Below are 60,948 nucleotides of genomic sequence, written 5' to 3'. Positions count from 1 at the left end.
CTAAAAATTCAGCAGAAGACGAGTGCATACTTAAATCTGAGGTTGGATGTTCTATACAAAGAGCTAAATGGAAAATTTGAAACCTTAGATGCCCATGTCATGATTCTAGATGCCCAGGTTTCTCAGACTGCAGAAGCCGTGAAGAAACAAGAAGCTCTGGTCAAAGGGAAAGCGCTGGATAGTGAGAGGCACCAGGTTAATGCCATCTCAGATAATGACTTTGGGGAAGTGCTCGAGCAGGAGAAGCTGGAAGAAGATGCTTTCCCAATCGAAAGCTCCATGTCAATAGGCAGCTCGTATTGACCGACACCAACAACTGAGCATCGACCGACACCAACAACTGAGCATCGACCGACACCAACAACTGAGCACCGATCGACATCACCAGCCGATCATTGATCGACACCACTTTTGGGATCAAATAAAACTGTTCGAATTCAGAGCCACTCAGATATCGCCGCTCGACACCCGCATCCTCCCACCCTAGCTCGAGTTAAAAGGGACAACATCGATTGGCAACAATACAATGGAATCGATCGACAGCAACATGGGAACACCGATCGACAACAATAGAAGCGCAGCGAGACAACCACTAATGCCATACCGAGTACGTTTACCAGATCTTGTTGCACACCACTTGAAGGAAACTCGAAATCTATCTCAGACCTCAGTTTGCTTGAAGACAACAGAGAAGATAAGTCAGCAATCTGCAGAAGCACCAGAGCAAGAGCAATCAACCTAGCTGAAACCTCTTTCGTTGAGAGTGTCGATCGACGACATCTACCAGGTATCGATCGACGACATCTACCAGGTATCGATCGACACCAAACAGACGGATATGAACCTGCCATGGAAAGGCAGGCAACGAAAGAAGAAATTCTAGTTGAGAAGAGAGTGAAATCTAGGAAACCCTATTATCCCAAACACCTCAGGAGAGAAGTTAACAAAGAGGAACTTGAAGGGTGAAGAGGGTTCCTAAGGATATGTCTTTTGAGGATGCATATCATAAGTATAGACTTGGTAATTTCTTCAGAGAGAGCAGAGAGACTGATAAGGATATTGAGCTCCTAATTAACAAGGCCAGCTATAAACCCAAGAGGACACTGAAGAAGGAATAAGATCCTGGAAAGTTCATGATTCCATGCTCTATACATAGCCACCATTTACCAAACGCCCTATGTGATACTAGATCTGCAGTCAGTATCATGGCCATAGACACTGCTGAGCTATTAGGACTGAAGATGGAACCTTCTAAAGATAGTTTCACTTTCATGGATAGCTCCCGAGTAAACTCAGCAGGCATGATCAAGAATGTTTAGGTGGAGATAGGGGAATGCATTATCCCTGTGGACTTTCACGCTATGGATATCAAATCAGGCAAGACATCTCCACTTCTTTTTGGAAGAGCCTTCACGGCTACAGTGGGGGCAGTTTGTGATCTTAAGAGAAATAAGATGTGTCTGACTAATGTTGATGAAACTGTCTTCTATGATCCCATGGAAAAGAAAAAAAGTGAGGAGCTTATTTCATGCATAGAGATGTTTGAAGATCCAGGACCTACAGCTGATTCAAACCACGAGCCTGTAATACCAGAATCAGCATCGGTCGACATTGAAATTGCAGCATCGGTCGACTTCCAGTCCTCAGAATCGATCGACAATCAGATTTCAGCATCGAACGACTCTCAGTCTTCAGAATCGATCGACACGAAGCCTTCAGCGTCGGTCGACACCCTCTAACTTTCAGAACAACCCGAGACTGAAAAGTCTAAGTCTGGGGGAAGGACCAAGAATAGAAAGAGGAAAAAGAAAAGGAATGTAGATGCATATTTCTTGCCACTAGTACCTTTGCAATGTCAAGAGGGAAGTCTTGAGTATAGAGTGCGCTGCAGAGGAGGTTCTGAACCTTTTACCAGGTTAGAGTGCTATGTGATCCAGAGCTGAGAGAGAAAGGAGAAGTTTCTGCAAGATCTTTTATCATCCACAAGATGAGAAAGAGAGACACCGAGACTTGTTCCGGAGCAAGTTCACATCCTCATCCAGACTAAATCAGATATCCAAAAGTCAAGCTAATGACTAAAAATAAACGCTGAGTGGGAGGCAACCCATTATTAGGTAATTTCTTTCAATTTAGTTTAGATTGTTACTGATTAAAGTTTTTATTAATTGCAGGTCAAAAAAAAAATTCGAGGAAGATGAGTTTGCACGAGGATCGCCGGCAACGGCGCCAAATTGATATTACGTGTATACGCACACCAATTAACCCAATGTGCACACTACCACAATCGAATGGTATGTCGATGTAGCACTTTAGGATCGAATCCACATAGACCAATGATTACACTTTATTTCTATAGGATCAATATCAAGCTAAAACAATATGGGGGTTTTAAAGTTATTTTCGTAACAAGCAAGTAAGAGATTGATTTAAGGTTTTTCAGATGATTAAGAATGCTAGCCTAGGGTGGTTTGATCGAGTGTTAAACAAGTGTGAGCCAAACAATTATTCAAGTTCAATTAAGAGTAAGTCCAGAACTCGGATCACTCAGGTTGAATCAACCCACTCTCGTATTATTGATTCCTTTGCAAGTCGGTCTTGATGCCTAAACTCTCGTTTGGATCAAGACGCGCTAGCGAGCTTTAGAGATCAAGTCCGATATGTTCACAATACACCCTAATATCTACTCTCGCTGACTAGGGATGCAATGCTCATTCATAACAGATCTAGCAGCCTATTACACGGTTAATGAACAGGTTAAACCTAGGATCTAACATTAAGCGTTCAGTTTAATGCAAGCATTAAGAATAGTTATGAATGAAGACAATCAATGGATTCACTTATCTATGTTTAACTCACGGATCTAACACCCTAACACCCTAGACTAAGCAAGTGGATTACTCAGCCATGGACAGAGAAATCAAAGAGATAACAGATGAAGAAAACATGTCTGAATTAATAATAAAAAGCAAAGAGGGTTTAGGAATCTTCTCCAAAGGATGTAGAGATTCTTCTCCCTTAACAAGAGTAAAAGTTTTATCTCTTCAAAATCTCTTTAAAAAGTCACGTAGAATGTCTACAATAATAAGAAAATATTTATTGCAGGTCTCTGGCGGCTGCAGGAGAAAAAGGGGGAAGCCCTAGGTAAAATCTCAAAATATTTGAAAACTTTTTTAAAAATCTCTGTCGCTGAAACAAGCACGCTAGACTGCTCCGCACGACTGCTCTGCGTGAAAAATTCCAAATTGCACTATTTTTCTCTTCTTTTCCTCCAAACCTGTAATGACTCGAAAAGGACTAGGAATACTCGATAAATACTTAAAAACCAATTAGAAAACATATATACAAGATGCCAAAAACACTATATATCAATTCCCCCAGACTTAGATCCTTGTTTGTCCTCAAACAATGTCAAGTATCAAGAACAGGGAAAAAGGTTTGAAAGTGTGGGAACTCTCCTTTTCTCAGCAACCATACTTTAACCACGAATCTCTGAACAATATAAGCAGTAAAACTAGGACAACACACCCTTACCGGAACCCCACTGACTGCTGTTCAAAAATCGGCTCCATACTCTACATCTCAAACCTGAAAAAGCAACACTATCGAGACAAAACTCCCTACATTCATTTAAGAGTAGCGTGAGCTTCTCATCACAGGCACTATTCAGGGTAGACGGGCTAGGTGTTAAACAGGCTATTTAATGGTGGTGTTAAAAGTGTTTAGGGGCTACCATTTCATTGTAGAGGATGCAGGATATCGCACAAAATGGCAAGAGATGATAGATCCATTGATGTCCACAGCCTCTACTCGTTTTTGCTCTATCTGGAACGACTGCTCCGTTTTGGATCAGCCATCTGAATGATCAGATCATCTGCTTGCTCTCCAATCTTTCAACTTGGTACCCACTCTTTTGCTTGACCTTCCCAGTGGCTCATGTTTCTTTGATTTCTTCCCCTTCTCCATCACCTCATTTTCGGTTTTTTTTTTTTTTTTTGAATACTGATATGGTGATGTGACGAAGGAGGTAATACATGATGTTTCTGAGTGCCACTGGTGGTTCTGATTCTCCAAGCCTGCTCTTGCGCAGTTCATTGGTTATGGAGCGGTTGCTCCCTTAATCTGCTTGTTCTCCTTTCTGACTGAATTTCTGTAGCAGTAACGAGTAAGAGGCTTCGTTGATCCTTTCCTCTCCGACCTTTTTGCACATATCTGCACATATGACACTGAAAAACAAATGCATGAAGGTGGAATAAAGGCTAAGGTGCAGGGTGGGAGTTAGCTAAAGATGAGCTAGCCACTCAGGATCAGCAAGATGGATAAAAAGGATAAGAAGTCCTGAGTGTGTTCTCGTTTCCCTGATCTAATGCCCATAACAAGAAGAATTTCAGTCAAGATTAGGTTCAAGTTAGGTGGAGTTAAGTCTACCCAGTGTAACCTGATCGGCTGAGAACTTCTGGAGAATCAAGTGAGATATGTCAGGGTGTTCCAGGTCCACATGTGTGTCTTTCGCCACCGCTAAGGTCACTGAATAAGATAACTAAAGCACGAGGTGGTTAGTGATCAACACGGAATAAGGTCCTAATTCCCACAAAGTTTTGACTGACTCGATCATAAAAACTGACTCAAACTAACGCAAAAGAAAAACAAAAGAAAGAAACGAGTTAGTAAACGACGAAAACCCTCCCCCAGACTTACTTCACAACGTCTCTGGTGTGAAAATAAATCAGAGAGAAGGTGAAAACAAGAATAAATTTTTTTTTTGTGAGATACGTACCTGAGTGGAGCGGACGCTCCACGAAAATTCGGGGTGTTTCATCGCAAGATCTCCGCCTGGAGCAGTCGCTCCTTCAGCAACCCAGGATTTTTAAGTATCTCGGATTTTTCTGCTTTTTGACCTGAGACTCAATAAACTAAAACGAAAAATAAGCAAAAAAAAAAACAAAACCAACTTATATTTACACTTACCAGTGGCTTGCCTCCCACCAAGCGCTTGGTTTAAGTCACTAGCTTGACTTGGTGACAGGGATCAGTCGGGTTGAGCATGAGGTCTTGTTCTAAAATAAGCTCCACAATCAGACATGTTCAGCTTCAAAACTCTGCTCAACAACCCTTTCACAGCAGTTTCTCCTTTCTCTTTCAGCTCATGTGTGAGAATTACTCTGACCTTAGAGAAAGGTTTAGAGGTACCCTTGCACTTAACCTCATACTCATGGATTTCTTATCACACAACCGAGGTATCAAAGTCATCATAGGGTCACCCTTGACCCTTTTCTTCTGGACTTTTTCATTCACCCTTGCATTCCCACTGAGTTTTTTGGTATCAGTGTGAGGATCTCCATCCAGGACTTCTTTGATCTCACCCTTTTTACCAAGCTCCTTCTTAGCAACAATTTCCAGCTGTTCTCCACTAACCACTGAAATGCAAGAGGCGTAGCGGATTTGTGATCTGGTTGGGACAGCCTTGTAGAAAACCTTCTTGTTGATGTTGGAGAAGGAGACTCTCTTATTAGGCATGTCGACGACTGCTCCAACTGTAGCCATAAATGACCTTCCAAAGATCAAAGGCATCTCATGATCCTTGTTCATCTCAACAACCTGAAATTCGGTATGGAGAATACAGTTCCCAACTTGGACAGGAAAGTTGCGAATGGTTCCATAAGGGACTGCCATGGAAGATTTTATAAAAGCCAGAGTCACCAGAGAAGGCTCAACATCAACAATGCCCAGCTTGTCTACAATCGCTTTTGAGACAAGGTTCACACTAGACCCAGAATCTCAAAGAGCTTCCTTGAATTCCACTCCAGCAATGGAACAAGGAAAAACAAACTTTCCAGCGTCATCAACCTTAGGCAGTACCTTCAGCGATGGTGTCAGTGCTTCAGTAAATAGTGCCTTGATTTCCTCCTGAGATTCTCTGCAATTTTTGAAGAGCATGTGCAATGGCCTAATCTCCCAAGCATGTTCAAATGAGATATTTTGAGGAAGCCTTCTTACCATCTTCCTAAACCCAGCCAGCTGCTCTGCACCAATAGGATCCATCAGATGTTTAGATGGAATTGGATATGGAACCTTAGGAACATAGACTCGCATTGGTGGAATCTCAATAGGTTCATCGGGAGCAGTCACTTCAGAGCTAGCAGAGTGCTCTGTTCTCTCTTCTGCGCATGGAGCAGTCTTAGCAGACAGTTGCTCTGGTTCTTTTCCCTCAGCTTTCTCACATCTCAGCTCTGCTGCATTACAGTGCTCAACTCTATGATTCATCACACTCTTTCCAGGAAGGGTACCTTGCTGCCTCTTGACACTCTCAGCTGTTTGAGCAAGCTGAACATGAATCCTCTTAATGTGGTTGCTCACAGTATCATACTTTGTATTCAGCTCGGTGAACATGTTGTCCATCCTGGTGTTGATGTCTGTAGAAACCTGATTCAATGCCTTGCCGTGAATTTGCATACCCTGCAACAGTTGTTGCATCATCATACCCAGACCCTTCAGCTCATCTGGTTGACTGTTCCCGGTAGCTGGAACAGCTTGCCGATTGCCATGCGGTTGTCGCTGGTTCTGGTTCTGAATCTGCCCGGCCGTAGCTTGCTTCATGCTGAAGACGTGCCCTTGGTTATTTTTCAGTAGCTGATCAACCTTGGCAGTCAGCTCATCTATCTTCTGGGTGTCAGAACTGTTCTATTTCTTGGAGCGATCGCTCTCCTCGTTCTTATTGGCTGACGTAGCAACCATGTTCTCAATCAGCTCAAACGCTCCATCAGTGGTCCTAGTCATGAAGTCTCCATTGCTGGCAGAGTTCATAGCACTCTGAAATTCCCAGTCAACTCCATCATAGAAAATTCCCAAGAGGTAGTCATCATCAAATCCATGGTGAAGACATTCTCTGCGATAGTCATTGAAGCGCTCTCATTCGTCGCAGAAAGGCTCATCAGTGAGCTGTCTGAAGGAGGTGATCTTGTTCTTCAATGCAACTGTTCTCGCCTTAGAGTAGAAATGGTTGAGGAACGCTGATCGGACCTGTTCCCATGAAGTGAGAGAGACGGAAGGGAGGGAGTTCAACCACCGTGCAGCTTTTCCATCAAGAGAGAATGGGAATAACATGCACTTGATGTAGTCTGGTGGTACGCCATTCGCGCGAGTGAAACTGCAGACTTTTTCGAAGCTCTCAATATGCTCCATTGGAATTTATGTAGAGAGACCAGAGAACACCTTTCTCTGTACTAGACCGATCAAAGCAGGCTTGATCTCGAAGTCCTGTCTGAGGCAGAGTGGAGGAACAATGGCAGAGCGCGTAGTAGGGACTTTACGCGGAAGGTTTCTCTTCCCGATCGGAACAGTCTGTGCCTGCTTTTCCTGCTGTTGCTGAGCAGCTTGTTCCTGCGCTTGAATGGTCTGCTGCAACTGTTGCATTTGCTGCTGCATGAGTGCCATTCAGGCAATAAGATCATCCTGATTGGCTTGATCACCCATAGTGGTGTCGGTTTGCCTTGGTTGTTGACGATTTGTTCTTTCTAACCTTGCTAGCTCCTGGTTGGTAAATGTAACTCTCCTTGTGCGTTTCTCAGAGTATGTTTACTGGTCATGCACCTGAACAATTAGCTGCAACAAAAAGGATAGAGCAAGTTAGAGGTCTTAGACTAAATAAATAACCGAACAATAAAGGTAAAAAGATGGTCCCCAGCAACGGCGCCAAATTGATATTACGTGTATACGCACACCAATTAACCTAATGTGCACACTACCACAATCGAATGGTATGTCGATGTAGCACTTTAGGATCGAATCCACAGAGACCAATGATTACACTTTATTTCTATAGGATCATTATCAAGCTAAAACAATATGGGGGTTTTAAAGTTAATTTCGTAACAAGCAAGTAAGAGATTGATTTAAGGTTTTTCAGATGATTAAGAATGCTAGCCTAGGGTGGTTTGATCGGGTGTTAAACAAGTGTGAGCCAAACAATTATTCAAGTTCAATTAAGAGTAAGTCCAGAACTCGGATCACTCATGTTGAATCAACCCACTCTCGTGGTATTGATTCCTTTGCAAGTCGGTCTTGATGCCTAAACTCTCGTTTGGATAAAGACGCGCTAGCAAGCTTTAGAGATCAAGTCTGATATGTTCACAATACACCCTAATATCTACTATCGCTGACTAGGGATGCAATGCTCATTCATAACAAATCTAGCAACCTATTACACGGTTAATGAACAGGTTAAGCCTAGGATCTAACATTAAGCGGCCAGTTTAATGCAAGCATTAAGAATAGTTATGAATGAAGACAATCAAGGGATTCACTTATCTATGTTTAACTTACGGATCTAACACCCTAACACCCTAGACTAAGCAAGTGGATTACTCAGCCATGGACAGAGAAATCACAGAGATAACAGATGAAGAAAACATGTCTGAATTAATAATAAAAAGCAAAGAGGGTTTAGAAATCTTCTCCAAAGGATGTAGAGATTCTTCTCCCTTAACAAGAGTACAAGTTTTCTCTCTCCAAAATCTCTCTTAAAAAGTCACGTAGAATGTCTAGAATAATAAGAAAATATATATTGAAGGTCTTTGACGGCTGCAGGAGAAAAAGGAGGAAGCCCTAGGTAAAATCCCGAATTATTTGAAAACTTCCTTAAAAATCTCTGTCGCTGGAACAGGCACGCCAGACTGCTCCGCACGACTGCTCTGCGTGAAAAACTTCAAATTGCATTATTTTTCTCTTTTTTTCCTCCAACTGGTTTATCTCCCATCCAATGCAACTCCAGACCTATAATGACTCGAAAAGGACTAGGAAGACTCGATAAAGACTTGAAAACCAATTAGAAAACATATATACAAGATGCCAAAAACACCATATATCAATCAATGATGGCTGCGCAGCATCGATCGACAGAGCATCGCTAGCATCGATCGATCGCCACTTAACTGTGTCGATCGACAGAGCTTCAAGAGTATTGATCGCCACTTAACTGTGTTGGTCGACACTCACATCAAAGTCAGGTATACTGTTTTCCTTGTTAAATATTGTCCTTATGATTTATATCTCCACCGATCTTAGACTGCATACACTAGAGATAGTGTTGTTTAAGTCTGGAGGAGGTTCTACTAATATTGTGTTTTAGTAGCTATTTGGAAAAAAAAAGAAGAGATCCGAGTATACGATTGCCCAGCATATCGATCGATGAGAGCATGTCGATATCGATCGACAGTACATTACTTGCAGCGACCGATGGTAACCCTTTTCCATCGATCGACACTTAATTCGGTCAGGTATATCGCTCTAACTTGTTAAATTGAATACTTATAATTTATTTATCACCATAGCTCCCAACTAGATGTACACTGGGGACAATGTAATTTAAGTCTAGGGGGAGGTTTACTGATATTAGTGTGTTCATGAGTCTTATCAAAATGTTTTCAAAAGAGTTTTATTGAGTCAAGAAGAGGATAATGAACTTATTAGATTTTTGCTTGTTATCTAATCACTCTTTTGCACCATTCTGGACTTACTGATTGCAGATAGTACTAAAGATACTAAAGTGGATCAACCTGTCAACTATTCACACTTGCTGAGATTGTTTGAATGAACCAAAGCTGACCTCCAACACTAAACCTGACACAACTGCTTGTCTTGGGGCTTGGTATACATGTGATCGGATTCTTCAAACAAGTCTGGAAGGTAAAGCCTTGTGTAGATTTATCACATTTCTCTCTCTATTATGACCCTAGATTTATAGGTAGAAATATTTATTTTCAAAAAAAAAAACGAAAAAGAAAAAGAAAAAAATATATATATATATATATATATATATAATAGGTGTTAGTTAGGTGAAATCCGAATAGGACTTGGTGGCTACAACCATTAAGGTTTGCTTCATAAGGATTCCAACAAAAAGAATTCAAACGAGACTTGGTGGCGGCAATCATCAAGGTTCGATTCACATGAATTCTTGGATATAAGTCAAAAAGAAGTCAACATGACTTGGTGGCAACCACCATTAAGGCTTGATTCATGGAAGCATGTCCAATCTTGGTCAATGATCCTACAATGGAAGCAGACTTTGACTAAAGAGAGAAATTAGTAGAGAGAAAAGATAGGAACTAACTTTTACCTGCAGATCCAGATACTTGTTTGAAAATCCTTACATCTTGTGATCGATACTCCCAAGGTAAAGCCTGCACTTTTATTTATGTTAAGAAATGAGGTTGGTTGAGGGGAATGTCAGACAAGATTTGCTAAGTTGTTGGCTAGGTGAATTTGGTTGCTAAGCTAGAATATGGTATAATGTGCTTTTGTGATTAGGACTTCTTAAATGTGGATTGCAATATTGCAGAGGTGATGATTCTAAGTTTTAAATCATGTGAGTCCCTGTTGTTTTCAAACCTCTTTCAAAGAGACTGCCCGTCTGTTTTGCTTGAGGACAAGCAAAAGGGTAAGTCTGGGGGAGTTGATAGACCATGGATTTTACCCAATTTTAGCCATGGTCTATAAGTGTTTTAATATATATTTACTACTATATAGTGTCTATTTAGAGTATTTACAGGTTCAGGGACGATTTGGAGGAATGTGGTGATGTTGGTGTCTTTTGGAGCCTTTTGAGTGCAGAGCTGCATAGATGTGTCAGATTTCTAGCTATCTATGGAGACTTTTCCACCGTTAGATTGAGCTCATATTTTGACACAAGATATAGCTTTGCGTTAGCTTTCCAATGCCACCGGTTTTAGGTCAATCAGCATCCTATAGCAGATTTTATGCTCGTTTTACTGAAGAGTGGTCAGTCTGCCTCACAAGAGGAAGTTGTCGAGGAGATGAAGGACTGTCGATCGATAACACAGCATTGGTGTCGATCGACAGTGATGCCAGAACGCGGGCCAAGCATATTTGAAGACCGTTTGAAGCCCAGAAGCCACTCCAAGTTACCAAAATACCCATGGACGACCATAAACCCTATTTATGTATTTCTAAGCCACTGTTGACGGCAACAAACTTCCTATTATCCTATTCTATTGTTTTCTCTTAGGTTTAGAGAGAAGATCAATTCTCCTTCAGAGATTGATTGGAACTCCATTGGTTTCACCATTGATTTCTTATCTATTATATTATTCAGACTATGATTTGTTTTATTGCTTGCATGTCTGAGTAATTCATCTTGTTAGGTTTAGGGATTTCATGAGCTTAATGTCAAACAGATAATCAATTAGGATTGCTAGATTATTTATAGACTACACCAGGGTGATTTGTAATACTAGGATCTGGAATAATTAGAATAGCACGATAGTGTGACTAATTGTTTGAACCTAGAATCATAGGATAGTTGAGAGGCACGCAAATGAAATCAATTAACGGAACCCGAACTTTGCTGGATTAGATACCTAGGCGCATATGAGAGTTGGTCTAGGAATCTAGTTGAACTAAATCGATTAGGTCGTTAATGCTTGTCTAAGGAAGCATCGATCGACGCTCAGGCCATAGCATGGATCGACACTCGCTCAAAGTCAACAAGCGACAGCTGAGACTAGACTTAGACATCTGATTAGCAATTGCATGCGAAAGCTGGATTGCTTACTTATTAAAATAAAGTTCAATAATTGAATCTATAAACCATTAGCATCTTTGAATTGAAGTTTTGAATCTCTTGATTGATAAATCCTTAGGTCTAGCTATTTCTCCTAATTGTTTACAACCTCAATCAACTAATCGAACAACTACTTTGTTCACCTTGTTTTCATTGATTTACTTCTTTATAAACTGTTTGCCTAGCTTAATCTTAATTTCTATAGTCTATTGTGTGCTCTAGCTCTCTGTGGATTCGATCCCTAAGTACCATAATTGAACTTTTTATTTGAGAGAGTAAAATCACTCCCTAGAGTAATTTGAGTGATATCAATGACACACGCAAATCGAGTAATTGTCTTGACTTTTGTGTTCCAAAAAAAAGAAGGAAAAAAAGGTTTTCCCTTGCCTTGCGCAGTCGAATTAGTCTCTGTCCGTTAGATATTGATTTAGCCGATTAAACCATTCGATTTAGGATTTGTGGTACATTTTTCTCTCTCTCGTATCCCCTGCTCCAAGTAATTGGAACTGAGCGGTTTGATCGAGTGGTGGTCCCAGTTGAGGTAACGTATCCTTGGGTCCCTGCTACGTGCTCCCACTGCAAAGATCTTAGTCATGTAAGATAAAGAGGTGCGAAGAATCGCAAAACTTAATTGGTTGGCCTTTAACCAGGTTCATCTTTTTTTTCTGGTTTAACCAGAAACCAATTATCCTCTCTCCTCTTTCGAACTATTATTACTAGGGATCGTTATCCGCGCCAAGGCGTGGACTTTTTGCATTTTAATCTCTTTTTGCCTCTTGCTTACTAATCTAGCATTCAGTTTTTCAATGCATTTTATCATCACCCTCCCCTCTTGTCTTGTTTACATTTGTTTTCACGTTCTGTCGTTTGATTTGTCTTAGTTTTGGCTTGTGTAATAACTTAACCTTGCTCATTCTTCTTTCATTCTTTATTGATTGATATTTTTATCTCGCTTAGCTCTGTGTTGCCACTAATTTGCTCCAATCATTTTTCATCATCTGCTTCGTATCCTTTTCATATTCATTAACTATTGTCTCCAATCTCTTTAAATCCTAAAAATCCTACGTGTTCTTTTGTTTATTAAATCACATATTAAATATTGTTGAAACTGTTTATTTATTCTAATAAATCCTTACGTTTATAACTAAGATGATATGGATAAAAAACTGATTATAATTTAGTTGAAATTAAAGTCTAAAGTAGAAGTTATTAAACTTGCAATCCTTATTTTTGTCATCCAAGATAGCTTTAGTCAAATCAATTATATTGATTTAGAAAACCCATTAGCTATTTCATCCCAAACAACCAAAAAACAGGCGCATTTGTTATTGACGTTGCGACGGGTTTCCTTTAATATAAACATAATTGCTTGTCACAACTGTTAATAAACCCAAATGTGTTTACAAAAGCTATCCATATAAGAGATTCATACTCATTTCTCTTTCTCTAGTCATCTCCTATGTTAGTAGCTATCATAATACAATCATCATACAAAAGATATATCTCTTGGTTCCATATAGAACATGCAAAAGGATTGTTTTCTGCAGACTCCATGATCACTGAGTATTATAAATATCAAACTCTGTCTATGGTCTATTTATATGTTGAGGAAAGGCTTCGAAATGTAGCTTCCAAATAATGATTTCCAGATATGTTAACCTCCACAATGAGATCAACGGATCTGCAGATACCGCTACATGTCGAGTCGAACGCAGCTACACACATGTTCTCTGCTTGTGCCTTTCATTCACAATATGCAATTCTCCCAAGAACCAGAATCAATGTTAAATGAGGTAAAAGTTTTAGAGTCACAACAGACTTTGTATAGCCAAGCCCAATAAACCAAGCACCCAACGTAACATCCCCACTTGCCTATTTGTGTACAAATGACTTGATCATTATATAGTAGCACCAAGAAGTTAGATGGAGAATGAGGTATGAATGCAAAGTAGACAAAGCAGTTAAAATCTTATTGATTATGGAAAATATAAGAAATCAATTCTCTTGAAATAGCGTATAACTGTCCAATAGCGTGACAGAAGTACTTGTTCCTGTTCTCACCAAACTTCCAATTCTAAATGTATATATAAATCTATTAGAGTTATTGCCAGCGCTCTGTTGCAATATTTGTTAGCTAAAATAATCCGTTCAACATAATAGGAAAAAGATACCAACGAAATTGTAAAGCTAACCATCAGCTGAGATGCTTTTGCTGTCCTAACACATTGCAAGCTTAGTGATTTCACTGTCAAAAGCAACAAACTCAGCAGTCATATACATCCGAGACATTTACTTACAAACGGTTCCTAGCACAGAAAAAGCATATTATTATGTTACAGATGATAAGTTTGATGCATAAATACAGTTTAGAATTTTTTTCAACTGAACATTTGTGCCTACTAAATTACCTTACAACACTCACTGCATTGTGATTTTGGCATGTTAAAGCTGAGAATCAACATTGGAGCTTGCGTTAGCATTTGGAACATGAAATATAGCACCATCAATTTCCAGTGTTAATTCCATTGACAATAGCTATGAAAAAGAACTGTGCTACTAAGGTAATCGTGATTAGTAATTCTTTACATCTTAGTGCCGTGCAACTTCAAAACGATAGACACTTACAATCGATGGCTCTCAAAGATGGACCGCAAACCATCTAATGATATGCTTACCTCGTCGTATAAGTAAACCATGTCACTTCCCTCCCACCGGTAACGTTGCTGGTGCAGATAAATTCCCTCCACCTCCTCCTCGTCATTAGGATGCTCTGCAATATACCCTCTGTAAGGTTCAAATTTATGTCGCTAGAATTATCAGAGAAAGAAATATAAAGTACCCTCCAAATCTACTGGAGCATCGAAAATTTCTTTATTCAATGATCTTCATTCAACCTAACGACCATCAAAATAAAAAGAATGTGAGGCACATAATCTTCAAAATCCAAGTTTAATGAATGGGAAAAAACTCAGGAAGACAGAAAATGTCAAACACTTCTTCTTCTTTTACTTCTTGGCTCCCGTAAATGAACTGTCAAAACCATCATTATTTGCAAGGAAAAAGATTAAACAAAGCAACTGATGAAAAGAAACAAATATGTTTCACAGCACATAAACTCTTCTTGAACAATCAGGCAACGGATATTATGTCTCCCGTGTGACTCAGCTGAGTCCTCGATGGCATCCTGAACGACAAATGTCTTCTTCTTCTTCTTGGTTAGATCAAAGGGTGCAAGCTAAGGATGACCAAAGAAAATTAAAACCACACAATCATGATTTTTCAGGCAAAATAAAAGAACTAATGATGAATTTATTAAAGAAGGAGAGATGTAGAGACTAAAGAAGATAAACTGATTCATGGAACTCAAAGAGCCAATCTGTGTTTCTTAGATGAGTCATGAACCGATGATTAAAAATTGAAAGCCCTAAACTTCCATTAAAGAGAACGCTTACAGACCAAAGAGGTGTATTGGGCATTTTTTTTAACGAAGTCCATTTCAAAACGTGAGTTATAAAGTATTTATTAAATCATTAGATAAAAAAAATTAAGTGTGGATCCCACAGAGAAAACCGAAGAAGCAAAGATTTCTGACCTTCATAAATATATATTAGTTTCGGCCATCAATGTACAAAGTATCTTTTAGTTTAGTGGTATAAATGTTGGTGTTTATAACTCAATAACCAGAGTTCGAGCTACAGACTTGACACTTTTTCACACTTTTTAAAAGCGGGATCCACTTACCTGCTGACGTGGCGGCGCAGTCTTTCATATTCATGAGAACTTAATTAAGCTTACAATATATTAACTTATGCTTCAACTTGTCGTTTTCCACAAAAAAATGTTATAATATAGCCCACGTCTTGGTCTTTACGACTAAAAAAATAAAATAGTCTACTCTCTTGGACGAGTGGATCAGTTCAGTGTGTTTAAGCATTGATTACCTAATCAAACCTTTTCTACACTGAATTTCCTCTTGATATAGAAGTAAAAAATAGCATTCATTTATAATATTGGAAAATATAGCAGTTCTTTTTAACACATTTGAGTGGAAACTCATTTCTGTTTTAGAATTGCTCCATTATAAAAGAAAATATTAAGAGTGGTGGAGATGGTCCAATATATCGTCTAGTTATCTTTGAAGGTGACAATAAATCAGTCTGAGATTTGGTTGAAGGCAAGAAGAAGAATTTAAATCTACATAATCGGGTCCGTAATATTGAGTATTGGAGAAATAAATTTCATTTTATTCAGTTCAAGCTCTAGTTCAAGTGGACACCAAACTAGAACAATAATGCAGCTGACGGGTTAACAAATTAACCCATTTCAACTTTCAAGGCAACGTTTCTTTCCCTTTTTTTCTTTTGTTTTATGTGCCAACTACTTTGAATAAATCCTCTATGAAGATGCAATGCTAACATTGGTATTTGGCATATGAAAGAAGGTGTTAAATAACTATATCTATTATTTATCCATCTTAACATTAATTGGATCCATTTTTAAAAACAGAATTTTTGTATTCACTGATTTATGAAATATGACATTGTAACGCAATTCACAATTGCTAGTTTATGGATCTGACACTTTTATAAAATATAAAGTTATTGGTTTGATGAATTTTAAACTCATTAAAATCAATTATTCAAAAACTTGGTTTCTGATTTTGGAGTTATATTAAAATTTAGTATCATTAGCCAAAGTTATGTATTAACACCTACTCTTCTCGACTAGTCGTTCAAAGCATTAGGTTCCGATTGACTGCCTATCGATTTTACCGTAGGGATCCCAAAAGCTTTTTAGGTCCAATGACTAATCCCATGAGATCTTGAGCATGCAACTAATCCATCAATATATCACGGTTATGACCAAGATGAATCAAACCCATGAAGTCTTTTTACCACTAGACCAACACAACTTGGTTTTAAAATAGATTCTTAAACTTGTTATATCTTTGATGGACTTTTAAATACAGAAAATTTTCTATGCAAATTTATCAAATATTTTTACAAAATATTTCAACTTCTACAATCAATAAACTCTACCGAAATCCATCCCGCGCATACCCATCTTATTTTATTTTTTTGTTCATTTTTTGTTTTGTTTTGGAGGGTTGGCAGTAGATCTCACACTCATTCTATATGCAAACCGTAACATCTTACACTGGCGGTAGTTGTGGTGAATCAGAGCCGGATATGCTCGCCTCCGAGTAGATCATGAATGCATTGAAAGTATCGTAAACCACCACGGAGAGCCAGAGAAACCAGAGAAGAAGGACTAAAGCAAACGGCACGTAAACTACAGAGACTAACACAAGAACAGCTAGACCTCCAAATAGATGGCTTGCGTGTCCCACGAGCCTTGGCACTATACCGGGACGCAGCCGCCAGTCAATGGCTTCACGGCCGCGAAGAATGGCGTAGAACAAAATGAATATGCAGAAAGAGAGGAATGCTGCTTTATGTGTTTCAAAACCAGATGACTGTTGGTTTATGAGCTGAAGTAATCCTAGAATTCCGGTAGTGACCATGACAACGACTTTGTGGGCTGCAATGGAGTATGTGATAAACATTGACGTTTCATCGCCGGAGATTTGGAGTGTTTGGTTAGTGGTGGAGAAAGCCTCCATAGTTTCTATATTATATGTTTTTGTTTGTTTATTTTTTTCTTGATTTTCAATGTCGACATCGATCAATGCAAATTTATAAGAAGAGCCGCGCAAGGATCAATATCCGTGTATTGTTTTGTCTTATTGACTTCTATGGATCACGCTCTTACAGATAGAAGTTGGAACACAAACAGAAAGAACATTCTAAATTTAGGGGGGCCATTTAAGAATGAGATTATGTGGAATGGAAATGAGTATTTTGTCACGTGTTTCTTTTAATTGTCATCTCTTCTTTTCTACACGAGAGAGAGTACACACGTACTTGTGTTCATATGCTTCTAAAAAGAAGTACATGTAACATGTGTCTTGATTGAATAATAAATACGTAAAAGTAGATACAAATCTATATATGGATAAAAACGAAAATTACTGAAAATCCATTCGCCGATCTTACTTAAATTAATATATATATATATATATATATATATATATATATATATATATATATATATATCTCTATAGCATTATTCTAGAAATCGGTTAATTACATGTCACACTCACATTAATTCTCAAAATGTTTTATTATTCTGATACCTATAATGAATTAATTTATCATTATAATATTTTCTTTTTAATTAATCAATCTTTTATAATAATCACATTGTTATTAAAAGAATTTTTATATAAAAAGGCAATTTTTCACGTCATTTACATATATAATTAATGTTAGTCACCTTAATTAAGCATCTGTTTCCTTTTCTTATTTACATATTTACTATCTTACTACATTAGTTAGAGATTAATGTTATATTATAGAGATTAATGTTAGTCACCTTATAAAGAATGTGTTTCCTTTTCTTATTTACATATATTTACATATCAAACTACTTTAGTTAATAAGATAGGTATAACATTTTCCTACATTAGTTAGCAATATTATATATTTTGTGATAAGTATACAATTTCCTATTTTCAAAAAAAATCTCTTTGCAATTTTATGCAAATTTTTTTTTTACATATAACTCATAATCCTAATATTATTACACGCCTCCAAATCTATATAAATATACAACTGATTCTTTTAATTCTAAACCATCAGACTATCAGCACAAATTTAAACTCTTAGAAAATCTTTTTTTATTCATATAAACATTTTTTTTTTCTAGAAAAACAACTTCTGTGGTTTTCATCAGAGAAATTTATCCAGCTTTGGATACATGCAAGATCAAAGTGAATATCATGAAACTTCGAAAAAAGTATACAAAAAGAATTGTTTCTGTTGAGATGGTTTTGATTGATGATGAGGTAATTTAAAAAACTCAAAATTTTCAACTTATGCTAATCATATAGTAATAGGAATCAATATTTATTATTTAATTCTATACAACTCATAACTTATATTTTCATTATTTTATAAGAGAACCGGATTCATGGAAGGTGATGATTTGGTTAAGAAATTTGAGGATAATCTGATAGAAGTGAATAAAAAATAATGAACACATTTAAGATCAGTTTTTATACTGGTGATCTTAAAACCAGTCCACATCTTTTGAAGATATCTTTTTATCAAACTACTTATGTGGATAATGTGAAGATTTTCCAGCAGAGATGTCTGGAAAATATTATACTGACTAGGTTAAGACCCGCGCCTTGCGCGGGATGAACATTATATATATAAATTATTTTGTGTATTCTATATTTTTTAACATATTATGAAATTATAAATATATATTTAATAATAAAAATTTAGTAACTATTATTTATATAATTAACTTGGTGCAAACATATAAGTAAATTTTATAATCCAAACAAATAATATTTTCTATTTGATATGGTATATAATTAAATTTAAATGATAGTAACATATATATAGTATATTTTAATATTAACATCTATTAAATGATGCTTTCTATTCATATCTTTTTTCATCATTTGTATTCATTATAACAAAAACGTTAAATTACTGATAATAAAATTTTATTGTGGGATTAATAGTTTACATAATTTATAATATTTTAAAAAAAAAACTTAAAATGATATATATTTTTATCAAAAAAAAAATTTCAAAGTAAATTTCAAAATTAAAATATTTATGTATTTTTATATGGCATATAGTTTAATTTAAAATGATATATATATATATATATTTATATATCTTTTAATTTTAATATTTATTAAATGAGACTTTTGATTTATATGATTTTGTAATCATTTGTATCATGTAATAACAAAAATTTTAAACTATAGATCACAAAATTTTAATGTGAGACTTTTAACAATTTTAGTAATTTATACTCGTTTTTAAAAATTTAAAATATAACATAAACTGAAAAATCTAATTTTTTTATTATATGGTTAATATGGTTGTTTAATTTATTTTAATAGTTTAAAACTAAACAAATATAATATAAGATACACTTATTTTTATCAAATTCTTATTAATCAAAATCATTAATTGTCATATATACTTTAGCCACATTAGGCAATTCCGTAATTTTATTTAAGAAAATAATGAAGCACATTAATAATGTATTTATGGTTAGTTTAATAAAAATCTTATTATATATTTAGATGGACCAACATATTTCTCTAAGGATTCTAAGAATTATTCTAGTGATGACACATGGCTACAAAAAAATGTTGTAATGCTTCTCAATTAATATATAAGGGATTTTACAGATATTCTATCTCGAACCATCGATAAGAATTTGTTAATTGGTAAATTTTTCTTTTAATATGCAAAAGTTTTATTGTTATTTTAGATGTTGTATTTCAAGTATTTCTCATTATATTTTCTTTACATAGATATAGTAAGACAAATTGTTTGTATTGGATCTTTACAAGAGCTTAAGTCTAAAGGAAACACTACTACAAAAATTGATATTATGCTTAGAGATACAAGATAAACTGTAAATAACTAATTTTTTTGGTAAAATATAAGTAGATAAATAATTTTAGATGTGTTTACCTTTATACTACGTGTTTGTAGTATTTGATTTGTCCAAAATTTTGCATGTTTTTAAATATAATGGTATGGATCTGCCATTCACTCTTTGGAAAGATTATGCTACTCAAGTCTTTAAATATTTTGCAAAACTAAAACACTGCAACTAAACAATTCATAATTAGAACTGTGAGTAAAACAAAATAATAAAATAATAAAAATATCACCCAGGTTATTATATTTTCAAGTTTTTCGTAAATATTTATACCCGCGCAAGAGTGCGAATGAGTCACCTAATATATATATCCCTAATATACTAAAGCACAAGTTACTTTATCACTAAACTATTAACAAATGTCGTAGTTTTACGAAAGAAAAAAAATCTATTATTTTTTATCTCCTATTTTTCTGCAATCTTAAGTATCCAAAATCTTTTTTTCCTCAAAATTTCCATCCACGTTTCATAATCTAACTGCTTTTATTTCTTTTTTTTTTTGTAAGCACGCTTTCATATTAAAATTGCATGAGAAATAAAAACAATTACAAGCCTAAACTATAGTTAGACCGGAAGCTCAGTAATTAGACCCACTTAGGAAGTTACAACAGTTATTATAAGAGGCCCATGAAGACTTGGTAAAAAACAATTTGGATTTCTTCTGTAGAAGTTTTGATGAAAACAAGAGAAGAGAAAGAGAGGAGATAAAGACTCAGTGACACTACAAAAAAAATCCACATTGATAACACATTACTGTAGCACGTTTTACTGAACTGCTATCGTAGATGAGTTTGAAATTTCTGTATTCTATAATAGCATTAGATAAACGCTATGCTAGAGTTTCACTAAGAGGGAACCTAAAATTAGTTTTACCGCGATATATTTCGCGAAAATTACACCACTAATCACTTTCCCTCTCTCAACTCTCATTTTCCCTCAGACATTATTCTTCAATTTTAAACCTTTGACATTTTTTGTTGGAAAATATCAGCTAATTGGGTTCTTCTCGATCATTTGTAACCTAATATGTCTTCTTAATTGTACACATGAGTGGTTGCTTCAAGAGACCACGCGAGTCTCAGATCAATAGTTTCTTCTCTCCCAAGGCCACGAGACACTTCTTAGATCCAGTCATAATCAGATTCCTTATCTGGGGAAGCTACATTCGACGCCATCTCCGCCGTAATCTACAGAAGAGACGTGCCAAACTGAGACACGCCGCTACATTTAACAGTGAAGCTCTGTGATTCAACAGCAGCTGAGATGCTGATGGTTGCTGGAGCTGATTGGACTTTGTAGAACGAAGATGGCTGGAGCGTGTTGGTAAAGCTGATTGGACTCTACAATTTTGTTTCTGAACCCCTAATCAGATTCATATGTACTGCAATTTGTCTCTTCTTATACAAAATCACTGGCCGATAAGGTACTGCGATTCAGATTTGTTACACAGAATCAGTGGCCAATGAAATTGATTAAAAATGGCTATTAATTCTGATCAAGAGTAGAAGAATCTAAGGTACGTTTTCTCACTTGGAATCTGCCTTAGACTTTCTACAATGCATCACAGATACTCTCATATACACCTGGATGAACATATATCAACATGGGATGTTGTTTAAACTTATGATTAGAGCTGATCAGAAATTTGTTCTCGACTGAATCTAGATTCTCCCTAATTGTGTATCAGTCTCGAGATTTTTTTTGATGAGTTAATGATGTGGTTGTACTTGTATGTTCGGTGATCATCTTCGTCGTTTGTAGAATCTAGTAGTATGCTTTTATGTTGTTCATTTTCGTAAAGCTGAGAACTTTTGGTAGTTTTTGTTGGTCCCTAACCTTGTGTGAGCTTTTCTTACTATCTTAGTATATATATGTATAAAGAAAACATCTTGAACTACTAGTAGATAGTAACACATGTCAAGAATCACTTGTTCTTCATGACTTTACAATCCAAATATAATTTCAGGAAAGTTACGTCTATTCAAGAATCCATTGTGATTCTCTTAGACAGAATGTGAATGAAGGTCATCTGAAAGAAATATTCGGTATGTGGATTGGTCTTGCTTATCCTTTGTTCTTGTCTGATTTCACACACGATAACTGTGTACACCAATACTTTGACCTCAACTAAGATTAGTAGTATAGTTCATGGATAGTCGCTGGCATTATGGTTGTTGTATTTTGCTTGTTCTGGCCATTTTGCTTGGCTGCATGTTAAGTCTTCACACTGACACTGGAAGTTGAAATTCGTGAATCACGTCTTGCTAATACTCTCTGTTTCATCAGGATTAGTGAAAAGGTATGTGATTTGAGTCTCTTACGGTTAAAGAAAACTCTTAATTTTGCTTCCAGTTCAGCTCATCACTTTTTTCTTCGTGCTTGCTTCTAGTGTTGTTTTATTGGCAGTGCGTTATTCTCAAAGAACCTTTCCATTAGAGGAAGACCACGAAGACTTGCATTCACTTCAAAGGATGATTTAGGTTGCCCTGTAACTCATCACCTAAAGATGATCTAAACTAATCATGATCTTAAATTCAAAATTTAATCATTTTAAAAATACAATCTAAAATTTAAATTTTAATCTTCAAACACTAAATTATAAATCTACACCCTAAAACTAATCCCTAAACCCCAAAATGAAACCCTACATACAAAGTCATAAATATAATCTTTTCAAATTTAGTCAATCACACAACATCAAAACTCAAATAAAAAATATAGATTTCAAATTTTAAATTATAATATCAAATTAATTAAAGTTTAGATAATTTAATAATAACTATGAATAAATAAAAAGATAATTTGTACTGTTTTTTTGAACCATTGATTGATTTAGATCAAATGTCCAAAATCATTCTCTTAGCTATCCTCACCCTTTTTTCTATTGGTTTGGCATGGATCACCATTTCCACCCACCCTTGGATAATATTAATCAACGCTTGAGATTATCTGTCCTTTTTCATTTGTTTTTTAATTATTTTCTGAGATCTGGACGTCTCGTGTTTGAGAAGAGAGAAAGAGTTAGAAAAGCCAAAGAGAAAATAGAGAGAGAGATGGAATTCGGAGATGGTAGAGATCTGTTCGCACTCCCTTTGATTCCGTCGCAGTCTTCACCACCACCACCACGGTCACCTCTCTCTCTGTTTTGAATCTTCTCTCTCGTGAGCAGAGGAGACAATATATGGTGGTATGCAGGACTGGTATGTCTCTGGTCAAGATCTGTGTTGGCTTCACCTCCTCACCACCACCACAGGTCAACTCACTTCACCTTCCTCTTATCTGGTCTCTTGTTCTCTTGTCAACTTCTTATAAATTTGTGAGTGATTTTTATTTTGTTTACAGATTTATTAAGGAGAAGGGAAGGAGAAGCAGTGGTGTGACATAGCGGCGTTTCCGGTCAAGCGTGATGCGGCAGTGGTGCAAGCCGGTGGTGTGGTGGTGGTCGTGCGGTGGAGATGCGGCGGATACTGAAGAAGATTGTAGTTTAGTGGGTGTATTAGGTTTAGTTAGGGTTAATTAGTAAACCATTTTGTTATTGTAAACCAATGTAAATTGTAAACCATGTAAACCAAAATCAATTTATAAAAATTTCAATTTATTATTTTTAGTCAACTAAACTGATTTAATTATAAATTAATTTATAATTTATGTTTTAAAAAAGAAATTAAATATATATTCTGGATTATTTATAATATATATATATAATTCAATAGCACTGAAAATGTGTTGCTATAAATGATTTTGCAACATGACTAAAATGCTATCGTAGAAAGACATATCATAGCTCAAATTATGAATTGTAATTAATTTGTGACGGAAAAAAACCATGTTATAGTTACGTTAATAACTGCATTTATTTATTGCTATCGTATCTGCACATTACGTAGCGTCAAAAAAAATGTTATCGTAAAGTAGGTATCAATGATGGCTGCCGATGACATAACATATGAGAAAACGCTATGAAATTCCTACTATAGCATTTTTCGTGAGCTAAGAATATACATATTTCTTGTAGTGTGAGAGATGATCATGCCATTGATAATCAGAGTTGCATTAGATCTGAAGAAGCGACCGGGTTGGTAGGTCTGAGCGCCGATGTCTTGTTAGTTATCCGACGGTCTATAGCCTTTGTCATCGCCTCAGGAGAACGAAAGATGATGCGGTGTAAGCGAGCGTTCTATTCAGGCCAAGATGAATAGATAGTAGTCTGCCATGAGAGAAGAATCAGTCTGCGATTAAGGTTAGGACCACGAAGGGACTCCATGTTGTGGATCGTTTGGCTCCAGTCCCTTAGTGGTTGAACTCCACATCGAGAAGCTATTGAAGACCAAACAGAAAAGCTGAAATTGCAGTCAAACAATATATGGTTTCAGTTTTCTATTCTTGTAGAGCCGAGAAGACAATTTGGGCTTACTTTTATCCTCCAGATAGTTATTCTATCTCTAGTTGGACACTGATCCAGTATAAAAAACCAAGAAAGAAAAGCATGTCAGGAATACTTCCTGAGAACCAAATTGCATAGGACCATGGAACCTGAGGAGATGTCCCGCGCAGAATACCTCTCCAGTTGGGTAAGTTGAACTTGTTCTTCCATTGAGATCCCATTCATAGTAATATCTCTTTTTTTTTTTGAATAAAATGTTAAATTCGATTCAAAAGAAAATGAACTTGTTTACAGCAAAGCTACTTTGTTTCTGACTTTTTTAACAACAAAAGAATAGAAAAGCTATGTCCCCACTGCTACAATCCAATCTTGAAACGCCATGTCCAGTCTCTTGTCCAAAGTTCGTATGGAAGTAGTGCGATTCTTGACTTGCCTGTCAATTACCCGAAAAAGAGTCTCAGGTGATCGTGGTTTCTCTCCGTGCTTTCGAGAATTGCGCTCCCGCCATAGCATGTAGAGCGTGGTCTGAAATACGTAACGTGCAAGGAACGTCCGGGTTCGAGAAAGCTGAGTCTGCGACATGAAAAATATGATACTGCTCCACATCTGTGTAATGGTTACCCATGAGCTCACGCATTAGCTTACTCCAGAGAGAAGAACTGTAGGTGCACCGGAAAAAGACATGATCCCGAGTTTCAAGATGATGTTGACATAGCACACAGACCCCGTCAATACCTAGATTCCACGATATCATCCTATCTCCTGTGGTGAGTCGATTATGCAGAGCAAGCCATGAGCAGAACCGGAATTTCGGTGTTGCTTGGCTGAACCATAGGCCCTTGTGCCAAGCCACCTTCTCCCTCACTGGTCTGATGAGATTCCAAGTGTCCCGAGTAATGAACTGACTTTTATAGATATTTTGTTTTCCCCTCCAGAGAACGATATCCTCTGCGTCAGAGCTAGGCAATGATATGAGATGGTGTTCCACATTAATGAGACCTTCTGAGCGATGATTTCGTCGCCTTCTTTTTGTCCTAGCTGTGTAGACAGTATCACGCTGGCCAATGCCCGTGTCTATCTGTCCCCGTGGTCCAAAAATGTCAGTCAAGCAACCCATTGGGGACCACTGATCATACCAAAAGGATGTCGATTTGCCATTGTGAACATCTACCTTACAGAATTGTCTAGCCAGACCTCGAATTTTTAAAATTTTTCTCCACATCCAGGAACCTTTTTTATCGCTATCCTTCGCAGACCAGATAGACTCATTCTTCAGGACAGTGGTATGGATCCAGCGCACCCAGAGTGATGACTTGTTCGTGACGAGACGCCAAAGAAGCTTGAGCAATGTGACATTGTTCATATCTGTTAGTGATCGGAGGCCAAGTCCTCCTTCGTCCTTCGGACGACACACTTCCTCCCAAGCCACCCTAGCTTTCCGAGGATTAAGATCACTTCCAGACCATAAGAAGGCTGAGCAGATTTTATCTATTTCTCGTATACATGCCTTTGGAAGCCGAAAAGCAGAGAGCCAAAAGCTTGAGATGCTCCACAACACCGATCCAAGAAGCTCAAGTCTACCAGCATAGGATAAGAAACGGTTCTTCCATGAGCTAATACGGTTCCGGATTGTTTCTAGGAGGGGTTGATAGTCGCTACTACTCATACTCTTAGTAGTGAGAGGTAGACCCAAATAGCGCACTGGAAGTTGGTCAGTTCTGAACTGGAATCTGCTCTCAATCTCCAAACGAATATCTGTAGGCACACCATCCATATACATGGTTGATTTATCCATACTGATACGTAGACCTGATATTTTGGCAAATTTTTCAAAAACCTCAACTATTCCTTCCATTGATCTCACCTTCCCATCAGTTACCATCATTAAATCATCTGCAAACATTAGATGAGTCAGACCCAGGTTCTGACAGCGAGGGTGATATCCAATACTTCGAACACTTGCCGCCTTGTCCAAAAGCTTAGATAGGACGTCCATAACAATTACAAACAGATATGGCGAAAGAGAACAGCCTTGACGGAGGCCCCTTGAGCTCTGAAAATAGCCAGTCAGTTCACCATTAACCTGAACAGAGAACGACGGTGTTGTGATGCACAAAGCAATCCATTGAATGAACTGCTGCGGAAAGTTCATCGCCCGGAGAACATTTAGCAAAAAAGGCCATTGGACAGAGTCAAATGCCATCGATATATCTATCTTGATGGCACACCGAGAAGATATACTTTCCTTGTGATAGTCCTTCACAATTTCTGTAGCGAGAAGAAGATTCTCTATTAACAGCCGCTCACTAACAAATGCAGATTGGTTTGCTGAGATAAACTGAGGCAGCAACAACTTCAACCTGTTGGCAATGAGTTTTGAAATAACTTTGTAGAGAACATTGCAGCAAGATATCGGTCTATAATCCTTCATCTCAACTGCTTCTGTTTTCTTTGGTATCAAAGCTAAGATGGTGGAGTTGACTCCTTTCGGAAGGAAACCTTTAACAAAAAAAGACTGAACTGCCACCACAAACTCATGACCAATGATTGCCCAAGTTGATCTATAGAATTCTGCAGTATACCCGTCTGGTCCCGGTGATTTATTACTAGGCATAGCGAACAGCACAGCTTTGATTTCCTCGGGAGTAACTGTCTTAATCAGAGCTTGAGCATCATGATCTGTACATCGAAAAGGAAGAAGATCCTGTAGATGGTCGACATCCATTCCTGTGAAATCAGGAGGCTGGTGCTGGAGAAATTCTCGAAAGAAACTCTCAGCTTCCTCCTTTATTCCATTCTCATCATTTACCAGAGTTCCATCTCGACACCATATTTCTCTGATTCCATTTAACGCCTCTCGAGCAGCGATAGCACTATGATATGTTTTATTGTTTTGATCACCAATGTTCAGCCAGTGCAGCTTCGATCGTTGCTTGAGGAAACTCTCTTCAAGACCCGCTACAAATTCCCATCTCGTAAAAGCTTCATTCTCAGCCTCCATATGTTGAGAAGATGGAGAACAAAGATTTAATTCCTGTTTTTTGCAGAGATCTTCATGAGCCTCTCGAGATTTTTTAACCAGATTTCCCATCCTGTCTTTCGCCAAACCCCTTATCTGTGGTTTTAAATTTTTAAGCTTCTTTGAGAATCTATGAAGGGAGGACGTTGAGAGGAAAATAGGTTCTGTATTTGCCCAAAAATCTTTCACCATGGGTAGAAACTCCGCAAGTGTGGTAACTGCGTTAACAAACTTAAACGGCTTCCTTCTTGAAGAAAGTGCTGGCGTGTTAATTTGAATACGGCAGCGTAAGTGATCCGAACAGCCTCCAGCGTCGAAGACTGAGTAGGCCTGAGGATAGTCCTGATTCCAAACCTCATTAACAAGGACCCTATCCAGCTTCTTTGATATAAGATCAGCTCCCCTCTTAATGTTCCAAGTGAAAAGAGGGCCATGATAAGCCATATCAGTCAAGGAACAATGATTTACAGTGTCTTGGAACCTTCTCATTCCAGAGGTTATTAACGGCGAGCTATCAAAATTCGAGTGCTCGGACACGTCCAAAGTTTCATTAAAATCACATAGTATCATCCAAGGCTTTGTACCAATTATCGGAGAGTTGTGATGATCACAGAGATCTCTCCATAATTCTTTTCTGCCTTCATCCAGATTTGATGCGTAGACGAAGGAGCAAAAAAACTCCTCTTGCATCGCTTCCAACTTAATGGAACATGTGATCAGCTGACTACTCTTATAGAAAGGAGTGAGTCTCACATTGTTTCTCCAGACTATCCAGATCCTACCCAACCTATGATGCTCATAGTTTGTTAGGATCGACCAATTTTTAAACATAGTTCCCACCATTTCTGGAACTCTTTCTTCCTTCACACGAGTTTCAATCAAACAGCCAAAATCAAACTGCTTCTCCTCCAACCACTTCTTTATTACGGAATGTTTAATTGATTTGTTTAAGCCGCGAACATTCTAAAAGAAGCCCGACATATTAATGTTTTTTGGAGAAACGTTTTTTGCTGGTACCACTAGGTTTGGAGTCCTTTGTGGTAGCAGTAGTCTGAGAGTTTACCCGTTTCTCAACCCTCGCTGATCGGATCGGTTTTCCAACCTTTCCCTCCCGACTTGTATGCTCTGTTTTTCCACCATCAGAAATCAAAATCTCACCTTCTTCGATATCGTCCTTGGTGCAAACTCTGATTGGATCACCCTAAGGCTCATGAGTGGTGATATGGTCTTCCTCTTCCTCTTCGTCAGCTAGTAGTTGAAATCTGGACGGAGAGATAACTGTCTCCAAATCCTGCTTCTTTTCAGCTGATCTTCCTACTTTCCCCGGAGAGACATTTAACCAGTTCTCCCTTACTTCTGCTCCGCTTTCAGCAGCTTCCCCTATTTCCTCTCTGATCTCTTCAACTTCACTGGGCTGCTCAACTGCGTCATCACCCACAAGATCTGAAGAATCAGTTACAGATACTTCCACAGTCGCGTCAAACTCTTCAGTATCTTTTCCTTTCGTTGACTTTTCTGGCACTGACATTGTCTCTTCCATATTAGCACTTTGTGTAGGGACAACATTCTCTTTTCCATTCCCCACATCCTTCTCCCTTACTTCTTCTTTCTTTTTCAAACATTCCTTCTCATTGTGACCCCATTTAGCACAAAGAGAGCATTTCGTAGGTACCCATGGGTAAGTGAATTCAATGTTCGCATTTATACCAGACTTCGAGCGAAAACGGTACGCATTAGGAAGTGGCTTTGTCATGTTTGCATTTACAAAGACCTTAGCCTCGTCGAAATTCGAACAAAGCTCCGTCTCGGGATGCAGCCTCACAGGTTTCCCAACTGAGCTAGCAATGAAACCTAGTCCCTTCCATGAAAACATAGTAGACGGTACATTCTTCATTGTAACCCACATAGGTACAATCTTAACCTCTTCCTCGTCCTCCTTTTTCTCTTCCAATGGCGCCCACTTTGATAGAATCATTGGGATGCCGGCAATGTTCCACATTCCTCGTCGCAGAATGCGACTCCTTGTTTGTTGATCGGTAATCCGAAACTTCACTACCTTTTCATTAACCGCAAACACGTCAATCTTAATGTTCTTATTTCCTAATGGCCATATCTTGTTAAAAATGATATGAATCTTCGCCACGTGAGGAGCGGGATCCAGAAAACGTCCCTCAAGGAAATCTTCCCACAAGGGAACTGTGTTGACTAGAAGGTCATCCGGTATCTCTACCATTTCTTGCCCATCGACAACCTCAACTTTTACGTCATGGCTCACCAAAACATGTTTTGATTGAGCCGCTTGAACCCACGATTTCTTCCCAAACTGCGATGCCTGGCTCATATTCCCATCCGTCACCATCGGAGGAGGTTCCTCCGTCGTCGGCGCCGCCATAAAGCGAGCCGAGCAGCCGTCAAAACCCTTTAAACCCTTAAACCTAGAAAATCGCCTCAGAATCACCCTCAGAGCTATATTAGGAAAGTTCCCAAACCCATTTAGGTATCGTATCGGCTTCCCATAGTAATATCTCTTGCCTTGTAGCTCGATTGTATTAATGTAGGAGATAATTATTAGTTGATTCTCTGTTTTAGCAGGTGGGAGGCGCCAATTTTCATTCCTTGAAAGATCAGTTAGGGCTGTTCCTTTGGGGATGTCAAGTCTGATGTTCCATCAGTAGCATAGTATTCTTCCAGACTGCCATAAGGCGTCTAGTTGTCATACCAAAACCTACAAGTAAGACCATTCCCGATCCTCATTTGTATCCAAGGAAAAATTAGAGGTCTTAGTTTTAGTAGTTTATTTGCTAGCCATGAATTAGAGCGATTTGGTTTTGCTGTCCAGTAGCTGTTCATGTTCCCCTGTAACACCTCCTCTCTATACCAAGGTACCCAAACCGAACCCACCTTGAAAATAGAAGCCATATGAGTTTTAGGCAAGTAGCTTTGTTCCAAGTAGCTAGATCAGTCACCCCATGTAATAACCCTCACGAGCCAATTGATTTTTGGTCGAGAAAATGTTCGGAATTATCAATCAGCTCCCTAAATGGTCGAGAAAATGTTCTTCACCTGTCTAGTTGCTAAGTAATTAAGTCACATGTTATGCACCTGCTTGCCTAGCTTCTTCAGTAATTGGCACATGATAATCACAATCTGCATGCTTTCCTTGTTTCTTAAGTAGTCATGTGAGAAGCACACAGAAGGGCTGGATATTTCTTCAAGGTAAGGAAAGGACTTAAGCTTGTGCTAAGAGTGCTGAAGCAGCTGGACAGCTGTCCACACTCAGCCTACCTTTGTCCTGAGTGAAACCCTTAGCTAAAGAAAATTACCAAGCTTTAGAATACCATCTTCTCTCCTCTGGGGCGTTCTGTTACAGAAACAAGACAGAAAAATTTTGGAGAAAATTTGAGAGAAAAATCAGTGAAAAATCAGATAAAAATCAGAGACTTTGGGCGATATCTTCCATCAGTCTGTTCAGTTTGTTACTGTGATAAAGATCAGAAGGTGAGATTTTAAAATAAAACCCTAGAGCTTGTCCATCTCAGATCATGATCAAACCATCATCTCTCTTTCTATTCAGTCCATCTGTGACTAACCTTGAAGAAGAAGATCAGCCGAGACCACCTAGACCTTTGGTTCATCTCTGTATGCTTTGGTCTTCTTGCCTCATTCCTGCCTTGAACAGACCTAGTTGATTTTTAGCTTAGGTCTTGGTCAGATCAGTTGTGATACGGTTCCGTTTTTTTTTAATTTTGGTTTGAATCAACCTCTTAAAACCCTCAGCTAAGATGTTCTGAACAAACTTGGAGTAAACCGATTTGAACTCAGTCTGATCATGTCCTGAACCAAACCTATGAGAAATGAAATGATCTGATCTTGTCTGATTAGAACCTGTCTTAACCGATCTTGTACCGATCCAATCTAAGTTTTTTAGCTTCAACCGAACTGTTGGATTGTTGATCTTATGAACCGAACTGCTCTGTTTTTGGGATATTGGTCGAGTAAAGACTGAAGTATCAACCTGGTCCATTATGTTGAACTGTGTACTCTTTGTACCTGGTTGTGAAGTTTAGCTAGCAGTCCAGTCAACCCTTCGAACAGCTCAGTCTCTTGGTTAGGATATCCTTTTTCAAGATCGGTTTCAAGCCATTCCAAATCCAGTTTCAAGACTTATTTGTAGGTTCGTCTAGATGGATGTTGAGATAGATAATGAGTGCTTGATTAGGTTTAATTGAATGATGTCGGTTAGTTAGTAAAACCTTTGAATCCTTATGAACTGTGTAGTGTTTACTTAGTGTAAACACTTACACTTAAATAAATAATCGAAAATGTTAATTGAGGTTAATCTGAATCTTAGCACTTGTTCTCAAGTACTAACAATAATTATGGATTAATCTTGGATTAATTATGATTAATTATAAATTAATTATGAAATTAATTATAGAAGTAAAAATCATCTGAATTCTTATTATAAACCTTCCTTCCAAAATATTCTCGTACAAATGTTGGGACCGTGAATTTTTCGTTGCGTGACGGTTCAAGCGCACAAGGACACGAAGATGGGGAGGACCCCGGAGATCGTGTACTTAGTGACGACTCAGTTTCGGATGTTCATAAAGTGATCACCGACGGTGATAATATTTATATTTTTTTCCCGCTAAGCTCTTAGCCTTGGTGGTTCTGGGTTTAGCATATATATATATGTATGAGTATATGAGTTATGTGGAGGAGGACGGGTAAAATGGAAGAGAGCTATAAGATAAAAATTCATAGTGATGTAATGGAATGTCTTACTCTCATGTTGATTAATGAATGTGTTTCTTCTGCATATTATTATTACTACTTGGTTTAATGATATATGTTGCGGGTGTGGGACTAGGCTCACTGAGTAAATTAGTTACTAATGTCTCATCGGTGTGCTGGTAACCATAGGCGGGAGACCTTTACCTTTGGACTTGAAGAAACAGCTCGACCAGGTAGTTTTCATCGTCCTTGCAATGTCTTTTTGTCGTATATTTATAGTAAAGCGTTGTTGGGCATACGCCTTTGGATAATACTATAACCATTTTGTAAGATCATTAAAAATATGAATAATGTATTAATGTTGTTTATAAATGACGAGTTTCCATAGGGTATGGGCATTAACTTGTTCTTGTCCGGACGAACCAACTATTGGGCATTACCTTGTCGGGTTGAAAAGCCTCATGTCATACTTAATAGGATATGTATATTGAGACGTTTGGCCTAAGGTGGCTGGATTTATTTCAGGAACCTCTATATGATTTGGTTTAAGCTACTAGTGATCGGTTTTGCATTTTCTTGTTTGATTATTGCACGGCCGGTCGGGTCAACTTTTACTTAGACCAGATCGTGGGTGGCGCACCCCTAATCCACTTTCTTCATTTTTGTTACTGTTCAGCAATCTACTCTTGCTGTAAGGAGAGCTTCAATGATGACTTTCCATAAGAAAATGCTACACAAGAATTTTATGCGATTCACACAGGCCTTTGGAAGCACAAAAGAGGAGCACCAGAAAATGGTAATTCCTTCAATCACCGTTTTGATCAGGAGCAACCTTCTAGCAAAAGATAGAGTTTTGACCGTCTAGGAATTGAATCTCACTTTCACTTGTTGAATGAGACGCTCACAGTTGGCAAGGTTGAGTTTGTTTTGTGCATAATGGAACTCCCAAATATCTGACAGGAAGGGATCCATCGGACATTCCAGTAGACACTTGTATTTCATCGATCTCTGGTTGAAATAGGCCTGAACTGAAGAAGCTAGACTTTTGGACACTGAATCCAATCCTGACCTTTGTTCGAAGTCGTGCAAGACTTGTAAGACATTCTGAACAGAAGAGAGAGATCCATCGATGAAGATAAGGAGATTATCCGCAAAGCTTAAGTGAGTTAGTCTTGTTGATTTAGTTTTAGGATGGAAGCCTATACATTCATTGGCAGACGCATCATTGAGGAGTTTGGATAAACAGTTCATTGCAATTACGAAAAGGTATGGTGAGAGAGGATCACCTTGCCTTAGTCCTCTAGTTCCTTTGAAGTATCCATTAACATTTACACTGTAATCAACCGTGTAGGAGGGGGTGCAGACACAAGCATGGAACCAACGATTAAATAAGGCCGGGAGCTCAAAACGTTATAATAAACTAAAGAGAAACTCCCAAGACAAAGTATCGAAAGCATTAGCTATATCTACCTTTATGGTGATTCTTTGCTACTTGAATGTTTGTGATAGCCATTCACCAGCTCACCCGCCAAAACTGTGTTTTCTAATAGCAATCTTCCTTTTATGACGCCAGTCTGATTGGTGGGACTATTAGATCTTGAAGGATTGGTTTAAGTCGCCTTATTAGGAGGCAGGAAATGACTTAATATACAGTATTTAGACACGAGATCAGGTGGTAGTCTGTAACATAAGTAGCGCCTTGTCTCTTTGCTGGAACCAGAGAGAGAATAGTTGCGTTGACAGCTGCTGGGAGAAGACATGAAGTGAAGAACTGTTTGTTCGCTAATATCACCTCTTTGCCAATGATATCCCAAGAACTTCTTAAGAAACCTGAAGTTAATCCATCTGGACCTGAAGCCTTGTTTGGATTTAATCTGAAAAACTGTCTTTGAATCTCCTCTGCAGTAGGGAGAAGAACCATTGACTGTTGGTTCTGAGACGAGACTCAGAGTTGGATCAGGACTGAAACCAAGTAGGAGGAAATACAATACTGTTAACTGTTACTATTCGGCCCAATGACAGATTTGATGTAAGCTACATCATGATTGATTATCTCTAGAGGATCCGTCAAGAGAATACCAGTAGGTGTGAGGAAAGTATGTGGGAACCGAAATTCGCACTGTCGATTTCCGTTTAAATTAGGAAAGTAGGAGAACCCTAGTTTCCCAGAGGTCCCGGATATCTGCCAATACCACACACCAAGCAATCAGAACACGAAACGAGAACACTAATAAAATAAGAAATCGAAAAAGAGAGCAAGATAGTTCTTATTCCGAATCTGCGTTTGAGCATTTACAACAAGGTAAGTGCCTGGGCTACGAGAGCTGTCGGCGAGATTCCTAGTTCTAAAACCCTAAGACGGCAAAAACCTAATTGAGTCACAGCTCGAATAACAAAAACGGAAAATTGCCTAAAATCGCTCTAAGTGCTAAGTTTGCTGTCAAAAAGTCCTCTTTCATGTCTCTCGCCTAGGACTCCTTATATACTGGCTCCAAGATCGGTTTACGCTTTTCCCCTTCTGCCCTTAAGCCGCCATAGCATAAAAATGGAGATATTCCATTTTTTCCGATCTTCGTAATTATCTTCAAACTTCCGTATTTTTCATGGAAGACTGAGTTGCTAGCAATGTGTATAGCAGCCTGGTTATCACAATGCATCGTGATTGGCGTTGTAACTTCAATTCCCAAGTCCTTAAGAAGTCCCTTGATCCAAATCAACTCGCTTGTGAGCTTCCTCGTAGCTCTATATTCTGCCTCAACACTTGAACAAGACACCACCTTCTGCTTCTTGCTCTTCTAAGTTACCAAATTGCCTCCAATGAAGGTACAATATCCAGTAGTTGATCTCCTATCAACTCGATCTCCTGCCCAATCCGCATCACAATACCCAACAATCTCAGTGCTTCTATTGCATCCCATCCATACCCCTTGACCTGGTGCCTCTCTTAGGTACCTGAGAATCCTCTCAACCATGCTCCAGTGGTGTACCTTGGGAGCTTGCATGTGTTGGCTTACTTGGTTTACTGCAAAGCATACATCTGGTCGGGTAATGGTAAGATAAATGAGTTTTCCCACCATTCTCCTATAGTGCTTTACATCTTCATATGACTTGTCTTCAATCTCCCCCTCACGCATCACTTTGTATCCTTCCTCTAGAGGTGTTTTGGCAGCTCTTCCACCAAGATTTCCAGCCTCCTGTGGTAAGTCAAGGGTGTATTTCCTTTGAGATAGAAACAACCCTTCCTTAGACCTACACATCTCGATCCCTAGGAAGTATTTGAGCTCTCCCAAGTCTTTGATAATGTCATCAACATAGATGAAAATGACAATGATTCCTCGCTGGCTAGTGAGAGTGAATAGGGTATGATCAGCTTCAAACTTGACAAAACCTCTTCCATTGAGTGTGGTGCTTAGTTTGTGGTACCACGCTCTTGGTGATTGTTTCAAGCCATAGATGACTTTCTTCAGCTTAAATACATTTCCTGGTTTGGTAAGGTGTTCCATACCATGTGGTGGTCTCATGTAGACCTCATCTTCTAACTCTCCTTGTAGAAAAGCATTTTTGACATCCATTTGCCACATATCACATTCTAAGTTAACAGCCAATGAGAGTACAATCCGTATCGTGTGAAGCTTAGCTACTGGTGCAAAGGTGTCAAGGTAATCTTCACCATAGACTTGAGTGTAGCCTCTTGTAACAAGTATGGTCTTTTTCCTTTCTGGTTGCCCATTCGCCAAGTACTTGATAGTGAATAGTAACATGCTTGTGACGGCCTTCTTGCCTTTGGGAAGCTCACTCTCAAACCAAGTTCCATTTCAAATCATGGCACTAACCTCATCATCTACTGAGTCTCTCCATTCCTTTATCTCCATTGCCTCCTCATAGGTCCTCGGAATATACTCTTGATCTATGTTGGTGATGAAGGCTTGATGATCTCTTGGATAGCAAGCAATGGAGCAAGTTGCTTGAGTGGGATGGGCTACTGCTTGACTGTTGAAATACTTCCAATTTGATGGACGCTTTCTCACCCTTGTGCTTCTCCTAAGCGGCTGGACCTCTCCAACAATCTCAGCTTCAACTTCATTTTGTTGATCTGATTCCTTTTGATGTTGGCTTTCATCCTGATCATGAACCTCTTGCTCTTGATCAGTAGTCTGCGGATCCTCTTGACCCATGTGTGGTTCCTCTTGACCCATGTGTGGTTCCTCTTGACCAGTAGACGAATCTTCTTGATTCCCCCCTTCAGGATTAGGATGAGAAGCCTCTTCAGCCACATCCATACCATTGCCTTGATCTAAACTATCTGCTGAACCAGTAGTTCCTTCATTCGGTGTCATGATGATACCTAGGCTCTCCATGATAAGCCGTAGGTTGTTTGCCCTATCTGAGGCCCCTTGAGATAGATCTTTGAGATTTTCCCAACTCTTCTCCTCATAATAGCCTCTAGATTCCACAAACTTGACCTCTCTGGATACTAAGACTCTTCTTATCTCTGGAGAGTAGCATTTGTAACCTTTTTGAGTGGTAGAATACCCAATGAACACTGCCTTTGTGCTTCTGGCCTCAAGTTTGTTCCTATGATCACTTGTTTGCAATACATAGCACAAGCACCCAAATACCCGTAAATGGTCAATAGATGGTTTTCTTTTGTTCAATACCTCATAAGGTGTGGCATCATCAAGGTCTCTTGTTGGAGTTCGGTTGATGAGATAGCATGCTGTCATGACTGCATCACTCCAGAACCTCTTAGGCATGTTGGTGTAGAACATCACGGACCTGGCCACTTCCATCAGATGTCGGTTTTTCCTCTCAGCTACACCATTTTGTTATGGAGTGTAAGGGCAGCTGGTTTGATGGCTTATTCCATGCTTGGCCAAGTGGGATTTGAAAGTTGTGCTTGTATATTTCCCTCTATTATCTGACCTGAATACTTTGATCTTAACATTGAACTGATTAGTTATGTAGTTCTGGAAGTTTATAAATGCATCTAGGACTCTATCTTTAGATGGTATCATAGTCAGCCATGTATATTTAGATTTCTGGTCTATGAAGGTGACAAAATATCTATGATTTTCCCTAGAAGTGCATGGTGCAGTCCAGACGTCAGAGTGTATAAGATCAAAGTAGTTCTCATAGATAGTAGATGACTTGGGAAACACATTCTTGCAATGTTTGCCAAGAATACATGTTTCACAACCATCATTTTTGAAATAAACATTAGGCAATAACAGGTTTAGTGCTCTAGAATGGGGATGACCTAACCTAGCATGCCACAATACATCATTTTCTAAGACAGAGATTGAACTAAAAGCATAAGGTAAACATGATCTAGTCTTGGTGTCTTCAAGCAGGTACAAGCCCCCTTTAGTAACACCCTTTCCGATCATCTTAAGAGTCTCAATATCCTGAAACACAACATCATTAGGACTAAAAATAACCTTGCAGTTAAGATCAGTAGCAACCTTCTTGACAGATAATAGATTAGATGCAAAAGATGGCATATAAAATGCTTTAGTATCTTTCTCAAATAGTTTCAAGTTTCCTACACCTTTTATTGGTATGTTGTCGCCATTTGCAATCATAACATTACCTAAGGCAGACTTAACATTACTGATTAACCTAGCATCACTAATCATGTGGTGAGAAGCTCCCGAATCTATAACTACTGGCTTAAGGCTATTAGATGCATTCAAGGTTGTAACAAGAGCATTGGGCAGTTTATAAGAGGCATTTAAGGGTAAACCAAGTGTGTTACCAGAGTTCTCCTTGAGGGCTTTGATGAGAGCATCAAGGTCAGACCTCTTGATTGTCTCATCTTGGGTAGTCCTCATGATAGAACAGCCACTGAATCCCAAGGTCTTCCCTTCTCCAGCCGTAACCGAGTTCATGGGACGAGGAGTAGATGGCTCGCCCATTTCACCAGAGAAATTCCCCCTTGCATCAGAGTAAGGTGTCCTGAACTTTTGAGGCTTGAGGTGTGGGTGAAGGATCCAACATTTGTCTTTGCCGTGACCTTTTTTCTTGCAATGGTCACACACCCACACTTTCTTGTCTTCTGGCTTGTAATACCCCTTGTTAGCTATGCCCTCATGTTTGTGCTCATTTCCTTCAGCCTTGTTGGCTATGATGAGGTCTCCTTTGCCACCAAAGAGTCCCACTGAGCCTTGCTCCTTTTGAATCTGAGCACAAAGCTCCTCAAGTGATCGAAGCTTCTCACTTCTTAGAATGTGTTTGATTAGATCACTGTAACCCGGGTTGAGAGTGAACAGCAAAGCAAAGACCTTGTCTTGCTCCTTCCTCTCATTAAGTACATCCGGATCAAGACTGGCATGTCTTAGCATCTCTAACTCGGCCCACAACGATCTGAACTTCCCAAAATGCTTGGAAAATTCAGTGTCCTCTTGACTGAGAATGTTGATAGCCCTCTTGACTTCAAACACCCTACTGATGTTAGATATATTGCCATATACCTTCTGAAGAGTATCCCACAGCTCCTTGGAAGTTTCACAGTAGGAGTAAGCTTCCAAGATAGAGGTTTCAAGACTATTCTGAATGATGGAAAGGACCATGAGATCCTTCTGACTTCTCTTCCCACCTCCTTCAGCCGCAGCACCAACTTCTTTACCATCCTCTCCTAGGATGATCTTCTTGGTGTCTTCGCCGTCAACAACATACTTTCAAAGACCTCTGCCTCCAAGAGCGATTTTGACAAGTCTAGACCAAAGTAAGTAGTTGGTTCCCTTGAGGGTAACCGGAATAGACACAGATTTAAAGACATCAGTGCAAGAGTTTTCCATTTTTTTTTTTATGGGAATGAAGAACATCTCAAGAATAGGAAGAACTTTACCAAAAATAGAAAGGGAAAATCAGAGATTTGCGGAAGTAAAGAGAATAGAGTAGAGAAGAATGAATCTCAGGAGCTTACTTGCTCTGATACCATGAAAGAATGTGAGGATAAAGAGATTTAGATGAAGAACATTGAAGAACAAAGAGAGAGAGAAAGTAGATCTGAGAGAAACTCTATTCCTTTAAACTTTTAATTGTGGATCTGAATACAAGAATTTAAAGACCAAGTTGTATCAGTACATAATACAATAAAATATTGATTGTTTAAAAAGGATCTTCAACGGTCATTTTCTCTCTTCTTCTTCTTTTTCTTTGCTTCTCAAATCTGGTGCTTCTGATTCTATACTCAAGTCTGGTGCTTTACTCAAATCTGGTGATCCTTATAAAACCTTATAAAACCTTATAAAAGCTTATAAGTGTTTTCAAGTCAGCTTAATTCTCAAATCTAACAGCTTAATTCTGCTTCATGTCAACATTTACAATTGCGAAGGTACCTTTAAAAAAGGCAAAGAGAATCTGTCTCTGACAGAGCTTTTGTAGACTATAAAATACCTCGCGTGAGAACATGGTGGTGTTTTAATGCTAGTAAGTAGAATGTGCATGTTTCCCGAACTTGTAAAAACGCTCCTCCGTTTCAAAATCTCAACAAGTAAAAGCTAACTTAGTGATTACAGATCAGAGTCAAAACCACAAGAGTTAAACTGAATCCCCTAAACAGTATCTTGTTTGCTCCAAAATATTCTAATAGAAATTGTTCAAGTTTAAAAAAAAAAGTCAAAACAAAAAGGAAAAAAACAGTAAAATTAGAACAGAGAAGATGGTTTGTTAATGAACACAAAAATCCAAATCAACTGAAGCTTCTTCAAGAAGCAAACAAAGAAGCAGAAGGTAAGTGAGATTAAAGTTGTAATTTTGCTTCTCCTTCTTGACCTCGAGGAACCGAGATCAAACTAGGAGTAAAGGAACAATGCAAAGGCCAAGGATCTACAACAAGATCTATTTTTATTTTTCTGATCAAGTTATTGTTCCCCACAACATAGATCCAAGCCCGACCAGTTTCGTCACAAGAACACACTACAAGTCTTTTATCATCGATGAAGAAACTTGGCTGCGAGTAGGATCTAGTCTGTACTAGAGTTGGTAAGTTAGGAGCTGACACTTCCATGAAATTCATCCACTCCACATCTGCACCACCCTTTTTATGAATCTTGTTCGTGGTCAGCCAAATCTGAATCTTCTTTGTTAGATGGGATTGCTTTAACAATGAAAACCGATCTCCTTTGAAAGCCCCAATAACAAGAGTATCCTGATGATGATTATCTTCACAAGGTAGATCACAGAATTTGTAGAATGCTTGGATCGAAAAATCAAAGTTAATTAGGAAGAACAAGTACTTTGCTTTGTCATAAGAAGCAATCCGATACCAAGTTCCATTCAACGATAAACCACATGTGGTGTGAAATGTAATAGATCCTCCTTTCTGATGAGTACTACTATCAGATTTCATGACCATAGTGTGTAGGTCCTTCCATGCATCAGACGAAAAGTCATGGGTTTTCCAAGATGTCTTGGTAGCCCAGTACTTCTTATAAGATGCAAGGGTCTTGTAACGATTATCATAATCATAACCTATGCCATAAAATTTAATGAGAGGGTGGTTACTCTCGGGCTCGATCCATCTAGTCTGTCCTAAATACGGGTTCCAAACCACAGCTCCTTTACCCATTGAACATAGCAAAAGCCCTTCGCAATTGATCAAATGCCTAGGTAACAGATATTCTAAAGCGGGAATATCTAATGTTAACTCACTGACCTCTATCTTTGGATTAACTCTTATTCCATAAATCTTGGATTTGGTTGCTAAGAAGAATTGAGACGTCGTCTTGTTGTTGTTGATGAAGGCCTTGTCGTTGATAAGAGTGTTCCATTGCTTAGATACGGTTCTGAATCGGACAAGAGATTTAGGAGGGACATGAGAGAGGATCTCTACAATCAAATCCCATGGAAGGTTCTCCTTGTTCGCCATAGGGGTCTTTTGCTTTTAGATTGACTACTTAACTTAAAATGTTTTCCCAACTAGGGTTTCAGGTCATTATTCCTTAGATATTTACATAAAAGATTCAGAGTTTGTAACATTAAATATATCCATCCATATAAGGTTACCGTATATATATCCATAGAAATTGTTAGATATTTACACGTCAGCGATTTCACGACTATAAACATTGTATAAAAATTATGCATGCATTATAATTTTGTAATTTAAAAAAATAAATTATAACTATTAAAAGTAACTTTTTTAACTTTAAATAGTTTAAAAATTAAAAGTCTTAATATTATATAATCTTAGGAGAGTTTTGAGATATTGTTATAATTCTATACATTCCTAAGTTTCCAAAAGTCTTTTTATGACATAATTTGGGATTAATAAAAAGCTGAAGATTAATGAAAAAAAATTATTTCATTACATTTATTTTATTTTGTCTACCACTTTGTTTTACATAGATGCAAAAAAAATTGATGAAAATTACAAAGTTTCCATAATTTTGACAAATCACAAATCACTTTTTAAGAAAATATATTTTTTACGAGGGCAGTGTTCGTTGTAAATTCGTCGTAAACGGGGTGTTACGACGAATTAACCTCGAAAGACGTTTCGTTGTTAAACGACCGTCGTAATGGAGGTTTCGTCGTAAACGACTCGTTATGTTTACGACGAAATATATTTCTCGTAAAGCGCAGGGAAAGTATTCGTCGTAAACGACACGTAAGACTTCGTCGTAAAGCCCACGTAACGATTTCAATGTAAAGCACACGTAAACATTTTCGTTGTAAAGAACACATAAATATTTCGATGTAAAACTCTCGTAAATCTTTCGATGTTAATCACTCGTAAACATTCGATGTAAACTCCATGTAATGTTTACGGGGAGTTTACATCGATTCTTATTATATTATTATTAGTATATAATAAATTTGAATTTATATTTAATATTCAAAATTTAAAACGAAATATGAAAATGAAAAACAATTTTAAAAAAGCATTTAAAAGTCATACAATATTTAAATTCATAATACAAAAAGAAATATCTAAAAAAAACTACATATTGTCGAAGTAGTCGGAGGGGTTGCTCTGCTGTTGACGGTTTGGATCGGACTCTTCGGGATTTCGTGATGGCAACCAAAGAGCGGCTCGTCTCTCACTCAACATTCTATGCATAGTCGGGTTTCCCACCGCCATCACGTCTAGAAGATCCTCAAGAGAGTCTAAACGAACCTGCTGGCTATACATTCGAGCTTTCATCTAAGAAGTCTCTTCATCCCGTCTCGAAGTGTATGACGAAGTTTTCCTTTCAACTTTGTTAACAGAGCCTATGCCGACTATTCGTCCCTTCTTTTTAGGAGTCACCTATAAAATTAAAACATATATTAATATAGTTAGTTATGTTAAAATATTAAAAATAACGTAAACAAAAATTTTAAGTTGTATCTCTTCGAAGATTCTGTCGGCCTCTTCGGTGGTCAATGTGAAGGGTAATCCATCGGGAGACTGCTGGGTTAGTTGCGTCTCCCGTTCTTCAATCCGAGCAGCCACTACATGGAAGAGTTTCTCAAATGCAGGATCCACAAAAACTCAGTCGGATGTGGCGTGAGTCATCTTGAATAGCTCAGACAGAGATGGTAAGACTCCCGTCTTCTCTAACTACAAAAAAAAAAATATTAAATATTGAAATTTAAATTAATTGAAAATTTTAAAATACATATTAAAAACAAAACTTACATCTTCTAGACGGACTCCTGCATGAGGTTTTTATCCGGTTCTGTGAACCATGGGCAAATGACCATCTTTATCCTTCGTTCTTCGAGAAGCAGAGCACGAATTGGCCTTTTTGATCGAAGAGGGTAGCTTCCAATATGAGGCCATCCCACACATCCGTCGTGAGCTCAGTGGGCTTTTCCTCATACCCGTAGATCTTCCACTTGTCCTTCCAATCGGAGACTGTGTTGCAAAGGCGGGTCTTTGCCTTTGCAACGAATTCCCTCTTCACCCTCTCGTGATTCCCAAAGACCAATGTCACATTTGCTGAAACACAAAATTTTTGAAGAAATTACAATTAATAATAAATATTTTAAAATAAAAAGTAATATTTCAAAGTGATAATTTAATTAAATTTAAAAATCTTACCGTAAAACATTTAAACCAAGTGATCTTAACGTGATTTGGTGTCATGCTCCAGTTCGGATATGCCCCATCGTAGTAACCCTTAATCATCGCCGAAACGCTCTGGCTAACACGGTTGTTAGCCCCAAACCTGAAACAAAAAACAAATTAATAGTTAGAAAATAAAAATAATTTAAATTTTAATGTAATAAAAATTAATAACTTACCAATAAGTTCCTCGGGGTCTATCGGGGTCTAGAACTTCCAAGCCCTTCCGTCCAGGCTGGGCAAGCAAATTCTCCACCGTATATCTCGCGTATGGTGCATATGAAGGCACACGCAAATCTGGATGAACTGCACCTGCTGGGGCAGGCTGAGGTGCAGCCGCTGGAGGAGGAGGTGGAGGCATCTGCTGTGGAGGAGGAGGACTCCAAGAAACACTCTGAGAAGTCTGAGAGTCTGGAACTGCATCGGAAGATGATGGACCGGAAGAAGATGCACCGGAACCATCGCCAAACAACTGAGAATAAGTAGGTGCTGCTGGTTTCCTCCTAGGAGCCATCTAAAAAAAATTAAAATAAATTTAATCAATTACGACATAATTAAAAAATTATTCCGTCACCTAACTAATCACCTAAACTATTATTTCTTCACCTAACTAATCACCTAAACTAATTACCTAACTAATTACCTAAACTAATTACCTAACTAATTAATCACCTAAACTAACTTAAAAAAATAATAGAGGAGAGAGGGGGTACCTTTAGAGGGAGAGATGAGTTTGGGAGTAATGAACGAGGCACCCTCGTTCTGGCGCGTCTCAATATATAGGGAAAGACATTCGTCGTAAACTCCATGTAATATTACGACGAAGTTACCAGACCCGTCTTTTTTCATTTACGAAGAAGTTACCAGGCCCGTTTTTTTTTCATTTACGACGAAGTTACCAGACCCGTCTTTTTTCATTTACGACGAAGTTACCAGGCCCGTCTTTTTTCATTTACGATGAAGTTACCAGGATTCGTCTTTTTCCATTTACGACGAAATTACGTGGAATCGGCCTTTTCATTTACGACGAAGTTACCAGGCCAGTATGATGTGAAGTTAGATGTTTCGGCTGTCAAACTCCCTGCAACTATTGAACCTTCTACTTTTGCAAGATTTCTTGCTTTCCCCTTCAAATGTTTCATCTGTCGCTCATACGGATACATCCATCCGTTGTGAACAGGTCCACGAAGCAATGCTTCATACGGTAGGTGGACAACTAGATGCTTCATGACGTCAAAAATGAAGGAGGAAATATCTTCTCCAGGTTGCACAATATGATCGGAATGTTCTGATGAAGTTGTTCGGTGACTTCTTCTTTGAACGTACGTGTGCTAAGATCTCTGAAGAATGCTCCGATGGCTGTATATTGCAAAAGTAATCAAATTAATAACATTTCATAACATATGTGTATATATTATAAATTTATAATTACCTGCAAGTGCTTCATGAACATTTGCTGGAAGGAGCTCGGCAAAAGCAAATGGAAGTAGTCGTTGCATAAACACATGACAATCATGACTCTTCATTCCGGAGAACTTTTGACCTCGTTCAACACATCTTGACAGATTTGAAACATAACCATCAGGAAACTCAACTTCTGATGCAACCCAGTCAAACAAAATTGTTTTGGCTTCTGATGACAACCGGAAGATGAGAACATGAACGTTTCCATTGCTCTTGATATGTAACTCACTTCTTGAGCAAATATCAGGTAAGTCCATCTTTGACTTTTTGTTATCTTTTGTCTTCCCAGGGACGTTAAGTATTGTATTCATGATGTTCTCAAAAAAGTTCTTCTCAATATGCATGACATCCAAATTGTAGCGTAAGAGAAGATCCCTCCAATAGGGTAGCTCCCAAAATATACTCTTCTTATGTCAATTGTGAGAGACACCATACCCATCAGGCATATTTCCAGGAACATGCCAGTTTCCTCCAACCTTAACTGTTTCCTGAGCTCCGTAATAATCAATGACCGCTTCGATCTGCTGGCCGGTGAGATATGGAGGAGGACTGTCTCTGACTGCTTTTTTGTGCCGAAACAATGTCTTATTTCTTCTGTACGGGTGGAAAAGTGGAAGAAAGCGACGATGACAATCAAACCAACAACTCTTTCTACCATTCTTTAGTTGAAATATTTCTATTTCTCATATTGTATATTTACTTATTATTCAATTTATTATATATTTTTCAGATAAATGTTTAATGTAATATTTCTATTTCTTATATTTTATATTTACTTATTATTTATTTTTTTTTATATTGTATATTTATTTTTTATTATTATTTATTAGTAACAATGCCACGTTGTATCTTTCGGAAGAAGTATTTTTCGCTGATGTGGACGCTCAATGGAGCTTCAAAATGTCCATTTTATTAATATATATTATTTATTTTTATTATATAATATAATTACTTATTCTAATTGTTTTGATTTTATATCAAAATTGTAATATTACAATAGATGTTTGATGTAATATTTCTATTTCTTATATTGTATATTTACTTATTATTTATTTTTCTTTATATTGAATATTTATTTATTTATTTATTTTTTAGTAGCAATGCTAGGTGGTATCTTTCGGAATAAGTATTTTTTGCTGATGTGGACGCTCTATGCAGCCTCAAAAGATCTTTTTTATTAGTATAGATTATTTATTTTTTATTATGTAATATAATTACTTATTCTAATTGTTTTGATTTTATATCAAAATTGTAATATTACGATAGATTTTTAATGTAATATTTCTATTTTCCATATTTTATATTTACTTATTTTTTATTTTATTATACATTTTCAGATGAATGTTTAATGTAATATTTCTATTTCTTATATTCTATGTTTGCTTATAATTTATTTTCTTATATTGTATATTTATTTATTATTTTATTTTATTTTTTAGTAACAATGCCACATGGCATCTTTCGAAATAAGTATTTTTCGCTGATGTGGACGCTCCATGGAGCCTCAAAAGGTTCCTTTTATTAGTATATATTTAGTTTTTTTCATTTCTTAATTGTGTATTTACTTATTCTAATTTTTTTGACTGATGTGGACGCTCCATGAAGCCTCAAAATGTCTATTTTATTAGTATATATAATTTATATTTTTTCATTTCTTAATTGTATATTTACTTATTCTAATTTTTTTGTTTTTATATCAAATGATATTATTATGGTAGATGCTTATTGTAATATTTCTATTTTTTATATTGTATATTTACTTATTATTTATACTGTATATTTACTTATTATTGTTTATTGTATTATTTCTATTTCTTATATTGTATATTTACTTATTATTTATTTTTTCTTATATTGTATATTTATTTTTTTTATAGATTTTTATTTTTTAGTAACAATGCCACGTGTCATCTTTCGGAATAAATTTTTTTCGTTGATACGTACGTTCCATGGAACCTCAAATTGTCCATTTTATTTGTATAGATTGTCTATCAAAGACATTAACATAACAGCTGAATTGTCCCATATTGTGTCCAATGTTTTTTTATTTAAACGTGAAATCTAGTACTCAAAAAAAGAAAAATATATATCGATAGTTTAAAGTTGAAAGAATGAGGACACTGAAATAAAATACACTTAAAAAAGTCATAAATCTCTACCTTCAAAACATTATACACCTCTCTTCTCTGATTCTTTTACAGGCAAAGCCAAACAAAGTGATTGGGATTAGAGGCGGATCCAACACGTTGATGGATGTGCGTGACCCCTCTTCCACACCCGGTTCGAGATCTCATCCCAAGCGTAATAAAGCCCAGATCAAGTATTATCGAAGCCCAAGAAAGAACGGTAGACCCACGTAGATCAAAGCCCACCCGGCTGAGAGAATTTCACCGCCGAACTCGGTGAGTCAAAGTAAAACGTAAAGAAATCAAAAGCACTAACGACTACATAAAGACATTTTATCCACGCGGGGATCATCGCTGTTACGATCCATCTCCAAAGATCTATAAAAGAAAGAGGAAAAGCCAAGACAAGGCCATCCATGTCTCTCGATCGCTAAACTATAGTCTTAAAACATTCATACTATCTTGTCCTTAGATTCCCTATGTATTCATCGTTTATTATTGATCTCATTAACAATAAAACATACATTTTCCATATTTAATCATAGCTCATGTTTTTCTTTTTAGATAACTCCTTACATAAGTCAACGAAAACACAAACACAAACCCTTACTCTCTAGTTTATGGACTAGAAGCAGTAACCCCATAAAAAAGGGAAGTACCTACATTGAGGACAACCATGTTATCGCAACTCATAGACGTTAACGAAGAGGTTAACGACAAGGGTCATACAGTAGAAGAGCTGTGGGACCAAGCATTGTTAAGAATGCAAAAATACCAAAGAAAAATTACACGATAATACAACAAGAACGTACGGCACATGGATTCTCCTATGCTTTTTTCGTTTTTAATTTCCTCTTATTTCAGCTCACTTACACAGGTGAAATCCACTATCCAAACCGAATCAAAACTATAAACGTAATTAAAATTTGATTTGATTTGAGTTCTGAGCCGTAAAAATACTCAAATCGATTTTTATTGTCATCTATTAGATTTATATTAGATTGACAAGAGATTACATAGAGCTGGCAAAGGTATACAACTTTTCCGGACCCATAAGCCGGTAAGGTAAAACTAACCTCTCCTAGAGACAAAACTTTATAAACAAACATTTAAAAGAATAACTAAACAAAACTTAATGAAGGAGACAAGGATACAAATAGGTACATTAGAGGACCATGATAATCTGCAACAAGGGTGGAGCTGAACAGCGCCGGAAAAAGAGATGAACGAGAAAGCGATACACGACTAAATTATTGGAGTTGGAAGAAGATCTCTTAGAACGGTGAAACACTGGAACCACGAACAAACCACAACACATTCATCAACACAAACAAGACGCCACAAGAGAAAAACTTCTTCAATCCGGGCAGCCAAAGAAGACGTTAGAAACTAACTACTCAAAGACAGCATGCAATTGAGACACAGATCCAATGTCCCTTACCAAGTAATCTGGAGAACCAGTTGATTTCAAACCAAGGGACATCACAACTTCGCAACACTGCAGCTTCACCCATTAAAGAACATTAAAATAAACAATGAAGTCAAACGACGAGGCCTTACCCAAAGAACGTCGGAGATAAGAAACTGGATGCCTTAGATAAAAACAGCAACTCCACAAACCAGAGCAGAACATCACTGCCAAAGAACACGAGCAATACCATTTTCCAAACAGTCGAAGGACTAACCAAACACTAGCGTGCTGAAGAACCTTAAACTTCTTCAATAGATACAACTATAGAAACAGAGGATTGGTATCAAATTTTGAGAGAATTTGGCTGAGACAAAAGAAGGAAGTGCCTTGAGCCAGGAAAATCAGCTACATCAACCAAGGATGAAGCAAAACCACTTCTAGAATCGATTTTTATTGTCATCTATTAGATTTATATTAGATTGACAAGAGATTACACAGAGCTGGCAAAGGTATACAACTTTTCCGGACCCATAAGCCGGTAAGGTAAGAGTAACCTCTCTTAGAGACAAAACTTTATAAACAAACATTTAAAAGAACAACTAAACAAAACTTAATGAAGGAGACAAGGTTACAAATAGGTACATTAGAGGACCATGATAATCTGCAACAAGGGTGGAGCTGAACAGCGCCGGAAAAAGAGATGAACGAGAAAGCGATACACGACTAAATTATTGGAGTTGGAAGAAGATCTCTTAGAACGGTGAAACACTGGAACCACGAACAAACCACAACACATTCATCAACACAAACAAGACGCCACAAGAGAAAAACTTCTTCAATCCGGGCAGCCAAAGAAGACGTTAGAAACTAACTACTAAAAGACATCATGCAATTGAGACACAGATCCAATGTCCCTTACCAAGTAATCTGGAGAACCAGTTGATTTCAAACCAAGGGACATCACAACTTCGCAACACTGCAGCTTCACCCATTAAAGAACATTAAAATAAACAATGAAGTCAAACGACGAGGCCTTACCCAAAGAACGTCGGAGATAAGAAACTGGTTGCCTTAGATAAAAACAGAAACTCCACAAACCAGAGCAGAACATCACTGCCCAAGAACACGAGCAATACCATTTTCCAAACAGTCGAAGGACTAACCAAACACTAGCGTGCTGAAGAACCTTAAACTTCTTCAATAGATACAACCATAGAAACAGAGGATTGGTATCAAATTTTGAGAGAATTTGGCTGAGACAAAAGAAGGAAGTGCCTTGAGCCAGGAAAATCAGCTACATCAACCAAGGATGAAGCAAAACCACTTCTAGAATCCACAGATGACTCAAGAAAAGGAAACCATCTAACGATCCTCACAGAGTTATCGAAGGTAAATTTGAATACCTTAAACAAAATCCACTACACTCCCTTGAATTGCCTCCACGGAGCTGACTCATGTGAAGCTACACAAGATCACACCACAACATGCTACCTTGTTGTAGAACCAAACTTATATCGGGAGGTGATGGATTTAGACCAAAGAGAGAAGCTAAGACCACTACCCGAATCTGAGACCGATCGACATACCAAGACAGAGACGTGAGAAAAGATAAGCCTGACAAACACCTATGAACTAACTGAAACACCTATGAACTAACTGAGTTCTCTGCCTACCTAGATCCAATGGAAGAAGTACCAACCTACATCAGAGCCGGCATACCCTACACCACAAACCAGAAAAAGCTACAAAACTGGATAAGCAACCCAAGCAAACTACTAAGTGAAATTGAAATCACATCTTAATCCAAAATTCTCCAAAGATGTCGATAGCTTCAACTCAGTCTAGAGACACAACATAGATACCCTAATAGCCTTCTCACGGCACCGACAAATCTTGCCGGCCACCGGAGAAAGAGAATGCAAAGATTGCCTTTTTTCTCCAAGCTGCGCTTTAGATTTTTTTTCTCAATTGTTTTTAGAGACAATTAGCTAACAACAACGACAACACGTAAAGGTTTCAGCTAATGTAATTTGTAACCGATAAGATATAGTGTTATATATGATCTAATATAACATGTATCAGATAACAAATTATATATCAGAAAACATAACATGTACCAAGTAACAAACCATCTATCAATTTTTTTTTTATATCAAAATATATATCAGGTAACAGAACATATATCAGGTAACAAATATTTTATCAAATAATAACAAGTCTATGTAGCATACCCACCATTTGTCAATATTTAGGTATAAATATGCGTATAAGCTAAAATAATATATACCATGTAACAAAATAATTTATCAGATAACAAACAATTTATCAAAAAATATATCAACTCGTAAATCATGTATCTACCAATTTATCAAGTAACAAACCATGTATGAAACAATGTATAATTCGACAAACTATTTACCAAAACATTTATCAGTTACTAAATTAAGTATCAATTAGTAACAAATATTTTATAACATCTTAATTACTTACTTCGAAAAATAACCATAATCTTCCCAAAATTAATTAAACTCATAATTTGAAAATTATTAATCAAATTTGAAAATATCCATAATCTTCTCAAAGCTTAATTAAACTCATAATTTGAAATTATTAACCAGAAGGCATTTAGGGAACATAATCTAGGAACAATATAAATTATATGATTAATAATTTGAAAATTATTAATCAAATGTGAAAATATCTATAATCTTTCCAAAAGTTAATTAAACTCATAATTTAAAATTATTAATCAGAAGGAGTTTAGGGAACATAAGCTAGGAACAACATAAATTATATGATTATGTCTTGTCAAACGGACACCATCAATGCATAAACTCGTTTCTTTTAAAGTTAATAACCGCCTTACGTCCACGAGTCTAACAATGGTTTCAGCTGCGCAGAGTAGCGTCTAGGGGTATTATGGTCTTAAAATTATTAATCAGAAGGCAGGGAGACACTTTGCCAATATAGATGTCCGATAAAATACAGACACCAATTAACTCTTGTTTTTAACCTTTTTAAATACCCGATAGATATTTGGTATGAAAATATACTAAATCTGAATTGGTAATCTAAAACTTCAATTTTTTAGAAAATTTGACTTGAAAATAGTAAATAATTAAAATTTAAATAAATATTTCAGTTACATAATTTCATATTTATATTTATATGATTTTTAAAATTGTAAAATCCTAAATATTATTAACCAAATTCGAAATGAGTTTGGATCTTAGACAAAATAAATGTAAGATAAACTGAATTTAAAGTTTATTAACCGGCCCCAACATATATAAAATATATATTGTAAATGGAACTTAAAATGTTGAATCCGAAAAACTTATAAAATTAAATTTAAACCGGACGAATATCCAAACGGCCAGCCGATGGCCATTCCAACGTCGCACCAAACTTTTTTTCACCATCAGGTTTGCGATTTATTTTCCAACCAACCAACGAACGAACATGTTTGTTTAAACTTTAAAATAAGCAGGAGGGAACCCTCTTCGTAATCAGAAACTTCGGTTGTTCTCAAAGAAAAAAGCTATAAGTCGTCGTTGTAGGATATCTTTATTGAATCAAAATATAACCGTAACTCAACGATTAAGAACTTAAGATCTTCTCAAACTCAAACTCTTTATTATAACTCTCTCAATGCTTTAGAAAATAACTTAAAATTAAAGCTCTCACAACTCTCAAAGTTATGCAACACTCTTGCATATCCTTATATATAAAACCAAGTTCCTAAACTCATTAGGATAACTCTCTAATAGATAACTCTCAATCATATTTATCTTTCCTTTTCCATAACTCATTAGGAAGGAGATAGCTTGCTCCTCAAGCTAATTCAAATTCACTTCAACATTCACCCCCTTGATCTTGAAGTCTCCATTTGAAACATCTTGAACTCCTATGAGATCTCTCATCTCTTTAAACTTCAATCTCCCAACTGCTTTAGTAAGAATATCATCTTTTTGCATCACACCTGCTATATGCTCCACGCTCACCATGTTCTTCTCAACGCATTCTCTAATGAAGTGGAATCTCGCATGTATGTGTTTGCTACGTCCGTGAAATACTGGGTTCTTGGTCAAGGCTATTGCGATTTGTTGTCAATCCGTATTGCCACTTTATCACACGCTTGCTTGAAGATCTCACCATAAAGTTCTTGTAGCCATATTGCTTGTTTTTCTGTCTCCGTTGCAGCCATAAACTCGGCCTCATATGACGATAAAGCTACAATCTCTTGCTTCTGAGAACACAAAGTAATAGGGTTACTGTCGAGATAAAAAATATGTCCAGTTGTACTCTTGCCATCATCTGGATCAATGTTATAGCTACTATCACTGTAACCAATCAGACCTTCTTGCGACTTTGATTCATACACGAGACAATACGCTAAACTTCCTTGTAGATATCTAAGAACTTGTTTAAGCGCAGCCTTGTGTGACTCCTTCGGATCATGCATATATCGACTCAAAACTCCAACACTATAGGCTAGATCAAGTCTTGTATGTATCAAGTATCGCGGACAGCCAATATTGCGTCGATAGTCCTTCTCATCAACCCCTTTCTCATCTTTAGCTTGACAAAGTTTCAGACATGCATCCATTGGTATGTGTACCGCGTTACACTCCATCATCCCTGCTCCTTCAAGAATCTTAGTCGCATGCCGTTCTTGGCTTAGTATTATACACCCTTTTCGTTGAATCACTTCAATCCCTAGGTAGTAGCATAACTTGCCAAGGTCACTCATCTCAAACCGTGTGGTCATTCCTTTCTTAAAACTCGCTTATTATCTCTAAGCTCGAGCCTGTCACAAGCAAGTCATCAACGTAGACGGCTACAATCAAAATATGTCCATGTTTATCCTTTCGATAGAGAGAAGGCTCCTTTAGACATCTTTCAAACTTCAAATCGCGCAAGACCGCGTTATGTTTCTCATTCCAAGCCCTTGGTGAAGTGCCTTTTTTAACTTATAAACCTTCGCTTCACTTCCTCTGATCATGTAGCCTTCAGGTTGAGCAACATAGACCTCTTCCTTCAGTTCACCGTGCAAGAAAGAGGTCTTGACATCAAGGTGATGCAGCTCCCATCCCCTCGACGCAGCAATGCCCATGATCAATCTCACAGTCTCTATACGGGCAACAGGCGCGAATACTTCATCAAAGTCCACACCATGCTTCTGTATATATTCTTTAGCTACGAGTCTTTCTTTATATTTGTGTATGGAACCATCAGAATTTCTTTTAACTTTGAATACCCACTTTAAGCCAATTGCTTTGAAGTTCGAAGGAAGATCAACCAAAGTCCATGTGTTGTTTTTCACAATAGAGTTGATTTCATCCTCGCATGTGTCTCTCCATACCTTTAACTCCTTTCCTTCTTCACAGTTCCATGGTTTTTCGTTTGCAAGCAAAAAGGTGTTCGACTTCGATCTCACATAACAACTCGTACTTATCATCATCTTCACATAACAACTCGTAGTCTTCTAGATAACTTGGCATCTTGGTCGCACGGGAAGACCTTCGCAAGACTACTGGTGATTCTTCCAAAACGTCTTCTTCGTTTTTGGCTTCGGTATTAACAACTTCTCTGTCGGGTGTGTCTACTTCTGGCGGTATAGTTGCACTTTCAACATCTCTGACACCAAAATCTACTACACAAGACTCTGTATCGCTTCTTTATTTGTTTCAATCCACTTCCAACTCTGATTTTCGTCGAACACTACATCCCGGCTTACAACTATTCGTTTTGTTATTGGATCAAGAAGTCTATAGGCTTTCGATCCAGGCTCGGTTCCTAGATGAACAAGTGCTCGTGACCTATCATCTAACTTTCTCAAGTGTGGTGTGTCGATCTTCACGTACCCGACACACTCAAATACTCTCTAGTGTTCGATGTTAGGCCTTTTCTTCTTGAAGCTCTCATAAGGAGTCTGTAACACAAGAGTTCTTATCGCTATTCGATTTATCAGATACGTTGCATGCCTTACTACCTCTCCCCAAAGCCAATTTGAAACCTCCATATGCTTTAAGATACTCCGAGTCATCTCAAGAAATGTTCTGTTTCTCCTCTCCACCACTCGTTCTGCTGCGGCGAATATGGTGCTGTCAGATGCCGTTTGATTCCTGAATCATTACAGGAATCTTGAAACTCTTGAGAAGTAAATTCTCCACCCCTGTCAGTTCTGAATGTCTTGATCGTAGTACCCGTTTCTTGTTCAACCATCATCTTAAACCGTTTAAACTTAGTGAAGGCTTCACTCTTCTCTTTCATAAGAAAAAGTCCACATGTATCTAGAATAGTCATCAATTAAGACAAACACATACCTACTTTTTCCAGCAGTAGATGGTGTAATAGGACCGCATAGATCACCATGTATTAGTTCTAATGTGGTTGATGCACGGAAAGAGCTGAAACAATTTTTTTACTTGTTTGCCACGCAAACAGGATGTGCATGTCTCCTTCTCTACATCAAATCTTGCCATGCCAACGACCAGGCCTTTCTTGACCATCAACTTTAGGTTATCTAGTCCGACATGCCCTAGTTGTGCGTGCCACTTCGATGAATCTTTGAGATGAATCAGTTGTAGGCACCTCGTACTTTCAACCTCCATAATCACCTTGTATAATCTGTTACGTGCCCTGTTAGCTTTTACCAACAACTGATCATCTCGATCATATAGATATAAGTAATATTCCTTCATCCTAATCTCGCATCCAGACTCAGTAGCCTGTCCTAGAATTATTATATTACTTCGGAGTTCAGGAATGAAGTAGACCTCTGGTAGCATCTTTCGTACTCCACTCTTTGTTATGAACATAATCGATCCTTTTCCCTTAATGTCTATACGGGAATCGTCGCTAAACTTGACCTTTCCTGTTACTCTCTCATCAAGCTTTGTAAAGAAGTTAAGTTTTCCTGTCATATGATTACTAGCCCCATTGTCTAGATACCATAAGTTGTCTCTGTCTGACCTGTCATCCAGCTTGCTTGGCATAACATTACGTTCGTTGAGATACACAACCTCGTGCATCATTAGCTCATCTGCTTCCTGAATAGTTTCTTCTTCATTCTCCTGAGTTTCTTGTAACTTAAGAAATCTGTCGGGACAATTCATCGCAAAATGTCCTAACTTGTCGCATCTAAAGCACACAACCTTAGAAGCATCTCTCTCTTGTCTAGCCTCCATTTTGTTGATAGTAGCCTCCATTTTGATAGCTGTTTCGGCCTCGACCTCTTCCTCTATATCCATACCGTCCTCCTCCTCTACCTCTACCTCTCCCTGAATCATACCTCTCTTGGTTCGGTTGTGTATCTGTATTAGTGTACATCAGTTTGTTTTGACCTTGATCTTCAACTTTCTCTTCTTCATCATCACAAATTCTTTCTTCATAAGCTTTCAACCTTCCCACGATATCTTCGAAGCTTGTTTTGTTGAGATCAAGGACTTGCTCAAGTGCAGCTATTATGTGTATATATTTCTTTCGAGGTAGACTGTTAAGAAATTTCTTGACAAGTTTTGGTTCTTCAATGTTCTCTCCAAAAGATGCTGATTTACTTGAAAACTCTGAGAGTCTCCCAACAAAATTATCAATTGAATCAGATTCTTTCATCTTTCACCGGTCGAAGTCAGCCATTAAGGTTTGCAGGTGAGCTTCTTTCACACGATCAGCTTCCATATGTCTCATCTTTATCGCTTCCCAGACTTCCTTCGCGGTTTCAAGATTTTCCACTTGTAATATTAATGACTCCGGTATGGATTGGAGGAGTAGAGCTCTCGCCATATCATTCTTCTCTCCATCTTCTTCTCCTGGATAAATGGCCTCCCAGACCTTATGAACGTTTAATGCCACCTTCATGTGCATTATCCATACGGTGTAATTAGTGTCGTTAAGCATTGGACACTGTATAGTCGATGATCCACTACTCCTCGTGGTGCTAGGCGGCACTGCAACAATGTCGCTCATGTTTTCAATTTGTTTGACTTAATAGAGGCTCTGATACCAATTATTGAATCAAACTATAACAGTAACTCAACGATTAAGAACTTAAGATCTTCTCAAACTCAAACACTTTATTATAACTCTCTCTAATGCTTTAGAAAATAACTCAAATCTAAAGCTCTCACAACTCTCTAAGTTATGCAACATTCTTGTATATTCTTATATATAAAACTGAGTTCCTAAACTCATTAGGATAACTCTCTAATAGATAACTCTCAATCATATTTATCTTTCCTTTTCAATAACTCATTAGGAAAGAGATAGCTTGCTCCTCAAGCTATTTCAAGTTCACTTCAACAATCCTCGCATCTCTCTTTACCAAACCCACCACCCTCGTACGTCTGAAGATCCGTCGGCCTTTTCAGGACCTGATTCTGTATGTGTGGGTTGATCTAACCCTGATTGCTCATACTTTTCAGACCTCCCCTCACCTCAAATTCCTAAACCCTATTTCTGTCCCAACACTTTCTCCCTCTTCTCCATCTTCTAACCGTCGAAACCTCCAAAGTTGTCGTTACAACTGTTAATTTATTTCAACACCAAGACCTAATTTAGATTTGCCTCAGTTCAATCCTAACATGTTTCTAAATAAAGTAGAATTACTAACCTTGATCCATGCTTGGATACTATCCCACCAATTGATGTTCTCCACTTTAACCTTCTCCTTTTGGTGATTTCTTTGATGGAAAAGAAATCCCAAACCTTCCTTAATCTCTCTTGTTGATAATCAGTATTATTATTATCTGTTTTGAAAGACTCTCGCTTTTCTTACGTGCGTATAAGACAATGCACAAGGTCTTTTATATTTGTCAAAGGGTTGTGTGCTAAGCAACACAACTCTCCACAATTCCAACATAACTCTTCATATAATAACCGTACCACAACGTATACTCATATATATTATATACCATTATTTAACATATATAACATATATGTATGTAATCATGAGATTAAAGAAATTTATAAATATAAGGTAAAGTAGGAGGGTTATCAATACATCCGGATTCTAATTCATTAATCGAAACCGATCCATCACGGTATCGCCTTATATTAGAATCTAAAAACATTAATATGAACTTGAACTTTATCTTAAACCAATAGACACATAGGTCATATAGAATATAAAATATTCTTACATTCTCCCACTTGACCCTTGTGTCGACATAAGGGTTCAATAACTTTAATGTGCACTTTTATATCAAGTTCACTTGATCTTTACCAAAATTTGAATTGATAGAATCATGGCGGTTGTATGCCATTAAACGACGTAGTCCCTTCCATGTATCACAAAATTAATTCTAATTTTATATTAATCCTTATATGAGAAAAAAATTTATTCTCAAACCAACCATATGTTATCTACGAACCATAAGTGTATACACATACTTTAATGATAACATAGGTAATAAATCAGAAACATAACTTTATGTGAATTCTCGGTGTCAAATATAGGGGTGGGCATTTTACCCGATATCCGAACCCGTATCCGAATCCGACCCGAAAAACCCGAACCGATATCCGAACCGAAATAGCAAAATACGCGGAACAGGTATTGGTTTATGAGAGATTGGATATTCGAACCCAAATGGTTAATATCCGAACCAGAATGGATATCCGAAGATAACCGAACATATGTATATTTACCCTTATATTTCTTGTTTACATCTCTCATTTTATTTAAATATTTACATTGATGTTACACATACTTTAAGATCATATAATATACATATAATTACGGAAAAAATGATTTGTCACTTAATTAAAATGCATATCAAGTTTTTTGTTTCATGTATTAATAAAAGTTACATTCAAAATTTTAAAACAATAGCCAAAATAATGTTTATTTATTTTTGAAATGTTATCTCCAAATCTATCAATCATTCAATCTATTAAAAAATTAAAAATCAGTTAAGTGAAATCTATATTTTTAAATAGAATGAACCTAAAAATGAAAAATTTAATTTTTTTTCTTTCAAAATCTCAATATCTGAACCCGACCTGAAATAACTGAACCCAAACTAAAAATACCCGAACCCGACCCGAAGTATAGAAATACCCAAATGGGTTCTATACCCCTATACCGAAATACCCAAAAATCCGAAATATCTGTTCTGAACCCGAACGGATATCCGAACGCCCACCCATAGTCAAATACATATGAGCATCCCATAACTAAAATAGCAAAGCCTTATCTATTATACCCATACGTTCTACATGGCCATTGAACGCCTTGGGTGGTAAACCTTTAGTTAGCGGATCCGCTACCATCATGTCCGTCCTTATGTGAACACTCCTCATTTCTGAACTTCTTCTTTAACAGACAAGTACTTTAACTCCATGTGTTTAGGACCCTTCGAGTACTTGTCGTTCTTTGAAAAGAAGACAGCTGCCAAATTATCACAGTAAATTCTCAGCGGCTTGGCTATAGTATCACAATAATGCTTGAATTGTGGCCTGAGATAAAGTTCTGCAGCAATAATGCATGAATTGTGGCCTCAAAGCTTGCCAAAAATTCAGCCTCCACAGTGGAAGTAGCAATGACAGACTGCTTTCCACTCTTTCATGATATTGCTCACCCAGCCAATAGGAACAAGTAGCCAAACGTCGATTTTCTGCTATCAACACATCCAGCATAGTCTGAATCTGAATATCCAATGACTTCCAGCTGATCAGATCTCCTATATGTAAGCATGTGCTCTTTGGTGCCTTCCAAGTACCTGAGAACCTTTTTTGCAGCTTTCCAGTGGTCCATTCCGGGATTACTTTGATATCGACCCAACATTCCAACAGCAAAGTTGATATCGGGTCGAGTACATGTCTGAACATAGTTCAAACTCCCAACCACTGATGAATAGGGAATTCTTTCCATTTCTTTACGCTCCAATTCATTTTTAAGACATTGCATTTTACTGAACTTGTCACCCTTTTTAATTGGAGTTATTCCTGCAGAGCATTTCTCCATTCTATATCTCTGTAAAATCTTATTGATATATCATTTCTGAGACAAACTTAACAGTCCTTGTGATCTATGTCGAAAGATTTCTATCCCGATAACATAAGATGCCGTACCCATATCTTTCATTTCAAAGTTCTTAGAGAGATACTTCTTTACATCATGTAACATACCCATGTCATTTGCAGCAAGTAAAATATCATCAACATATAGGACTAAAATCACAAACCTACTCCGACTGATCTTAATATAGATACATCGATCAACGATAATCTCTACAAAACCATATGACGTGATGGTATCATTAAACTTTATATACCATTGTCGAGAAGCTTGTTTTAGTCCATATATTTATTTACTCATTTTACACACCAAATTTTCTTTTCCTGTGACCACGAATTCTTCTGGTTTGTCCATATATACTTCCTCCTCAAGATCTCCATTCAGAAAGGCGGTTTTCACATCCATCTGGTGAACCTCAAGATCATAATGAGCCACCAAAGCCAAAACAATTCTAAGAGAATCCTTCTTTGAAACAGGAGAAAAAGTCCCATACATGATTATCATCCATAGATTTCATTTCTTCTTTCGAGGCATCAAACCACTCTTCAGAATTGTCACTTTCCATGGCTATTTTGAATGAGATCGGATCGTCACCTATGCTTAAGCCACATTCATTTTCAATAGTGTAAACCACATAATCGTTTGAAATGGCAGATCTTCTTTCTCTTCCAGATCGCCTTAAAGGTATGTGTGGTTCACTATTCTCTTCTTGAATTATGACATGTTCATCAACAGTATCTTCAGCTAGTGGGACTAGCTCATCATTTTGTTGTCCTATTGTGTCATTAGAGTCTGATGCAACAATAAGAACAACTACTTCAGGTGGAACTACAGGTGAAGAAACTTCAACCTGAACTACATTAATGTCCACTTTTCTTGGTTCACCACTCTCACTAGTTTCAACGTTTTCAATGAACCTAGCATTACCCGAATCAACTATTCTCGTACTATGGTTAGGACAATAAAATGTGTACCCCTTTGATTTTTTAGGAAAGCCAATGAAAAATCAAATGAAAAATCCACTGACAGTCCTAGAATCAAGTTTCTTTTTATGTGGATTATATAGTCTTACTTCTGCTGGACAACCCCATACACGTAGATGTCTTAAACTAGGTTTCCTTCCCGTCCACAGTTCATAAGGCGTCTTAGGAACTGCCTTACTAGGAACCCGGTTCAGCACATACGTTGCAGTTCTTAATGCATATATCCACAAAGAAAGGGGTAATGAGCAATTACTCAACATGCTCCTAACCATCTCTATTAAGGTATGGTTCCGCCTCTCAGCTACACCATTCTGCTGAGGAGTACCAGGCATTGTGTATTGTGCACATATGCCCCTACTTTCAAGTAACTTTGCAAATGGACCAGGACATTGTCCACTTTCATCGAATTTTCCATAAAATTCACCACCTCTGTCAGATCTCACTATTTTAACCTTTTTATCTAACTGCCTTTCCACCTCGTCAATGAATATTTCTAGAACATGCACAGACTTAGACTTTTCATGCAGTAGATAGGTATATCCATACCGTGAGTAATCATCAATAAATGTGATGAAATATTTTTCGCCACTCCATGAAGGAGCATCGAAAGGGCCACATATATCGGT

The 60,948-nt window shown here is 37.5% G+C and overlaps 3 protein-coding genes, 1 long non-coding RNA gene and 1 other non-coding gene across 7 annotated transcripts; 2 read left to right on the top strand and 3 right to left on the bottom strand.

Moving 5' to 3' along the window:
• Positions 1–6,862: 6,862 nt before the first annotated feature.
• On the top strand, positions 6,863–6,969 carry LOC125588154. Its single transcript, XR_007324548.1, has one exon. It is a non-coding gene; the product is annotated as a small nucleolar RNA R71 (small nucleolar RNA).
• Positions 6,970–16,730: 9,761 nt separating this feature from the next.
• LOC111213811 lies at positions 16,731–17,201 on the bottom strand. Its single transcript, XM_022715650.1, has one exon. The coding sequence runs from the start codon at positions 17,199–17,201 to the stop codon at positions 16,731–16,733; it is 471 nt and encodes a 156-aa protein (XP_022571371.1).
• A 2,636-nt stretch (positions 17,202–19,837) lies between these two features.
• LOC106443337 lies at positions 19,838–23,722 on the top strand. Of its 3 annotated transcripts, none has more exons than XR_007324222.1 (3): positions 21,057–21,635; positions 22,086–23,372; positions 23,462–23,722. It is a non-coding gene; the product is annotated as an uncharacterized LOC106443337 (long non-coding RNA). The 3 variants fall into 3 exon arrangements; XR_001288004.3 differs by having other exon boundaries at positions 21,080–22,418; positions 22,509–23,372; XR_007324221.1 differs by having other exon boundaries at positions 19,838–23,372.
• A 4,962-nt stretch (positions 23,723–28,684) lies between these two features.
• Positions 28,685–30,053, bottom strand: LOC125587835. Its single transcript, XM_048759083.1, has one exon. It carries the CDS (start codon positions 29,912–29,914, stop codon positions 28,724–28,726), a length of 1,191 nt encoding a protein of 396 aa, XP_048615040.1. The 5' UTR covers positions 29,915–30,053; the 3' UTR covers positions 28,685–28,723.
• Positions 30,054–38,626: 8,573 nt separating this feature from the next.
• Positions 38,627–42,818, bottom strand: LOC106443336 (putative F-box protein At1g47390). The gene has a single exon (XM_048759082.1). It carries the CDS (start codon positions 41,129–41,131, stop codon positions 40,004–40,006), a length of 1,128 nt encoding a protein of 375 aa, XP_048615039.1. The 5' UTR covers positions 41,132–42,818; the 3' UTR covers positions 38,627–40,003.
• Positions 42,819–60,948: the final 18,130 nt, after the last annotated feature.

This window comes from Brassica napus, chromosome C5 (genome assembly GCF_020379485.1).
Source record: "Brassica napus cultivar Da-Ae chromosome C5, Da-Ae, whole genome shotgun sequence".
Taxonomy (NCBI): Eukaryota; Viridiplantae; Streptophyta; class Magnoliopsida; order Brassicales; family Brassicaceae; genus Brassica; species Brassica napus.
Note: the sequence above shows the minus strand (reverse complement) of the source record. Positions and strands in the feature narration are given on the sequence as shown.

Bases quoted from the DNA above. Each gene is read 5' to 3' on its own strand.
- LOC106443336 (XM_048759082.1), bottom strand. From the start codon at position 41,131: ATGGCGAACAAGGAGAACCTTCCATGGGATTTGATTGTAGAGATCCTC.
- LOC111213811 (XM_022715650.1), bottom strand. From the start codon at position 17,201: ATGGAGGCTTTCTCCACCACTAACCAAACACTCCAAATCTCCGGCGAT.
- LOC125587835 (XM_048759083.1), bottom strand. From the start codon at position 29,914: ATGGCGGCGCCGACGACGGAGGAACCTCCTCCGATGGTGACGGATGGG.